Genomic DNA, 60,948 nt, shown 5'->3' with positions numbered 1-60,948 from the left:
TAGATTTTAGAAAGCCTTTTAGGCGAATAAGGAGTAGAAAAGCCGCTCATGCAAGTAGCGAGAACCAACTCTGCCGGTAAATTAACCTAGTTAGGCAGTTAGTTTTCCGAGCTTGATTCGCTTACCTATCAAACTGGAAGAGCACAGACCCCAGTACTTCAGAAGCAGAGACAGGATCAAGAGTTGAAGGCCAGCCTAGGCTACGTGAAAGCCTAGCTCCAAAACAGAAACACAAAATAGGAACAGAGTTATCTGTTATAAACTACTTATGAGAATGAAATGTGATCATGTATGTAAAGCCCTATGTTATTATCATATAATAATATGATAATTTGGGTGCTGAAAATTAGACCCAAGGCTCCATCACGGAGCAACACAAGGAATCCCTCTCTTTGTAATAGTTATTTCTCTTCCTGTTCTTTTGCGTCTACGGAACACATTCCAAAGAGACTACGTTTTCCAGCATGCCATATCGCCCTTTGACCTCGGCTAGACTAAAAAGGTGCGCCACCGTACGCCACGAGCCGGAAAACTCAGACTCCCAGCATGCATCGCGCGGTCCTCCCATAGACTCGAGGGGCTGCGGGCGCGTGGTGCTCTGGGAGCTGTAGTCAGCGGCGCGTTGCCCTGACGCCGGCCGGGCCCGGGCGTGGGGGCCTGTGGGAGGTGGCGCGGCCGGGCCCAGCTGCGGGGCGGAGGTGGAGGCGAGGCCTGCGGCTGCGGGGAGCGGCGGGGCCGGGAGTAGGCGCCGAAGCCGAGCCGAGCCGAGCCGGAGCGCGCGCCGGAGGCCGGCGCGGCCAGCAGCAACCATGTCGGTGTTTGGGAAGCTGTTCGGGGCTGGAGGGGGTAAGGCGGGCAAGGGCGGCCCGACCCCCCAGGAGGCCATCCAGCGGCTTCGGGACACAGAGGAGATGCTAAGCAAGAAACAGGAGTTCCTGGAGAAGAAGATCGAACAGGAGCTGACGGCTGCCAAGAAGCACGGCACCAAAAACAAGCGCGGTGAGGCGGCCCGGGCCCCATCAGACTCTCAGCTGCCTCTCCTAGGGTTTCCCAGGCCCGGACTCCACTTTGTCTAACTCGTTTCGGGGTCTCTTTCGACCCTGGAACACTCCGGCCAGACTTCTTTCGGTCCTTATCCGAGCCTGGGACCCCTTTCCATCTGACTCTCTTTTGTGTCTCCTTGAGCCTGCTCACTCCAACCTTAAGACTCCCTTCAAACTCTCCCTACCCTGGCAGACCTCTTCTGACCTAGATCTCACAGCACTTTTCACTCCGTGCTCAGTCGGTCCCACTCCATTCCACTGTATTCTTTTCCCTTGGCCTCACCCACCTTCCCAGCCGCCGCCTCACCTTGATTCATTTCTTTGCCTCACCCGATCATTTATGTGTTTCTTGGTTCATCTCTGCCCTCTCCCGAGCCCTTCCTAGACTCTGAGCTGCCTTCTGCCTCTGACTCAGGAGTCTTCTTGAGAAGCCTCCTTTATGGAGAGAGAAGAGGATTGGGGAGTGAGGAGACCCACTCTGTTCACTTGTTGAGTGAACTTGAACAACTTTGAGACCTCAGTTTTTCACATCCACGAGCTAGGATCTGGCCTCTGTGAGACCTTGGGTGTATAGCCCTGTGACTCTCCTTTGGTTGCCTCATTGTCAGCCTTCTTTGAGCTTCCGTGTTGTAAGCCTTCCCCTGCCCGTGACTCACCACTTCCCTGTCCCTCCTGAACCAGAATTGAGGAGTACTCTGTGCCTCCATTGGTCAAGTTCGGTTCTGTTGTTGATTGGTACTTGAAGGCATCCTTACTTCCTGTTTTGAGGCTGTCTAGGAAGTGCCTTGTAGTTTTCTTAAGTGAGATGAATGTGAAAGTGATTTAATGACTGTAAAGAATGTCAGAATGCTCTGTTGTTTTTTTTTTTTTTTTTTTGTCACAGCAATTTGAGCAAGAGTCATACATAGCCCGACTGTTCTTCCCTTGAGAGTAGGCCAAAGGTGAGAGGGGTTTAGGAGTCATACAAACAATTATTTAACCTAGAAGGTTACCAGGGAAATTTGTTTTGAGATTGTGTACTAGTGAATATACCCTGCTGAAGAGATTTATAATATCTAGCACATAGTAGGGACTTAACTAACATTGTAAACATTTGCTTGATATTGCCTCATAATAAGATAGCCTATCTTGAAGATGTGCCTCTGTTAATAGCAAACATTCTGGAAATTCTGCGTACCCAATATATCCAGTCATCTTCATAGAGGGGAGCCAAGCAGCCCCACTTTAAAGAGAAGATATTAGCTATTCGGGTCCCTGTAAGCCCAGCACCTGGCAGTCAGAGGAGCGGCAAGGTCATCCTTGTTTGCAGAGCAATTTGAAGGAGATCAAAAAAGAGAGATGTTGGGGGCAAGCAAGACCCTAAATGAAGAAACCATTTTGGAGTTGTCAGTGGTGAACACTAAGTAAGAAAAAGTTGGGTCATAGTGAGCAGGAGGGGGTGCTATTTTGGTAGGATGGTCAGGGTTAACCTCTTTGAAAAGTTAAACTGAGGCCTTTGGAAGGAAGCAGCCGGGGGGTCTTTTTCCTGGCTGGGAGACTAGCAGAGGGATGGCTGGAAAGTTGTCAAGATTTAAGGAATTGGCAGGTCTCTCTATGTGGAATGCAGTGACTGAGGGGAGAATAGAGTAAAAGAAGAGGTGGGCCGTGGATTACTGGCAGAGTTTGGATTCCAAATGGATGGAAAGCTTTTGAAGGGTGTTATTCTGAAGCAAGTGCTAATCATTGCTAAGAGTTTTAAGCATCTGGCTGTTGTCTGGAGAGTGGGAGGGGCATGCAGGGAAGTTGCAGACGCCCGTGTGTAGACTGGACCCCAGTTGTAAGCTGTGGAGATGGAGAATGGGGCTGTGTCCACTAATCAGCTCTTTTCTCCTTAATCAGAATCCTCTTTTCATTGGTAATTAGAGTCATGGTTCTGCAGATCTGCATGTTGGAAAACTTGCCTCTTCATGGTGGAATGGCGGAGGTGTCACCGTACAGCCTCTCCATCCCACAGGGCTCCAGGCAGAGTGTCTGCGGTGCAGTAAGATAGGCAGAACTCGGTCTCTGCATCTAGGGCTAGCTTAGCTTCTGCAGCTGTAGAGGTGACTGAACTGGCTTTCCAGACTCTTATAGAGGGACAGCTGACACACTTAGAGACTCAGTTGTAACAACTTTGTTCAAAGTGGTCTGGCTTTTTGAGTTTGCCTGTGAGGAGAAGCTGCTACAAGCTTCCCTTCTTTTTATTGTCCTGAGGTCTAGTAGTTGTGCTGTTCTTGTTCTAGGGCCTAACTGGCTTCTTCCGATGGTGTGTGAGGTTTCACCACCACCGTGTGCACGCCAGCCATTCGTTTCCTGACCCACTGCTCTGCTGGGACTCTGAGCATCAGACATGAGCAAACACTCACTGCCTGTCTTTCTGGGAGAAGTCAGGATTGGAAATGCGGGGGTGGGAAGGGCCAGGAGTAATTTTAGGAGTCAGTGGTGAAGTGTGTTTAGATGGTTGAGGTTACAGTGGGGAGGTTCTTGTCTGCAGGGAAGGAAGAGAGGGCGGCTTTGCAGAGGAAGAAGAATGAGGTGGGTCGGGGAAGTTTTAGTGTTTAAAGTCTGGCACAGGACAGGCTATAAGTTACCTTGGGGAGTGGCTACTAGCCTTGCCCTGGATATATTGAAGAGTCATTGGTGCTTCTTCATAGTAGAAGATCTTATCTGTTGGGGTTTATAAAGGAACATTCCAGCAGCAGCGTAAACAAAGGTGTGTAAACTGCTCAGGGAGGGGCTGAGGCAGGAATCCAGAAAGGTCTAAGGATAGAATCTTACAGACCAGGGTTTGAGCCATAGCTTTCTCAGTGACTAGCTGTGTGCCTGGGCAGGTTACTATGTGTCTCTGCTTCTCTGTAAAATAGAGTCCTACATCAGCGCTGCAGGATAAGGTGTGTTGTACATGCGAAGTTCTTAGTACAAAGCTCACTGTTTGGTGAAAGATCAGTAACTGCCTGACATTATCATCATACAGGTACTAGCAGTTATTCAGGTAGGAATAAAGGGCCTAGCACAGACATGGAAAATGGGCAAAGAAGACATCTAAAGGAGAGTCAGAAGAGACTTGGTGATTTCTTGGAATTATTGGAGGGAGCAGGAGGGAGCCAGGAGGGAGACATTTGAAACCAGCCTTCAGTTGAGGTAGCTGGTGTGTGGTGGTGCACCTGTCATGTCTGGAAACAGCGGCATGTCATGCTACTATCGTCCTTAGACGGCCTGTGAGTACTGCAGGATCCACGGACTGGCTCCACAAGGCGGGATTTTACAGACATATTCACTGCTATAGCCCCAGCAACATCTGGCTTACAGTTGTGCTCATAGGTACTTAGTTACAGATGAGTATTGTGTGACCAAAACCAGTCCTGGGGCTGGAGAGATGGCTCATTTGGGAAAGTGCCTGCCACACAAGCATGAGGGTCTGAGTTCAGGTTCCCAGCACCCATGTAAAGAAAGCTTAGTGGGATGCCCAGCTCTAACCCTAGTGCTGGGGTAAGGCAGAGTCAGGCAGGCTCCTTAGCTCAGCGGCCAGTCAGCTTTTCAGAACTTCGAGCTCCAGGTTCATGAGAGAGCCTATCTCCAAAAATAAGGAGAGTGATAGACGCTATTCAGCCTTGACCTCTAGCCTTCATATATTTGTGCACGTACTTACTCAGACAACCACACACAGGTACACAGAACAAGCATCCGTCAGGTGGGTCCTTTTCTTCCCAGTGTAGAGGGAGGGAAACAAGGCTTATAATGTGACGTCTCTCAAGAGACTTGGTCATCAGGTGACCAGAGCCATCATATGTTCTGTTTACTTCCATGATTGCCAGGGCTGCCATGATGGTTGGCATTGTCCCACCACTCAGTACATACCCCATTCATGCAAGATGTGGAGCTGAGAAGGGGAAAATGGAGTTAGCACCATATTCTGCCATCAGACTTGGTGTCCAGATTCAGAAGCTGTGTGGCACAAAGACAGTACCTGCCCTTAAAGGGAATGTTCCTTCACCTCTCCTTTAAGTCGTGTGTTCATTCTCATGTTCTCTGGTCCTAGTGCCCCTGCTAAGTGTTTCAGTACCAAGAATATAGACATGACCAGGACCTGGACCTTGGCAGCCAGGAGACTTAAGTTTGTCCTTACTTGTGAGATGATATTTCTGCTTGGCTGAGGTAAGGCTTACCAAAGATCCATAGATGTATGACAGAAAAGACTTGTCTGATAAAGTTACTACCGACTATATTTGTATTGTTTGGTTGTTAATGGGAACCAGCCTCAGGGTCTAGGCCTCCTGACAAGAATCACCCAAACTCTTTTGAGCACCTTTATAGACAGTACTCTGTTAGTTTTCCCAAGAAACATGTCACATGTGTAAGGTTGTCTTCTCTTGTTCTGTCCCCCTTTTATTTATTTACTGTTTTTGTGTATGTGTGTGCCTCTGTGTGTGTATGTACACCACATGAGTACATGTGTTGTGGGAGTCTGTGGGAGGGCACTGGAGATGGAGTTACAGGTGGTTGTGAGGGCCATGTGGGTGTTGGAAACCATACTCAGGTCCCCTGTAAGAGCAGCAGGCACCCTCAGAGTTATCTCTCCATCCTCTTCATTTAAAAATTAAATTGTTGCCAGGTGCGGTGGAGCACGCCTGTGCTCCAGAAGTCAGAGGCAGGTGGATCTTCCAGGCCAGCCTGGTCTACAGAGCAAGTCCAGGACAGCCAGAGCTACATAGAGAAACCAAAAAACATTATTTGTTATTGTTAATTTTATTGTTATTACACTCATGGCACAGCCTAGAGTAAGAGGTCACACAACAACCTTCTGGAGTTGGTTCTCTCCTACTTTTCTGTGGGTTCTGGGGTCATCCAACTTGTGTAACTAGCACCTTACTGATGAACCATCGTGCCAGCTCCTTGTTTTATTTTATTTACTTATTTTAAAGATTTATTTATTTACTGTTTATATAGTGTTCTGCCTGCATGCATGTCTGTATGCCAGAAGGGGGCACCAGATCTCATTACAGGTGGTTGTGAGCCACCATGTGGGTGCTGGGAATTGGACTTGGGACCTCTGGAAGAGCAGTTAGAGCTCTTAACCACTGAGCCATCTCTCCAGCCCCCTTGTTTTATTTTTCAAAGGGTGAATATGAGCAGTGAGGGGGCTGAACTTCCTCTGTGTAGCCTAAGCTACCCTTGAACTTGTGACGTCTTGCCTCAGGCCCCTGAGTGCAGGGATTCTGAGTTACGGGTGTATACCACCACATATTTATTTTTTTAGTGTGTGTGTGTGTGTACGTGCATACACACAGATCATAGAGTTTGGTTCTCCCCTTCTACTATGTGAGTGGGCCTGGGAGGTGGGAGATGAACTCAGGCAAGTGCCCTTTACCTGTTGAGCTTTCTTACTGGCCCAGTTTCTTTTCATGGCATGGTAGCTAATTAAGGAAGCATCTGCCCTAGGCAGTTCAGATTTTCTTTTTTCTTATTTTAATAAAGGGAAAAGAGCTTCTGGGAAAGGCCTTATTTTAGTTGCATACAGTTGTGTAAGATCCAGCAATGGAGACTGGTGGTCACACCCTGTGTTGGTAGGTTTTTGTCGATTCATGGAAGCAAATCATTCCTGTTCGAATGTCTGACTGGTGCAGAGCAGGAGCTGTGGAGAGTAGAACGTCTTTAAGTTCTGCTCATTGCTGAGACAGGGCGGCATCCTCGTCTGCAGTAAGTCACTCTAGACCATCAGCATATGGAAAGGCATCTTACTAAATTAAATGGGCAGTGAATGTGGCCTTTTGATCCTTGATGTCAAGAGACAGGTTGAAAACCACAATATCTTGAGAGTGTGTGTGCCAGCTGGACTCTCCATCCCAGAGGCCCTTGGGTGGAAAACTTGAGACTCACCCAGGGAACTGAGCAGTAGGAATTTACCTTGGGGACACTTTAGCTTCCTGTTTGAAGACATAATTTTATTTATTTCTTAAGACAGATGGAGTGTCAGAGAGGCCCTGTGTGTTGACTGTTCAAACATACTGGTGTCCTTGATTCAAGTGAGAAAGATCTCTTTTTGGTAAGAAGATTCTGTGCATGGGCGTGTGCACATTTGTATAGGGGTCAATGTTGAGAGTCCTTCCTCAGGAGGCATTTGCTTTGTTTATGAAACTGGGTCTTTCACTTGGACCTGGCCTTGGCTGGCTTATAAGCCTAAGGGTACTTCCCCTTCCACCTCTCCAGTGATGGAATCACACATACACTTCACCCCTCGTAGCTTTGCATGTGGGGCATGCTGTCTCAGGTCTTCATGTGTGATCTCCCCAGCCTGGGGAGGTCAGTGGACTCACAGATACCCACCTACCTCAGCCTCCCAAGGGCTGGCGCTAAAGGTGTATGCCACCACGTAGTTTTTAAAAAGGGAAAGAGAGCTGAATATAATGGTCTTCACCTGTACTCTCAGCACTTGGAGGGAAAGGCAGAAGTTTCCAGCCACTTCCGTGAGACTCTCTGCCTTAAAAAACAGAACACACAGAGAGAACAGTAAAACACTTTAGTGCTTGTTGAGTGTGTAGGTGTATGTGTGTGCTGTAAGCCTTTGATCCCAGCACCCAGGAGGCTAAAACAGCAGAATTTCCATGAGTTTGAAGCTAGTCTGGTCAACATAGCCAGTTCCAGACCAGCCTATACTACATAGTGAAGCCCTATTCTCAAAAACCAAAACCAACAGCTGCTTTAGGTTAGTCGCTGAGGATAGGTGAATATATAGGTTAGTCACTGAGGAAGGGTGATTGTGTTTGGAAGAGAAATGTGAGCACAGCAAGATAAAGCAACAGTCTTAGCTGGGTATGGTACTGCCAGCCTAAGGTAGGGAGTGGGCTCAGTCAGCAGGCAGTTACGGTGCTTCTTGTGGGAGGGCGTCAGCGGAGTGGTATAGGTGGACAGTTCCCTGTTTGCATGCAGCTTTCCCTCTTAACCCCCATGTCTCATTTCCCCTTGCAGAAGGGAATGCTGTGACTTCCTTCCCAGGGTTCTTCAGTAGAAGGAAGTCACCGTATGTGCAGCTCCTAGCAGAAGGGCTAGCGCACGGGAGGGTTATGTTTCCTTCCTTGGTTTTCCACTCATAGTCCAGCCAAGTAAGTGTGTAAAGATAAAGGTTCTGTTTTCTCCCTCCTGTGGGGATTCATAACTCAGCAAGGACAGCACACTCAGATACAAGTAACCACGATGAAAGGCAAACCATAGTCAGTATACCATTGAAATGTAAGAGAACAGCAGGAAGAGATGAGTATTGTTTGGGCTTGGCTGGTTTATTTCACCCATCCACCCACTCATCCATCCATCTAGGACCCAGATTCCCTGTGCAGTATTCCTGCCAAGCGGTTTATCTCCTGTTATACTCCCTTCCCCCCCCCCCCACACACACTGACAGGATTTGTATTAGGAGCTCTGGCCTGTAGTATGGATAGGATAACTGTCCTATCTAGTCTGTCTTGGATAACTGCCCGTGAGATTACGTTTCTTACCTGGGCTGAGAACTGATCGAGCAAGGACAGCAACTGTTGGATCAGGTTGGATGGTACTCCTGTAGGAAGCAGCCTGAGCTGAAGTCAAAGAGCTTGGGGTCTGACACTATACAGTGTGGACTGGAAAACAGGTGCAGGTTTGGCACCCTCGGGCCGCAGAGGACAGGTCTCATCTCTCTTTGCTGTGGCTGATGGAGAACACTGGACTTTATGTTTCAAGTTTGCACTTCTCCGAGGACAGGTGTTTCTCCCCTTCCTTGTTACCCTCTGTGGATGTGCACCCATGCATGGTGGGCGCCACTGAACATTGAGAATATTCCAGCAGAGGTCTCAGCTGCATAACCCAGAGTGCGCAGGGTCACACCGTTTGTTTAGGAATTTAGTACAAATTCTTGGGCCAGATAAATTTCCCTGTCATCAAGCCAGATCTTTCTCCTCTCAATAAACAGTTGTATTCGGGTGTGAGTGTGTGTGTGTGTAAGTAAGTACATGTACATATGCTCTGGGCCTTGTGTGCTGAGCATATGTTGAGCTAAATCCCTAGAGCTCCCTCCCAGCCCTTTAAGGGGTCTTAGCTGAAGGATTGAATTTGAAATGAACGTGAACCCTGTCTGGCTTGATTCTTCCAAAGCTGGTATTTTCAGCTCTACTTCCGCTTCCTTATAGGGCAAAGGAAAGCTCTACATCTCTTTGGTTGTGATGTTTAGATCAAAAGATTAGTGATTCGGGTTAGTGGCAAAGGTGCTGGGTTTGAGATCAGAAGACCTGAGTTCACAGTCTGCCTCTGCCTCTGCCTCTTGGTAGTCTGGGATCCTGCACACATTTTCTCGTCTTCTTCAACTGCAAAATTCAGTATTTCTGTATGTATCCTATACGTATTTATATATGTTCTTGGTGTTCAATGTGGTCTGTGGGAACATCTGGGAGATTGTTAGAAATGCAGGTACATAGGCTACATCTGTAGTTTGTGTGCTCCTTGAAGTGTGTGTGTGTGTGTGTGTCCACCTGCCTTGGGATTACAGATGTTTGCACATCAGGCTTTTTATATGAGTCCTGGGGATTGGAACTGAAGTTACTGGACTTGCATGACACGTGATTTTTATTCATGAACTATCTTGCTTGCTTTTTTTTTTTTTCTTTTGAGACAGGGTCTTATTTTGTAGTATAGGCTGACCTCAAATTGGTGATTCTTCTGTCTTAGCCTTCCAAGTCCAAGTGCTGGGATCACTGACTTGTGCCACCGTATCTGAAAAGTTTGAGGGATTTCAAAACCAATTTGGATATCACCCATCATCTTGGGGGTCTCTGATGTTACCTTACTTGAGGCTGCTCTTTGTAGCTCAGCTGGCCTTGAGCTCCTCACAGATGCTGAGATTACAAGTCAAGGCATGTACCACCATGGCCTAATGACATTCCAAATCTTTCAGTGTGAACGCTTCATAGGTAGACATTTGTGTTTAATTTCAAGGGCTGTGTTTATTTTAAATGCTGACATCTGAACCTCACCTTATGTGTGTTAGCCAAATGCCCCACCAGTGAACTACACCCTTAGCCCTGTTTAGTTGTGTTTGAACTCCTGGCCTAGTGCCTCGGAGTGCTGCGATGATATGCACCTGGCCAATGGGTGATGAGGATCAAACTCAGGGCATTAAACTCAGTGTCTCACTTGCTAGGTAGTCCTCTGAGCCCAGTTTTATCAGCTCGTCGAGATAGGGTTTCACTAAATTGTCTAGGCTGACCTTAAAGTTGTGATCCTCCTGCCTCAGGCTCCCAAAGACCTGGGATCTACATCACCAGATTCTACTCAGGTGTTTATTAAAAAAAAGAAAAAAAAAAAGAAAGAAAGAAAGAAAAAAAGGCAGCCTGGAACTGGCTCCATTCCTGTACCTGATGAATAAGCTGTAGTCGAGAGGTTGCCAGATGCTGTCCGAGTTGGGACACAGCGCTCTTCTAGAAGCATCTCCAGAAGGACTTGGGATGCAGCAGCAGGAGCCTGAAGGGAGGGAGGAACCTTCTAGTTTATGTTATAGTGAACAGTTATTATGGAGACTGATGGAATTTTAGGCAGAAATGAACATTTAAGTTAACATTAATAGAATTAATAGAACATGAAGTGAACATTAATAGAATTTTATTATATGTGTAAAGGCTTATTCATATTTTATATGTATGGATGTTTTGCCTGCGTGCATATCTGTGTGCATGCGTACAGTGGAGGCGAGAAGAGGGTGTTAGATCCTCTAGAACTGGAGTATCAGATGGTTGTGAGCTGTTATATGGGTACTGGGAACTGAACCTAGGTCCTCTGCAACAAGTACAGTCAGCTACTGGGTCATCTCTCCAGCCCCATGAAAACTTTTTTAGAATGAAAAACATGGACGTTATGCTGTGCTTTTAAAAAGCTGTGTCTGATTCAGAAGGGATTCAGGGATGGATGATGTAAGAACAGATTGATGGTTGACTCTGGTTAGTAATGAAATAATTAACATTGGGAACTATTTTAAGGCATTGTTTGTCCTAATGATTAATTTGCTTCATTAATTCAGTTAGATCAATTAATAACAATTGTTTTGCTTCCTGTAAAAGAAGATAGGAACTAAGAACCCTAGGAAGAGAGTCTTTACTATCTGCATAAGCAAGAACTGTGGATTCTTTGTAATGTTAATAAAATCCAGTCGTGGTAAACAGGAAAATCAGACTTATCTCTGTATGGTCCTGTTGCTCTTCCCTGTTTAGGACCAGAGAGCAAGGGCTCTTTAGACAAGTCTGCCTGGAAGATATTTGCTTGACACTTCACCACTAAAGGGAGAAATTTGATCATCTTGGGTGTCCGGAATTCATAGGACTTGGAGACGACTGACTGACAAGGCTGACATTAGGATAAAAAAATGCTCTGTGTGTATGTGCGTGCATGTGCACGAGGGCCTACCTGCCTCCCTGCCTGCCTGCTGCTTGTTTGTGTGTGCCTCTAGAGGCCAGAAAAGGGAGTCATACCCTGGTGCAAGAGTTACAGGCAGTTGTGATCTGCCTGATATGAGTGCTGGGAACTGATCTTGCCTCCTCTGATAGAGCAGAAAGTGCTCTTAGCCACAGAGCACTCTCCAGTCCCAAGGCTGACATTTAAAAGCTAAATGATTGCGAATTTATTTTCTTTATTTCCTTTTTGTTTTTTCTTTCTTTTAAGACTGTCTCTCTACATAACCCTGGCTGTCCTGGAACTTACTTTGTAGACAAAGCTGGCCTCTGCCTTCCAAGTACTAGAATTCTTAATTCTTAAGTTTTTCTCAGGTGGACCCATTGCCTTTACTTCTCTGGAGCATTTTCTCCATTAGAATTTGCATAAAGATACGCATTGTTACGTTGCTTGACAAGTCTGGAGTTAGATGGTCTGGGAATGCTGCTCATAGTCTTCCATGGTGTTGTCTGGGGGGGGGGGGGGCTCTGATGTCAGTCTGCCTGCTGTTTAGCTTGTTGCTCTTAGGGAAAGCACCATACAATTTACAGATTTAATCACTGTTTTGGCCTTTCCACCATCCCCTGCACTGCATAGTGTCTCCCATTTCAGAGATGAGAAAGCTGAAGCTTGGATTTCATGAACTACTGGGGCTGACTCAGGCCTGCCTTGGACATTCTGAGGTGGACGGTATCGCTCTGGTATCTTTGATGTTCTCATAAGACTAGAGCTTCATCCCCTTGAACACTCATAAATTATCAGTATAACTGGGAATGAATTTTTTAGTCTATTCCCTTCACAGTGTGAGCACCTACAAGCAACGACAGGGTTTTGTGGCATCTGAAGCACTGTCATAGACATATGGGAAATCTTTTTTAGTATATGTGCTGCCGAAGCGAGCACGACATATGGGAAATAAAGCAGAAACCTAGGGTCTTGAACCCAGGGCTTGCACATGCTAGGCAAATGATGTATTGCTGGTTGTGATTTTTATTTTATCTATCTGACTGCCTAGCTATATCTGTTTATTGAGACAGGATCTCACTGCTATGGCTTGTAACTGCCATGTAGGCCAGGTAAGCCTTGAACTCACAGAGATCTGCTTGCCTCTGCCTCCTGAGTGCTGGGATTAAAGGTGCATACATTATGCTCAGCCTAGGTTGTGATTTTTAGCCTGATTATGCAGAAGACATTGCCTCAGGCAGTGCTCTTAATCACTGAGCCATCTCTCCAGCCCCAGCCAGGACCCTTTTTTAAAGTTGTTTGTCCGTTTCTAAATAAAAAATTTAAGTTAACAGCCAAGTGATAGTAGTTGTACTTTTAGTACCGATAGATACTAAGTAAATGCAGATACAAAATTTCCCAGCCACTATCTACTAAGCACCCCTTGGGCTGTATCTGACATGACAGTGGGGAGTGGTCAGGCAGAAGAGCTTTGTATTGGTTTGGTTTGGTTCAGTCACCAGTTAGTGTGTAGGCAGTGCTTGCAAGCACACCCAGAGCACTGGAGTGCTAACTGAACCAACCCTGTGGGCCCGTGGATTTATAGCAGGAGACAGAGCACAGCAGGCCTGAAACCATGAACTGTCTTCACACTTGAAATGGAAATCCTTATACTCTGGAAGTGCAGAGTCAACAGGCTCCCCAAGAGTCCTCAGTGCAGCTCTCTCAGCTGCTACACACTAGGCTGTTTGTGATGAAAGAGGAGGCGTTTGGCTGGAAACAGACTTCAAGTTTCTAGCATTAGTTGCTACATGGTGCATAAGTCTAAAGGGAGTTTGTAATAATGGGCCTTGAACTTGAGTATCTGTTTTTAGACCTGTTCATCTCAAAACAGCTTTTTTGACCAGAATATTATTCTTAGTTCAGAGGTAAGAAGCAGGGAGCCACAGGCCACACAAATCATCCCAGAAAAAGAGCCAGCCATTTCCAAAACTAGGAGCTGGGGCTCCTGGATGGCGTCCCAGGGTGAGCTGTTTGTTTCTGCTGGGTGATGATGGCAAAGAAAAGAGGCTGGTAGTTTAAAGTTCCACCCAATTCCACAAACATTTTTGAACACACTGTGAAACTGTCTGCATGAGACCATCTGGGACACAGTTGTTACTCTCTAGAAGCGTCCAGCTATCTCTCAAATAAGGCATACTGCCACTGGCACTCAGTCAGTATGGCAAGAGAAAGATTTCAAACTGGCAGAGTCAGACACTGCAGGGAGTATGTGTTTGTGGAGTGTTTCTGAGCTGGGTCATGGTAGATGACTGGGATGTAGAAGAAATGAAAGAGTAGGACCATTCCAGGCAGAGATTGTGGAAGCCAGAGTGCAGAGATTAGCATATGCCATGTGCTATGTAGAAGATGTCTGTGTGGGTCATGAGAGTTAGGGCCTGGAAAGGCAGGCTACCTTCTGCCCCAGAAAGCCCTAGGTGCTAAGTCAAAGAACTTGAATTGTGTTGTGTTGAGGTACATACTGAAGGACCTTGTATACCCAGACAGGGTGTGGGGACCAGCAGTTCTATCTGTGTGGCACTCTGAATGAAGGGCTTTTTATTCATCATTGTCTGTGAGGGTAGGGTGGGTCGTGGAGCTGCTTGCTTTCTTGTGAGGGAAGTCCCAGCCATCACCACTCTTTCTCTTGTTACTTTGTGGGTTTTCCTTGTGCCCAGCACATCCTGGGCAGCTGAACAGAGGCAGAATGGCATTCCCCCTCCCCCCACTCCGAAGCTATTTCAGGCGATATGCCAAAGTAAGCAGTCCAATCCTTGCTGCTTAAACTGCTTTGACCCACCCTCATTTAACCAGCAGTCTCATGGCTTCCTGGTAGTTACTGTGTGGTCACTTTCAGCTGCCTGGCTAGTTCATCCAGTTAGCCAGATGAACAATTATTTAATCCAAGGCTGGAGAAATCAGAGTTTTTGTTTGTTGATTGGTTGTGTGTGTGTGTGGTTTTTTGTTTGTTTGTTTGTTTGTTTTCAGGATAAGACTCTCTGTGTAGATCTGGCTGTCCTGGAACTCTAGATCAGGCTGTCCTTGAATTTACAGAGATCCACTTATGTGTGCAGAGATTAAAGGCACTGCTCAGTGAAATCACTTAGTTTTTAAGAACATTTGCTGTTTTTCAGCATAATCCAAACCCAGTTCCAAATACCCACTTCAGCAGCTCACAACTTCAGCTCCAGGGGACTATAATATCTCTGGCGCCTGCACCCATGTACAGGTACACACAAATAAATAAATAAGCCAGGTGTGCTCGTGCATGCCTTTCAGCACTTGGGAAACAGAGGAGCTGGGAGTTTGCGTCTACATAGCAAGTTCCAGAGCAGCCAGGGTACATGGAGAAACCCTGTCTCAATGAAGAATGACTAAATGAATGATTGAATGAACCTGGCATGGTGGCTGATGCCTTTAATTTCAGCAGAGAGGCAGAGGCAGATGTATCTCTGAGTTTGGATTGAGGCTAGCCTGGCCTGTAGAGTGAGTTCCAGGACAGCCAGGGCTATATGGAGAAACCTTGTCTCAAAGAAACAAACAAACACTTATATATCTTATTTTGCATATGTGTTTTTGCCTACATGTATGTATGTAACTGTGTGCACAGTGTGTCCTCCTGGGACTCTGGAAGCTAACAGAGGGTGTTGGATCCCCTGGAATTGGTGTTACAGGTGACTGTGGGTGCTAGGAACTGAATCTGGATCCTCTACAGGAGCAGCAAGTGCTCTTAACCATTAAGCCATCTTTTTGTAGGTGCTGTTGTTTTGTTTGAGACAGGGTTTCTCTGTGTAGCACTAGCTGGAACTCTCATTGTAGACCAGACTGACCTCAGACTTACGGAGATCTGCCTGTCTCTGCCTCCCTGGCTGGCAATTAAGCCATTTTTTTCAACCCTTTAAAAATTATTTATTTTTCTTGTATGTTTATTTTTGATCCAGAACAGAGATAGTTGTTTCTCTTGGATGACAATGACCTCTGTTTTTGAAACCATACATTTCCAATTCAGTCCAGACTTTTATCTCATTCCCAAAAAGTCTGAATTCCAGCCTCCTAGGTTTCTTGCTCCTGAGTACTCCCTGCGTTGCCCACAAGGGTCAGACTCTTGGAACCTCACGGCACTGTCACTCAGGTTCTGGTTCTAACACTGTATCTGTGGACAAGTGCCTTCTCACCTTTGGGCCTTTATTTCCTCACCAATAAAGGAAGAGAGGTTAAACGAGTGCTGCCACTCTCAGAGCCAGCAGGACCACATCACTGTAACCTCCAGAGAGCCAGGTATTGCTCCAAGTAGTTTGCCTTTGTAAAGAAATGAAGTAACTCGGCCTTCATTTTTTGGCTCGGTCAGTGCAGCCCTGCTCATTAGAAAGTGCAGGCAACACAGGCCATTTTGTGGAGCAGGTGCCGAGGCCTCTTCAGTTTCATTCCTAGTTCAGAGGCTGCCGCTGGATAATGGCTTTCGGCTGCTCCCCTGAGCCTGGAGCCAGGCAACAGCCCAGATTTCAGGAGGGCATTTCTCCTGGCTCCCAGGCTTTCTTTGGATCTGTAACAGGCTAGTCATTTGGTGAATCAAACACAGATTTCTTTTTGGTCTGAGCAGCCTCAGGTTTTACTGAACAGAAATCCACCAGTAACCAGCTAAGCACTAGGGATGCACCCTTGACAGGATTTTACTTCCTTGATGACCCACCTACTGGGTCATCAGGTGTAGAGGATTTGTCTCCTGGGTAAGGATAATGGAGAAAGGGACCAGGTCTTAAGGGTGGGCCTACCTTGAGTTTTGTTAGAAATGCACTCAGATGTAGGGTGGCGATTGAGGCACCATCTCTACTGGGGATGCTTGGGAGTGCCAGGAAGAGCCCCCAAGCTCTTCTCCAGAGGCCTCAGTGTTCAAGTAAGTCCTGGCCCACATGAGCAGCTAAGCCTCTTCGTATGGAAACACTTACCGTCCACTAACTTAGGCCCTTAGAACTTCAAGTCTCAAGGCATGCTGGTTCTAGTGGGTCTCTCCTTTTTACTAACTTACACAGTACATTCCTGTCTTCTAAGTGCTTTGGAAGCCTGAGAACACCAAGCTCATTTTGTCATACAGGAGGATATTCCCGGCCCAGAGAGGCTCGGTGACTTGTTAACAGTGACACAGCTCACTGCCGACAAAATAGGAATGAGCCCATGCTGCCTGTCTCCTTGTTCCGGGGAGTTCTCCTGCTTCCATGCTTTCTGACAGACAGACGTAGCACTGTGGCACAGCGTTCCCAACCCCGCCGGGAGGGTTTTCAAAATAAAGTTGCCCTGTAGAAAGCCAGCTGACAGAAGACATGGAACGAACAGTTGCTATTTGGAGGCTTGTTTTCTCTGGAGTTCTAAGTGGCTGTAGGTGGCTTGGCAGGATGGTACCACCTGGGTGGAGGATCACAAACCCAGGGGCTGCAGCTACATTTCTACTCTATGACAAGGCTGAGACGGCACTGGCTTTTCCTCTGTCCCAACTCCCTCCCATGCAAAGGATCAGACTAATTTTCCCTTTAACCCACTTAGGATTTGGGAGGATTTAGAGACCCAAGGAAAAGTTGGCTTAGCAGTATATGGTTTTTTTTCTTTTAATTAAAAAAAAATTATTTATTTTATGTGCATTGATGTTTTGTCTGCATGAGGGTCCCAAATCCCCTGGAACTGGAGTTACAAACAGTTGTGACCTATTGTGTGGGTGCTGATAATTGAATCTAGGTCCTCTAAAAGGGCAGCCTGTGCTCTTACCCATTGACCCATCTCCAGCCTCCCCCACCCCCAGTGTGTATGTGTGTGTTTTGTAATTGAAATGTAACTTACAGTAAAGCAGATGAGTCTGAAGAGTGTTGCTCAGTGAATTTTATCAACATATTCCTGTGTAAACTCCCTTCCCCCTTTCAGCTAACATCTCCACCGTTGGCAGTCTTGAGCTCATAGCCAGCCACTCAGGACTTGGGAGGAGACAGTGTTTATCGCAACAGGTGTTTCCCAGGGTCCTGCAGTGCTAGATACTGTAGGGAGCTCAGAAGTGGTCAGCGGCTGGCTGTGGTCTTAACGTGTAGCCCATGAGGTGACTATAGTCCAAGGGAGAAATCCAGAGGGGCTGAGAGTCTCTATAGGAGGGTTACCTCTTGCTGGGAGAGGAGTAGTATAGGACTTTATGTAGACATGGGTGTCACCCCCCCGCCAAGTCCTTTCGTATCTGTAGATACTTCCACACTTCAGCCTCTTCCAGCTGGCTCTTTCTTACCCTTCAGTAAACAGTATTAGTTTTGTTTCACGTGCATAGGTATTCTGACTGCACGTACGTTTGTGCACCAAATGCACGCAGTGCCCATGGAGGCCAAGAGGGCTTTGCAGTCATTGCAGTCAGCGCTCATAACCACTCAGCCTCTGGCTGGTTCTTTACACTCTAGGGCTCTCCGCTTTCCCTTCCCCCTGGGAAGCAGGCGGGGACAACAAGCAGCCCCTCTTCTTTTGGCCCCAGGCCTCCAGAAGCCTACTTCTCTTCTCGCTTCAGACTGTAAGACCACACATCTAAGATAATTTTGGCTTGAATGTCACTGGTTTCTTTAGTTGGATGATTTAAAACATGGGGTTTTCTTTTTTTCATAAGTGAAAATAAACCCAAGAGCAACTTTTCTGATCCAATTTCTTGAAGTACAGTGAAGGTTTTAACTGCCGACAGGGTGTATGGCTCTGTGACCAATGGGAGTAAAGAAAGCCATGTCCAAACTAGGCTACCAGTGACCCACTTTTTCGAAGGTTAGGTTTCTGAGGTGGAGTCCCTGTGGAGAGGTGACATCCTGGAGCGTCTGTGTCCGAATGCCAAATTTGGAGGTCTTATCGTGGCCCATGTGTAGGTGGTAGATAGGGAAGAAGGGCGATGGCTCAGGCTGGCTGAATGTTGCTCAGGTTCTAATGAGTCCCGACTCTTAGAAATAAAAAGACCAGGGCTTACCTCAGGTTATCCCCTATCCCACTGTACAGAGAACTGAGACTTGTGGCCAGAGCCAGCTGTGGAGTCATGGACGAGGGTAGTGGACATCATGGCAGGTATACCTCCTCTACACCCCAAATTTGGAGCCAGGGGTAGGCAAGGGCTAAGGAGGTAGGGAAGGCAAGGAAGACACCGAGGCCCTCACTTATCTGAGGGGTGGCCCAGGAGCAGTGGGCATACCAAACCATGTGAGAGTAAAGGTGTGAATGGCTAGAGGATTTTCACGGCTCATCTTCTATTAGTCGCTCCGAGCCTTAACAAGCTACTGTGTGCCAGCCAGATAGCTTAGCAGAAAGTGACATTCTGGAGATTTAAAGTCCAAGATCACAGTGTTGGGTGATAGCTTTCTTCTTGTCTTGCCCCCCTCTCTGTCCTCATGGCCTTTCCTGATGATTGCCACACCTTGTGTGTGTGTGTGTGTTCATGTTTCCATATGTGGGCATGTGGGTGTAAAGGTCCACTGTTGACATTGGGTATCCTCATGGATCACCTTCCACCTTATTTTGAGGTAGGGTGTCTTTGCTGAAACTGGAAATCACCATTTTGGTCAATCCTGCTGGTCAGCTTACTCCAGGGAGTTCCTTTTTGTGCCTCCCTCTGGGATTACAAGTGTGTTGTCACCGTTCTCTGCGTTTTAAAATTGTTTCTGGGGATCTAAATCACATCTTCATGCTTTTGGCAAGTACTTTACCCACTGAGCCATCACCCTAGTACCTCTCTCCCTGTTTAAGTATCTTTGTTCTGCTCCTTTTAACAATTGTATTTATGTATGTATATACATAGCCATATGCTACATTGCATGTGTGGAGGTCAGAGGACAGCCGTGGGAATCAGTTCTGTCTCCTGTTGTATGTTTTGGGAATTGAACCTAGATCATTAATCTTTATTCACTGAACATCTCATGTTCTACCCCTTGTTTTTTGCAACAATGCTCAATTTATGTGGTCCAGGAACTAAACCCAGTACTTCATGTGTGCTAAACCAGCACTCTGACAGCTTGACTATACCGTTAGGTTCTTGTTTGTATTTTGAGACAAGCCTTGCCTAGCTAGCTAAGGCTGGCCTAGAACCTATGGTGATCCTCCTGTCTTTGTCTTCTCCGAGGTAATGGAGGAACAATGCAGAGTGCTCAGTCAGGAAGCCTACTTTCTGATACTTCCTCCTCTGCATTCCTTTCTGTACTGCTGGAGTATGATCTAGCACTGTTGTGACATATTCAGGGGAGCATAGATTAATTTGGAGTTTGTCCTCCAGTTTTGTTAGTAGCACATACATGACATGTCTTACCTGCTGTGTTTCTAGGACAGTCAGGTGGTGGGCTCATGACCACTGCGGTTGGTTTTAGTGCCAGAGATTGATCCCAGGGCTTTGTGCATGCCAATTAAGTACTTTCCAGCCTCAGGCTGGAAATGTAGCTAATGATGAACCCAAGCTTCTGGTCTTCCTGCCTCCACTTCCCAAGGGTCGGGATTATAAGCATGTGCCACCATGCTTGAGTTTTGCTGGGGATGGAAACCCAGAGCTTTGCAAAACGTTAGGCAGATACTCTATCAACCCAGCTGCAGCTCCCACCTCTGTCTCTTGTGTTTTAATTGTGGTAAAATCTTTTTGTTGTTGTTTGTTTTTGAGACAGGATTTCTCTGTGTAACCTTGGCTGTCCTGGAACTTACTCTGTAGACAGGCTGGCCTCAAAGGCGTCCTCTACCACTGCTCGGCTACTCCTGTGTTTACTCTTAAGTAAAACTCTTATGTTTGGTTCCTTCGTGCCATCAGGATGAGCTGTTTCACTAAACAGGATTTGATAGTGGAAGGGTTCTGGAGCCAGAGGAACTGAGCTGGAATTCAAGCTCACCACTTGCTACGTGCAGTTGTTTTGGTTTTCCGTTGAGAGGGGGCTCATTACTGCAAGCAGACTTGGAGCTTCCTGAGGACTGCCTTGAATCAGGAGAGTCTCCGACCTCCGCGTCCTGCGTACTGGGATTCTAAACGGACCCACTGCTCCTCTTGTTAAGGTGTTGGCGCGAGTTACTCAGCAGCTAAGGGGCTTGTCGACTCACGTGACTGTGGAAAGGGCAGGGCTGGACTCTCTCTCTGACAGTCACTTCCGTTCTCGTGACTTCCCCGTAAGACTAGTCATTGTCTAGTTGGCCCGTTTGGTTTACAGTTTTATACCTGGAAAGTCATCCTAGCTCTTTTTCTCCAGAGGCGTTAGAAAGCTCAAAGAGGAAACTGATTGGCTGCTGGGGTCACGTGTTCACGACTAGCCAATCACTATAAACCAGAGCGCGTCAACTCAGTGGCTAACTGGCCTGCCCCACCCTGTGATAGGGAAACTGAGTGTGCAGAGGGGTTCTCAGGGGTTCTCTCCTAGCTCAAGGAGGGCTTACAGGGAAGACAGGAGACCTGGGTTCTGCCCCTCGGCCCCCTCCTTCACTGGCTGCCTATTAGGATCTGCTGAGCCCTCTGCCCAGGGCTCGGACTTCCTACTCAGGAGTCTTTGAGCACTTGCTGTGTATCAGGGACCCTGAGGGAGGACAATGCCTGCCCTTCAGGGTACACATTCGAGTTAAGGTGCACGCAGAGTGAAAGGGAAGCATGTATTGGCTCCACGACTGAGGTTCTGTGCCCTATTTTTGTGTGGACCAAGCACAGGCTGTCCTCTCCCAAAAGAAAGTCTTTTTTTCCCCCCTGCTTCACCTGCCACCATTTGGACAGAGCAGTGTGTCTGTCTACCTGTGACTGCCTCAGAAAGGACGGGCTGCTTTGGTGTGTTGCTTCAATCTTCTAACAGGCTGACACCCCTCTTGCCCTTCCACATAGCCGGCCCCAGCCCCCATCTCTCTGTTGCCAGGGCATTCTCCTGCTTGCTGAGGCAGAAGGGGGCTTTTGTTGGCATGGGTTCAGCTGGAAGAGAAACAGTGCACCCCAGCCTGGGAACGGAAACCAAGCGCAGCCAGTTTCCCTCTGTCCCAGCCCAGGCTGGTCACCCAGGCTAAGGGCACACAGCCCAGGCTTCGGAGGGGAAGAGCGTCGTGCTTGCTTGCTTGCTTCCTTTTTCTTTTTTTGGTTTTGGTTTTTTTGAGACAGGTTTCTCTCTGAAGCCTTGGCTGTCCCAAAACTTGATCTGTAGACTAGGCTGGCCTTGGATTTGGAGATCCACTTTCTGCCTCGTGAGTGCTGGGATTAAAGGCGTGCACCACCAGGCCCAGCCACCGCACTCTTAAAAAACATTTTTTTAGGATATTATTTTATATCCTCTTACCAATAACTTGTTTTCTGTGAGGAATTGCATAATAATTATCTTTATTTTTCTTCTGGCTGCTTTAAAGAATTTCTGTTTGAGCGCTTTTATTTTGTTGTACTCTGGGATTAGAGAGAGAGAGAGTGTGTGTGTGTGTGTGCGCGCGCGCGTGTGTGCGCGTGTGCGCGCGCACACGTTTGTGTTCAGGGCTCTTTTTGCTTAGATCATTATTTTTTGAAGCTTTTCACCGAGTACAGGTTTGTTTCTTTTTTGGATAGTTTTTGCTGGTGTATATTGACACTCACATTTACCAGGCTCTCCTCTGCAGTATGACTCCTCAGGTAGTCCTATCTTAAAATCTCCTGTAATTTGATTAATACTCTCCTGTAATGTAACTAAAAGCCCTATAATTTAAACCGCTAGTAGCTCAGTCTGGTTAAAAAATACCTTTTGTCACTGAAATATTGTGAACCGAGAGCATAGTTAAACCTGCTTTTGTTTTTGTGGAGACAGGGTCTTGCTGTGTGACCCTGGCCACTGGCCAGGTATTTATGGTATAGCCCAGTCTTAGTAAACTTGAAGCAAATCTCCTCTCTCAGCCTCCCAAAGGCCAGGATTATAGATGTTCCTGCTTTGTAATAGTTAGAACGATCTTCATATCCTGGCTGGGGCTGTGGATTAGCTCAGTTGTCAGTGAGTGTAGGAAGTTCTGGGTTATTTCCTCAGAATTAGATAAACTGCATATAGTGGTTCTGCTTACAGTCCACTTGTAATCCGAGTGCACAGGAGGCAGGTACAGGAAGAGCAGAAGTTCAGGGTCATTCTTGGCTCCATGGTGAGTTTGAGGCTAGCCTGGGCTAAGACCCAAAGGCTGGAGAGATAGCTCAGCAATCAAGAACACTTTGGCGTAAGACCCAGGTTCAATTCTCAGCACCCATATGGCCACTCACACTTGTCTGTAACTCTGATTCTAGGGGATCTGATGCTCTCTCCTGAGCTTTGCATGCACATGGTGTGTACACACACACACTCTCTCTCTCTCTCTCTCTCTCTCATAAATACATAAAAATAAAGCAAACCAATTAAAAGTTTAAAAATAGCCAATCTCAAAGCAGAAGTCCCTTCTAATTCTGACATTTGCGCTCATGCTACGTTACTCCACCTTTTTTAGTGTTTTCTTTACATTATAGTCTTTATGCCTCCTTATTGTACCTGATCAGAAACTTCTGGTTGAATTTCAAATGTAAACTTTTCCTTGTTGGGTACTATATTTCTGTATTCCTGTAGATTTTTCCCCTTGGGAACTGTTTGTCCTTTTAAGATCTGTCAGATCTGGCTGGTCACGTGGTACAGATAAGTGATGCCAGGCCTCAGGAGTCTGAAGTGAAGGGTTTAAGTTGGAGGAAGACTAAGGGATCGGTGATGGGGCTTAGTGGACAGCACTGATCCAGCACATACATGCCCCTAACCACAAAAACAGCAACACAAATCCCCACTTCTTCCTGTCCAGACAGAACCCTGATGTAGCAGAGCCCTGGGAAGCATTAGCCACTCTAGGAGGTGACTGTTATATTGGCCTCTGAAGTCCTCCTTTGGTGGGTCCTTTCTTGTGTCTTGGCCATTCCTGATCACAGTATAGAACAGTCTCCTTTTACTACTGGTCTCTGCTGCCTCCCTCCAGGTCACAGGACGGCCAGCCTCACTGTCCGTTAGTAATAAACTTCTGAGCCCTGTGTTTTCAGAGTTGAAGGAATCCCAGTGGGAACTGACACGAAGAAAAGTGTGTGGGCAAGTGACAGTTTGGGAAGAAAGCTCTTCACAGGAGCTCTGGCCCTTCCAGAGCAAAAGTCATGTAGACCCTGAGTCTGGAGACCATTATGGGGTGAGAGCACTGAGGGTGCTAACAGGCAGATAAGATACAGCCTTGGTGGGCATCCGCTGCCTCCAGGCTTTCACACGTACAGAGAAGTGGATTCTGCCTGTGGGATGCCTAGGAGATGAAGACCTGGCACTAGGGGAGGGTGCCTTCCTTTTCTTGGCACTTGCAAAGCTGCCCCTGGATGGCCTGGTTCAGGGTCACTAACCTATGTGAAGGATGTTAACATGGTGGGTTTTTATCATATGTTGGTATTTTAAATTCTACTGGGAATTTATTTTTTGTCCAGTCAGAGAATTTTACTGCCTGCTTTCTTGGATTGCCAGCTGGTAGTTTCTGGGCAGACTGAGCCTCCCCTGGTGCCTTGGTGCCAGACCACTAGCTTTCAGAGGCTCAGGCACAGAAGGCAAAGTGATGCCTCAAGCAGAAGCAGGCCAGCTGCCTGCTGCTTTCCACAGCAAAGGAGCGGTCTTTGTAGACATGCAGCCTGCTTTTGATCCTCTGCCTGCTACTTTTTTTTTCTTTTATATTACATTGATTTGTGTGTGAGTGTGAGTGTGTGTGTGTGTGTGTGTGTGTGTGTGTGTACTAACATGCCACAGTAGAGGTCAAGGGCAGCTTGTAGAAATTGGTCCTTCTTTTACTGTGGTGGTCTCAGTGAACTCCAGTCATCAAGCTTGGTAGCAAGATGACCTGTTGAGTCATCTCACCAGTCCCTCTTCTTCCCATTTTTGAGACAAAGTGTCATGTGTTCCAGGTAGCCAAGGATGACCTTGATCTTCCGATCTTCCCAACTCTACCTCAGTGCTGGGGGTCTAGGCTTACACCACCACACCTGGTTTCTGTGCTTCTGGGGATAGAACCCCAGCATGGTGTACACTAGGCTCTGAGCTGTATCCCTGACTGTGTGTGGCTTGGACAGGTGATGAACTCATGCCCCAATATCCTACTCTGTTAGGTAAGATAATAATAATACCTACCTGTGGGGTTGATGGCAGAATGGTAGATGACCTCTAACCCCCCCTCCAAAAAAAAGGGCCAGTAAACATGTGAAGTGCCAATTATGACTCCTGTCATGCTGGAAAGTAAGCTGGGCTAGGCAAGGAAAGAGGCAGGGGAAAGAAGCGAGCAGAATGAGTGAGCAGCCCATTCATCCGGAATTCTTGTGGAGATCTAGCTTCCTCCCGCTCTCACTTTGCATCCGACAAAACACATAAAGAGAGGTCTGATAACTGGCCATGAGCTCCAAAGATCCACCTGCCTTTACCGCCCCACACTGGGCACAGGTGTACCCACCTGGCCTTTTCCATGCTTGCTGGGGTCAAAGCCCAGGTCCTCGTGCTTATGCGGAAAGCACTTGTTTTCCGCAAGATGTGGGGTTTCTTTGTTTTTTGTTTTTCAAGACAGGTTTCTCTGTGTAGCCCTGGCTGTCCTAGAACTCACAATGTAGACCAGGCTGCCCCTGAACTCACAGAGACCTGCCTGCCTCTGCTTCCCGAGTGCTGGGATTAAAGGTGTGCACCATTGCTGTTCAGGCCCAAGCTGTGTTTTGCTAATGTTGACATGTATACTCTGTGTGTGCACACTTACGGACTTTTCTGAGCACTTATTGCGTGTCAGGCTCCGTGCTCAGCGTGTCACATACACACCTCATTCTGACCAGCACAGTAACCTTGTAAAATTGGTGCGGTCACTGTGAAGTTTAGTGAGGTTAAGAAATTGGCTAGGGCAATAATGGTGGAGCTGGACTGAGGCTGACCACCTCCCTAAACCACCGATAACATGCTGTACCCAGCAGATCCTAAGTGTGCTGGACCATGCCGGTGTCTCAGCCAGTTTTACACAAGACACACTGTGTGCTTTTTCAGTGCCTCTGGGTGGTTCAGCATTCTGTGAAGTTAATTGTGGGGCTTGTTTCTTTCTTCTTTGTCTGCGTTAAACAGATAACAGGCTTTTTTCTCTAGAATCTTCCTTTACAGAGAGCACTGTACTGCCTGTGTGTGCTCCCAGTGTGTCTGCTGATGGAGTCAGCAGGGCTTTGGACTCCCATTTCCTGGTCATACACAAGTACTTATTTTACCATCTCTAAATGGAGTGCATTAGCTCCTGGCCACGGAGAGCAAATTAGGGGAGCAGGGAGATACATCACGAGAATGAGGCTGCTTGGAAAAATGTCTGTGCTTCTGGCCTGAACTCCCCAGCTGTGTGGGAATAAATGCAGTGATGTTGAGATATCATTCCAAAGCTATTGCAGAATGAGGCCGGCTGGTCTACATGTGAGCCTGAAACAAAGCGTCCGGACTGGGCTTTAAAAGTGCATTTTGGCTTCTGAAAACTTAAAAAAAAATGTTATTATATTTATTTGAGAGCTCTCTCTCTCTCTCTCTCTCTCTCTCTCTCTCTCTCTCTCTCTCTGTGTGTGTGTGTGTGTGTGTGTGTGTGTGTGTGTGTACTTGTAGGAAATGTTATCTCTCCTTTCACTGTGTGGATCCTGGTCATCCGACTCAGATCATCAGGCTTGCTGGCAAGTACCCTTACCTGCTGATCCAGCTCACTCTCACTGGACGTGGTGTCTGAGAAGTTTTGTGTTCACTTTACAGCCCAAGTTGGTTCTGCTATTATCACACAGAGTAGGAAAATGAGAACTATACCCTGACCTGGCCATCTGGTGCATTAGGCAAAATCAGCAGCATCTGCTCAGAGAAAATATCCTTGACCTGTGTCAGCTGACGTCTCTTTGCCTTTTTTTTTTTTTTTTCTGTTTTGTTTTCTTAAGACAGGGCGTATTCTGTTGCCCAGGCTGTCCTGGGATTACAGATGTAAGCCACCGTGCCTGGCCACTCTTTCTTCTAACTAAGCATTTAGGAGAGCAAACCGTATCATTTTTTTAGTTTTTCCATGGGTTAGCACAAACTTTTTTGGGGGAGGGGACCCTTGAGACTGGGTTTTTCTTTGTAGCCTTGGCTGTCCTGCACTTGCTTTGTAGACCAGGCTGACCTAGAACTCATGGAGATCCACTTGCCTCTGCCTCCCCAAGCGCTGGGAATAAAGGTATGTGCCACCATGGCTCAGCACAGATCTTACACAAGATTTGCAAAGGGCAGAGCTTAGGTTGAGAGGAGCTCAGTTTCCAGCACTCACAATGGGCGGCTCCCACCACCTTAACCTGCGCTGCAGGGGATCTAGCACCCTCTTCCAGCTGATAACTGCTCCTGCACAAGGGCTGGCTTCTTTGACTTTGGGTCTTTTCTTGCTCTTCTACATAGGACAGATGAGCCCCTGTCCTGCTTTCCCCAAAATGATCAGTGTCGTGGTACCTAGTTGTGGTTTCCTAGCTCAGGGTTCTCCAAAAATCTTCATTCACAGCAGAATGAGGGAAGAACCCTTGAAAGATGGCCAGAGCCCCTCATCTGCCTTTGGCTCACCGCCTGCTGAAGTCCTGCGGTGCACATCCAAGCCACTTAGGGTTCTTCTTAGTCTAACACTGGAGGCCCAGGCTTGCAGTTTTGGGGGAATATCTTCTGTAGTTTGCTGGTGTTTCCTGTGTGGTTTATTCTGATTGGGAAGGCAGTGCACACACCCTTCACCCCCACCCCATCCTTCCTTCTGCTGGGTGCCTTCAGTTGTAGATCATGGCTTTTGGAAAGACTGCAAACACTGCCATCCACTTAGGAGAGAGCTGGTTCCTCCTTTTCCATAGGGAGTGTGTAGGCAGCTTTATTCACATCTGGTAAGAATCTGTGGCTGTTTCCACCTGTCCTGAATGTGGGCCAGATCACAGCAGGCAGACCTCTCTTCTTGAAGCAGAATCTCGTTGACCTTGCCTAGAAGAAAGGAAATCTTGTGGCGCTATGCTGAACGGACACTCCTCGGTTGTCACTGCCAGATGCTTTGTAGAAGGGGTTTCTGGTCCTGGGTGAATGTCCCCACCAGCCGCTCTGCTTCTTAGGGTGTATCTGCATACTGTCTTTTAAATAGCTGTTAGGAGGGTCTAATGAAGCAACTGTCTGGAGACCAATGTTTATTTCAACATGGTTGCAGTTGCTTTTGCTTCAGTTTTCAGAGCCAATAAAGCTGGTTATTAGGCACTGTAATTGCTGCTGTAATTACTCTCTTGGAACTAGCAAAGGCATAATTAAATATGGAGATTTCACAGACTTTTTTTTCCTCATCTAAAAGCAACCTCTTAAACTTCTGTTAGGGTTAAATTTGGGCTATTAAAGCCAGTGTGTTTACAAAGACACCAAGTCTGTGGCAGAAGATGAATTTCTTTGGATGCCTCCTCTTTGAAGATTAGCTTCCAAGTTGTTTCTTTAATCCAACCATCCAGAATTTGGGAGGGTTGGCAACTCATGAGCCAGTTTGCATTTATTTATGTAAACACCCGGTTTTGGTTCTCTGAACTTTTGCTACTTAGGAAAGCAAGTCTGGTTGGAAATCTGGTTAGAGTTGGGTATGTTGGCTCATACATTGATCCTAGCACTGGGGAGACTGAGGCAGGGCGATTGCTGTGAGTTCAGGGCCAGCCTGGACTCTACAGTGAATTCTGAGCCAACCTGAACCATAGTATAAGAACTTGTCTCAAACTCCCCACCCCAAATAGATATCCAGGCGAGATGAGGGCGTTTGGAATGAGGGCAGTTCTGCTTGGACAGTGTTCAGAAAGAAATGTGTCATTTGGTCCATGGAGCTCCAGGTTTCCCTAGGTTACTGTCCACACAGCTCCACACACTCCTAAGGTGCAGGAGTGAATTGTTGTGCTGTTGTGTTCACACATGGATGGCTAAAGGGACTCTTCCAGGATAACTTCTCAATGCTGTGGTTGTTGAAAGTGGCAGTTCCAGCCAGGTGCTACGGTTCCCAGGATTACACTTATGGAGGAAATCCATCTCTTGCCTCTGCAGGACCCTGAGGGTAGAGGCTGTAGTGTGGGCAGAGAGAGCTATGGAAAGTTTTTAAGGAGATTGGATTTATTCTCCTTGGACACTTCTTGCTGGGAGACTGCTCCAAGACAAGAGCCTGCTATTTTTATTAGTGGGAGGATGAACAGAACGCACACATTGGCTTTGGACTCCACACTGTATAAATCCCTCCCTGGGAATTACTGCCTGAAAATCCTGGGTTGAGCAGCAGAACTGCTCTGAACCTCAGTTTCCTCATCTGCTGAAACTTTGCAAGGTCACTGTTCTGAGGTTACACAACCTGCATGTGAGAATGTTCAGCAAGGTGCTGGGCAGCCTTTTACTCTTTCCTGCCTGGATTTAAGTATAAACAGACTCAGTGGCTTTTCAAGCTTTAATGTGGGGCAGTGCATTGCTCTTCCGGTTTCTTTCAGGTTCTCCCATTCTAGCGTTTCTCACCTTCCTAATGCTGCCCCCCACTGATGCAGTTCCTCGTTGTGGACCCCACCCATAAAATTATTTCATTGTCACTTCATAATTACAATTGTGCTACTGTTGTGACTGCTAATGTAAATATCTGACATACAGGATATCTGATATACTACCCCCAAAGGGGTTGAGACCCACAGGTTGAGAACCACAGTTTATTCTGCTGGCTGGGGGTGTTGGCTCTTTTGCACTGCTAGGGGTTGAGCCCAGGACCTCATGCTTGCTCTGCCTTTGGACTATGTCCTCAGTTTTAACCAATTTAAACGTTCTCTTTCAAAGACTTAATTATACCGGGAATGATTGCATCCACCTTCAATCCCAGCACTCAAGAGGTAGAGATAGGTGGATCTTTGAATTGGAGTTCAGCCTGGTGTACAGAGTGAGTTCCAGGACAGCCAGGGCTACACAGAGAAAACCTGTCTTGAAAAACCAAAAGACTTAATTATATTGAGGCCAAACTATTGTTCTTGGCAAGTGGTTCTTAGGGCAGACACCTAGACTAACAGTCAGGTGTCCTAGACATTGTGATGAAGTGCTGTTACCTACAAAGTGGAGAAGTGCACAGTTGAGTTACAAAAAAAGTAATCTTACAGTGTTTTAAGTACCTTTACAGTTCTCTGTTGGGTGGTCTTAGCTCTCCTGTGAAGTATGTGTCCTGTGGGCCGTAGGGTACATACCTGGAAGTGGAAGGGATGTGTTAGCCTATGTGACATACACTTCTGCAGAGCAGGTGATTGTGACTGCAGCCTGTGGTGATGGCACTGAATGAGGGAGCATGCGTGCTAGAGCGCAGGTATGCGCAGCTTTCCTGGCTCAGTGCAGCCCAGGCCAGCTGTTCCTCCTGCCTGAGCCTGCTGGCTGCCTTTCTGAGAGTGTAAGGGCAAGGAGTCTGGGTGTGAGAGGCAAGGTGTAGTTTGGTCGTAGCTTTGCTACAGATTCCACAGCATAATCGAATTGCTAGTCTTGACTGGACCTCAGACAAAATGATCTGTTTCTGCACAGCTGAGAGAGCAGATACCCTTGATCTGACCAAATGGTCAAACTCCAGATTTATCCTTGGCAGGGCCCCCATCTTCAGTTGTGTTGATGTGCTTTCTGTTACAGACAGTGTTGCACTACCCAGCTCTAGGCATGGGGCTTTCTGGACAGGGAGCCAGGAAGCTCTTTATGCTGTGCGCTGTCGCCATCTTACTCTCAGCATAAAGATTGACAGGATCGTTGCTTGGTGTGACAGCATTGTAACCCAAACTGATCTAGTTTTTGCTACAGTCATTTGTTACTTTTGTCATTTAGGTTAGTGTGAACTGGTACTGTATTGGTGCTTTATAATAATATAATATAATGCGCCGACAGGGTACTTGGTTGTAATATCTGCCTTACTAATGTGCTGGGCCACTCTACCTGTTGGCGCATTTACTTCTCACAGTGAACCTAGCAGGGAATCTAATCTGCTCACCCATGTCTTTGAGCTGCAGTTTGACTCCAGAATGTGTTCTTACTCTGAGGGCCTATCCATACTTTGATTTTTGCAGCAGATGTGGTTGCCAGAGAATTTAAACTTGTGTTTGCATGATTCTGTTCTTCCCTTCTGCATCGTGAGGTTGTGAACTCTGTTTTCTTAGCGAATTTAATGTGCTCCTAGGTAGAAGCTGTTGTTAGCCTCTTATAGAGGAGGCAACAGCCGGGTGCCTGCAGTACGCTTGGGAGGGCGGCGCAGCGTCCTCCCTGACCTCATGCCATGCCAGGCACTCTCAAGTCTGCTTTCTTCCCTCCAGCGGCCCTGCAGGCCCTGAAGCGCAAGAAGAGGTATGAGAAGCAGCTGGCACAGATTGATGGTACCCTGTCAACCATTGAGTTCCAGCGGGAGGCCCTGGAGAATGCCAACACCAACACGGAGGTGCTCAAGAACATGGGTTATGCTGCCAAGGCCATGAAGGCTGCCCACGACAACATGTATGTGCCATGGCTGGGGAGGGGCCGTCAGGAGGGAGGATGGTGCTCAGCACGTGGCCTGGCTGAGCTTGGCTCCCTCTTTGGAGCTTGAGTGGATTGTGTGTGCCCCGTAATCCACACAGTTCAGGGGCGGAAAGAGAAGTTGTTTGTTGTTTCGCCTGGGTCTAGGTTATTGTGACAGGCCTAGTTTCGAGTTGGGAACTTAGAACATGCCTCTGTTCATCAGACTGGAGAAGCCTGTGTCCCAGAGAGGGGAGCCACTGAGTTGCTTTGTGGACGGGACTGGGCCCTGGCCTGTGCACTTCTTCTCAGGGCTTTGACTCTGTTCTTACTGTTCACTTTGAGAGCCATGATTTCCTCTCCCTACCCTTGGGCTATGGTTGCCAGTGCACCCAGCATTCCTTCCTTGCCTGTGGGCTGTTGCCTCTAGTGTCAGTGGCTTGAGAACTAGATGCCCAGTCTGGTTCCAGTTGTGAAGGGTGAAAACACACTGCACTTACTTTACTTCTTTGATACTTGATCCTGCACAGGGTGGTGCTTGGAACACTTGCTGCCTTGGCTGCTCAGCCCGTGCTCCAGCACAGGGGTCTGCAGAGTGTTATAGAGTGGTCATGCCCTTCAAATACATACTGGAGCCTGGAGCTGGTCTGCTCCAGAGCAGAGCTGATTGTCTGCTAACAGTCTCCATAGGCCACATGACAGTAGTTATTAGTCAGCTGGGAAACTTGGTGCTCTTTGCTCTAAAACCAGGAGGTGTAGGAGCATTGCCCTCACATAAGTGAGGTATAAGTGCTGCTCAGGCCAAGGCTTCATCCCTTGACTTGTGTTTCCTCAGACATTTAGCACAAAGGATAGTAAGTAGTGTGTATGTTTTGAAGTATACAGACCATCCTGAATAACTGTGTGGTATGTAAAGACATGTATGTAAAGCCACACACACTTGCCTTGCCTTTGGGACTAATAGAGTTGCCACAGGTGTTTGAGTGGGGAAAAGGGCCTTTCATGTGACTCACCTATGCTTTTTTTCCTTCCTGTCCAGAGTTGCTTTGGTGCAGGAGTTAAAGTCCTGTAGTCTCACCTGATGTGTTTACAAATGGTCATGGTGGGGTGGTGGTGGGGTAGTCCTTGACTCTGCCTGGCTTCAAAGTCTGAGTTCCTTGGGTGTGGACTGAGTAAAGGCCAAGGACACTTTCATCTGCTTGATGCTGAGATTCTTAATTCACATCTATTTTGAGTGTGTGTGCCCACACACCTGTGTGGATGTGGGGTCAGAGTGCAATGTTGTGGGGTCAGTTCTTTCCTTCCACCTTTATTTGCGATTTGGGGTGAGAACTCTGGTCACCAGGCTTGCACAGCGAGCACATAACTGGCTGAGCTGTCTGCCAGCTCAGGACTCCCAGTTTTAAAGGGAAGGGGAAGGCAATAATAAAAGAGCTTCTACTGTGTGCTGAGAAGCAGGTGGTATGCATTGTGGTTCTGCTCCCGGTTCAGACGGTCCTCGCTAATGTGATAACCTGTTTGTTTCATTTCAAGGGACATTGATAAAGTGGACGAGCTAATGCAGGACATTGCTGACCAGCAAGAACTTGCAGAGGAGATTTCCACAGCTATCTCCAAACCTGTAGGCTTTGGAGAAGAGTTTGACGAGGTGAGTGGCTCCATGAAGATCGCCTGAGTCTCTCAGGTGAGACTTCAGGCTTGGCCAGCAACAGGGCGTGGTGTGCACCTCCTTGGATTCTGGGTGGATTTATTTATTCACACATTCACTCATCTGTCTATCTATTTGGTTGTGTTTCTGTTTTGTTTTGTTTTGAGGTAAGGTTTCTGTGTGTACTCCTGGCTGTTCTGGAACTCACTCTGTAGTCCAGGTTGGCCTTGAACTCACAGATATCCAACTGCCTCTGCCTTCTGAATGCTGGGACTAAAGGTGTGTGCCACTACTGTTTGGCTGGATTTTAAAAAATAAACAAAACTTTTTTTAAATGTATTTTATGCTTGGCATAGTGACACATGCATTTAATCTCACCATTCGTGAGACAGAAGCCAGCCTGGTCTACAAAGAGAGTTTTAGGACATCCAGAGTGACAGTGAGGTCCTGACTCAAAAAAAAAAAAAAAAAAAAAAAAAAAAAAGAGAAGGAAAAAGAGAGAGAAGAAAGAAAGAAAACAGGTAATTTATTTTATGTTTATGGATATTTTACCTCATGTGTATCTGCACCACTTGCATGCCCAGTTCCCTGGAGGCCAGAGGAGGGTGTGAGCAGCCACTTGGTGGCCATCAGCTATCTGTAACCCCAGTCCAAGGGCATCTAAGCATTCTGTTGGGGGCACTGCAGACACGTGCACAGACAAATGCAGGCAGAGCACCTATACATTAAAAACTAAATCTCAAAAACACAAAACGGAATGGCGCCAGGCTGACAGTCCAGGCTTGATATTTAGCAGCTCAGGAGCCTGGGCAGGAGAGCAGCAAGCCTGGACCACAGAGGACGTGTAAGGCTGGCCTGGGCAGCTTAGCCAGAACCTGTCTCAAAATTTTAAAAAGGCGAAAAAGAGCCTGGCACAGAGCTCCGTGCTGGAGCACTTGCCTAGCATTTGTGTGGGCCAGGTCTAGTTCCCAGTATTTCTCCTACAAAGGGATTAAAGAAAAGATACAATCCCTCCTCTCACAAAGCTCATGATAGGACCCCAGACGCATGCATATGCTGGGGCTCTTCTCGGAAGGTTCACGGGAGGCGTAGCAACTGGGAGAGTCTGACCACACTTCCTTTTGCAGGATGAACTCATGGCTGAATTGGAGGAACTTGAACAAGAGGAGCTAGACAAGAATTTGCTGGAGATCAGTGGGCCCGAAACAGTCCCTCTACCAAATGTCCCCTCTGTAGCCCTACCTTCCAAGCCCAGTGAGTATGCCCACAGTCAGGACACATCCTGGTGCCATGAGAAGGGGTTGGTCTGGTCGCATGGTCAGTTGGCTTCTGTATGGGTTCTGAGCTGAAGCGCATGTGCTGTGGTGACCACAGGCAACGTCATCTGCCCTTCCCTAGTCTCCTCTAGAACAGGGTTTCCTAGGTTCAGCAGAGCTGGCATGGACAGGTCACTCCAGGGGACAGTGGGGCCTGTCGTGTAGCGTCGCCTCTGACTTGCCACCAGATGCCAGTAGCAGCCACTGCCACACAGCTGTCAAGTACAATGTCTCCAATCATTGCTGCATGCCCCATCTGAGGTTGGGGGTGGGAATTAAGAGGTTCTGCTCTAGAATGATTTTTCTTATCCCCAAATAAGGGAAAGTTCTGGGCACAGTGCAGAGGTGTGAGAACTTAAGCCTTGCCCCATTCTGCACCTTGTGCTGTGTGCTGTCCGGGAAGAACACAGCTCTGGAGACCTGCTTCTGTAACACCCTCATTTCCTTGGCTGCATTGTCTTCCTCTTCCCCAGTGTTCCTTGGTCACACAAGTGCTCCACACAGAGCTCTTAGAAAGTCAAAACCAATCAGGAGTGGAGACAAGGGCCTGCCAGCAAGGCAGAAACAGGGTGTGTCCCTCTCCTGCCTTGGGAAAGAGGAAGGGCCTCTGACTCTTGACTCTTCAGCAGCTGTCAGGGGTAGTCAGCAGCTCCGAGTGGAAGTGGCTTGGCAAGAATGGCATGTCTTGGGAGGGAAGCTCTTGCCTTCCCCTAACCCTGGGTGCTTTAGGACTGAGTCCCCCAGTGTGAAGCAGCCCCTCCTGACGTGGCGGCCCCTGCTGGGGGCTGAAGGACGTCGCTGTGGAGGGTGTGCCCGATTTCCTGAATTTGGGTGACAGCTGATAGGTCCGAGGAGCAGCGTGCTGCAGGCCTCAGCTGGCTGCAGGACAGGGCTGTGTGTGTCCACCGTAGACCCTGGCCCCAGCTCGCAGCCAGCCTTCAGAAATCACCTTTTCTATCTCCACAGCCAAGAAGAAGGAAGAGGAGGACGACGACATGAAGGAACTGGAGAACTGGGCCGGATCCATTTAACTGGTGCAGCGTAGGCTGGGCCCACACGGACTCTGGTGGCGCGTGCGCAGGGCAGGCATGTGCGTGCGCAGGGCTGGCAGGACGCGCGGTGCAGGCAGCCTCCATCGCTCCACTCTCACCCAAAGCAGTAGGCCGCATCACTGCTCACTCTTGCGTAGCATGGTCTGTGCCCAGGGGCGGGCGGGGGGAGGGGTGGGCGGGTGGGAGGTGCCTGCTGTTTATAATGTTGAATTTCTGTAAAATAAACTGTATTTGCAAATCCAACATTGAGCTTCTGGACTACGCTAACTCCACTGCTGAATCCTCCGTGGAAAGGGTCAGCCGTTTGAAGTTGAGATGATCTGGAAATGTAGCCCGTGTCCTTTAAGTCAGCTGACTTGTCGCACATCTTTCTGTAAGACGTGTATGGTACTGGCAGAAAAGTCGTTTTTTAAAAGCCATAGATAGGCTTTTCCTCTTCCTTAGCTGTAGTAACACATCTGGTTTTGGTTTCCTCAAGAGCTGTGTTTCTGTCTGTCACCTGTGTACTGGCCCCGTGTTTACCACCCTGGCCCTTGTCACTCCTGCTCCCCTGGTCTTTTGGAGTTGTGACACGGATCTGAAATGGATGTGTTCTCTTGCGAGCAAATAAGATTGTTAGAATTAAATTCCAGCTATCCAGTTTTCTAACATAGCTCTAAGGTCCTCATTGCTGTTTGTGATAATTGATAGAGAACTCATTGGAAACATGTGCATACATTTATATTCAGATGAAATTATGGTTTGCACTGTCTATTAAATATCTCGATTTAATTTTCATACTCGCTGTTGTGTTCAGTCAATCTCTTACTTCCCTCGAGAGCCAACCCTTTCCAGCCTAGCATTGGTCTAGAGGGTCATGTGGGTAAGCATGAAGGGCTCGGGAAAAGCAGATTCCTCATTCCTAGAAACCTCGAGATTCTGCAGGCTGTAGAGCTGAGGCCTCACTTAGCCTGGGAACGTCTAGGTCCACTTTCAGAGAGCTGGTTCCCCAGAATCTTCCCTCCTCGCCCACCAGCACCCAGGGCAGTGCCTATGGGATCCTCTGCCTAGTGAAACCATGGTGCTACCATGAGACACGGCCCAGCCGGGTGGGGCAGGCCCATAGCAGGGAAGTGGACTGGGTAGCGGCTGAGGCTTGAGAGCACAAATGTTCTTTTTGGGTCTGCCAAGTCCTGTGTGTCTTTGGCCCAGCCCTCCCACTCTGCATCATCATCATCATCATCACCATTGTACCCTCTTGAGGAACTGATGGATGTTTTAGACCCTCTCTTCAGCCAAGTAGATCTCCGCACAGTCTCCCTCCTGTAGGTCAAGTCTCAGGATTGAGAAGTCACCCCCATCCCCCTAGCTTCTCATCCTCCTAAGATTAAAGCCAATCTGAGTTCACAGTGGGATATTGTCATGCGCAGTTTACCCGAACAAGCTCTCTCTGCTCCTGTCTTAGTCACTGTTCTGTTTGCTGTGAAAGGTCCTGAGCTCAATTCCCAGCAACCACATGGTGGCTCACAACCATCTCCTGGTGCCCTCTTCTAGCAGGTGGGTATACACACAGGCAGAACACTGTATACATAATCAATAAAATCTTCAACAAAAACATTTGATTGGGAGCTTGCTTACAGTTGCAGGGTGAGTCACGACCATCATGGCGGCAGGCATGACGCTGGAGCAGTAGCTGAGAGCTTACATCTTATCCATAAGTCAGACAGAGAGAGACTGGGCCTGCCATGGCCTTTTGAAACCTCAGAGCCTGCTCCCAGTGGCACACCTCCTCCAACAAGGCTGTATCTCCTAATCTTTCCTCAGACAGTTCCACCAACTGGGGACCAAGCCTTCAAAGGTGGGGAACCATTCTCAGCCAGACCCCACAGCTCCCTCGGTCAACTGTGCTTTGCTTGTGAGAAGCAGCTGGGGCTCTCCTTACCGCTCATGGCTGCCGCACTCAGAACTGGGACCTGATGCCTGGGTTGACATTTCCTGGCCTGGCTAATGTCTCAAATTCTGTATACCTCATGAGGAATTTAGCGGTAGCCCTTGGCAGGCTCCCTCTGCCAACAGTTCCGTGGCTCCCAGGCACCCTTTGGTGTGGGGAAGCCGGAGTGGCTCTTCTTGATCTTACCTTGGACTTCTCTCCTGCAGTCTGAGTGAGTGGAGTTTCCAGATTCTCCTCAGCTCTGTGAGGGCACAGACACGAATCTGTGTCTGGGTCCCTCCAAGGAATAGTTGTTTATTTCTTCGAGACATAGGCCTTGTGCCTGGGTCTGTGCGGCCACAGTGCTCACCAGGGTCCAAACCCATTTTGTCCTCAGGAAGTTCTCAGACCTGGAGAGAGATTATCATGACGGGTACTTGGGGTACAAGCAACGGAAGACAGCCGGCACACAGAAATGACACTAAATTTACTCAAGTGTTTTTTGAGCACCTGCCCTAGAGGTGTTTGCAGGCTGAGCTCAGGACAGGAGCCCCAGTGGAGGGGTTCTGGATCTGAATCGGTGGCTTGGGAGAGTTCTCAAGAACAAAGCTCTCACCAGTGTGGCGGTGCATAGTTAATTCCAGTAGCAAGGGCTGGAACCAGAAGGACCAGGAGTTCAAGGCTAGCCTGTTGTTTGTAATAGTGAGACTCTCAAAATTACAGCCAAAAACAGCCAGGCATGGCACTCAGCTTTAATCCTAGCGCTCATGAGGAGGCTCTCTGAGTTCAAGGCCGGCCTGATCTAAATAGGTAGTTCCATGAAAGCAAGGGAGACCCTGTCTAAAAGTAAAACAAAAAATGCTTTGCCTCTGGCACATGGGCTTAGATTGCTACCTCTGCTCCGTGAGATGCCCTGGGTCACCCTCCACTCCCAGAGCAAACAATGGGAGGATCAACATCTGGCCTTGCTTTCACCTCTGCCCATGTTAACAGATCATGGAAGATTACACACAGACTACTTCTATGTCTCATGGGCCATGACTGTTGTTACATAGCTGGTTCCCTACTGCAAGGGAGCCTGGGAGATGGGATGTATACAAAAGAGTCTTCTAAGATTCCCCTCTAAAGCTGGAGATGGGCTTTCCCATGCTGGAGTATCTTACTGTCTGTCCACTTCAGAGCCTCCACAAGCTAGGGCACACATCCTTTACCTCAGCCCTGGGATTCAGAGGCAAGGCCAGTCTGCCTGGTCTGTGTAGACAAAACTGGGCTTCTGGGAGCATAAGGAAGGGGCTGGTTGCTGAGCAGCAGGGTCTACCACACAGACGCCAAAAATCAGCCACGTGGCTAATCCTGTGGATTAAAAATGTCCTAAAGATTATTTTATGCGCATGAGTGTTTTTGCCTGGTGCTAAAGAAAGGCAAAAGAGGTCTCAGAGTCCCTGGAATGAGTTACGGACAGTTGTGGGTTGTAAGTGTGTACGGAGAATCAAACCTTGGTTCTCTTGGAAGAGGGGCAGTGCTCTTAACCCCTAAACTAGCTTCCCAGCCCCTAAAAGCAAGTGAAATCTAGATACTTGCAAAGTCCTTGCCTACCCCACATTCTCTTCCTTAAAAGTGCTGGGATCGCTGTGTGTTTAATTTCGTGAGGCAGAGGTGGAGGAATCTCTGAGTTTGAGGCCAGGCCACCCTTGTCTGTAGGGTTTCAGGCCAGCCAAGGCTACACAGTGAGACCTTGTCCAAAACAAAAAGCCCCAGAACAGGGTGGGAATCTGAGGATCCAGTTCAACAAAGTTCTTGGTAACTACCGGGGAGTCCCCTTGAAGCCAGCAGGTTTAAGTCCCCAGAAAAGCAAGTGTGGCCGCTCTGACCTGGCCCCGCTCTCATCTCCCAGCTGTTACCCAGAATTCCCAGAACGTGAGTTCTAGCAGCCCCTGGGCCTTCCACTCCTGGACACAGCTCTCTTCTCTCCACCGCCCTCTTCAGAGTGTGTGTGTGTGTGCATATGTATGATCATGATCGTGTGTTGCAGCACCTTGCCTGCTCCAAGCCCAACCCTATCAACATATGATTTTGAGTGTCTCTGCCACCTCTCATGAAATTGTGGTGGGTCATTGTCATCAGCCAGAGTGGAGAAGTGGGGAGGACTGGGGTGTGGGAGGCTGAAGACAGGAAGCCCACCTTGAAGCACGAGCAGAGGTTGGGGGCTGCCCTGCTTCTGAGTGATGACAGCCAGTAGACCTGCAGCTAATACTTATAACATAAATTATGGATGAGGAAACTGAGGTACTGGGGTGTTTCAAGACTCAGAAATATAAGATATGGTCCCGGTGCTCTTCTGCCTACCCAGCCCACATTTTGGCACGCCTTCTGTACCCACCTGACAAAAACGGCTTTCTTTCTCCCTGCAAGCTGCATCCTGGCCTTGCTGGTTCCCTTTCCAGCAGAAGTGTGTTCTCTGGCTCAGAGACCCACAGGGCCAAAAGCTTTGCTTTTCAGCAGCTCCACAGGAGCCCAAGTTTCATTCAGCCCACAGAGACCGTGTGTGTGTGTGTGTGTGTGTGTAGCAGAACTGTTGCCTGTTTTACATCAGGACAAGCCCAGGCACCGAAGAGTTAAGGAGATTTGCCTAAGGTCCTAGAGCATCCGAGCACCAACCTCTCTCCTTACACCATTCCCTGTCACCATGGTGAGGCGGAGGCAGGTTCACAGGCATGTACCTGTCTCAGAAGGTGCCAGCGTCCAAAGACAGGGCTGCCTCTCTCATTCCTGTCGCTGCGGAGAGCCAAAAAGCTTATAAGCAACAGAAGCCAGACATCTAGAACAGTGGTTCTTAGCCTGTCACAACCCCCTGGGGTGTGTGTGTGTCAATCATCCCTTCCTCAGGGTCGCACATCAGACAATCTGCATATCGGACATTACATTGTAATTCATAGCAGTAGCAGGTTGTAGTCATGAGGTAGCAATGAAGTCATTTTATGGTTGGGGTCACCGCAACACGAGAAAGGAAGGCGAGACCCACCGCTCCAGAGGGCCATGAGACGGAGCAGGGGCTCCAGTGTCCTTCCACAGTGGCTGATAAAATGGGGACCCCTGAGGACAGCTTGAGACCTTTTTTCTCCCTCAACACTGATGTCGCTTGCCTCCTTCCCTCCCTCTTCAGCGTGGAAGGGCCTCTGGGGACACGTGGCTCCTTCACAGGAAGAGTGGACAAAGCCAGCAAAGTGTACAACGAAGCTGATCTGCTTCTCTGGCTGCACAAAAAGCCACCCCAAAGGTGTGTGCATGTGCATGTGTGTGTGTGTTTGTGTGTGCATCATGTGTGAACACAGTGCATACTTGCCATGGTTCGTGGCTCATGTCTGGCGGTCAGGACCACTTCGAGTGTTGGTCCTTGCCTTCCATGTTGTTTGAGAGAGAGAGAGAGTCTTGTTGTTTGCACACACCAGGCTGGCTGACCCATGAGCTTCTCCTGTCTCAACCTCCTCCCATCCCCCTGTAGTAGCACTGGGTGCGGTGCCGTGCCTAACTTTTTAGGTGGGTTCTGGGGATTCCAATCTTAGGGTTTCACGCTTGTGTGGCAAGCACATATCGCTGAGCCTGAAACTTAGGTTGTGAAAAGCAGCTGTTACTATACTCAGAGCCTGAGGGTCGGAGTTCAGAAGGGCCAGACAGATGCCTTCTGCCTGATGTATAGTACCCGCGACTTCCATTGGGAAGGTCTGCTGGCCAACGACAAGCTCAGCAGGGGTCACAGCCTTGTCTTTCAGTCTCGGGCAATGAGCGGTAGCCGTGCCCACGGCTAGCTGGGAGTGGTAGCCCGTGCCCAAGGCTAGCTGGGACTTCTTGCTGGCAGGGGCACAGAGCTCTGAGTGACTGTCCCTGCCAGCAGAGCACAGCACATTGCCTCTTGCCACCCAGCCTTGGAAGTCACATAGAAGCAGGAAATGTCACAGGGCTGTTTCTTTCAGAAACAATCTTTGACATCTTACAGATTGTGTGTGTGTGTAACCCATGGTCTTGCCTGTGCTAGGTGAATACCACTGAGCTACACCCCCAACTTTTTACATAGTGTTCAGTATGTTCCAGGTTTGAATTAATTTATCTGGTCTTTGAACCTATATTAAAAGATTATTCTTGAATATATGCCATATTCCATATTTATAAATTCTCTATACATCACTGTGCTAGATTGTATAGCAATATATATGTGGTGGCTTGAAGTTTTTAAAGGCAGGCACACAAGAAACGTGCAGAGCAAAGACATGTGCTTTCTTCCTGGATTCCAAAGGAGTGAAAGGCTTTGCCTCTGAAACCTGCCTTGCTCCCTCCCCCCCACCGTCATCACCACTAAAGACAACATTTCTTTTCTCCCTGGAAACTTCCGCAGCGGCCTCGCTGGTCTTTCTGCTGTCCACCTTGCCCATCATGCCCAAACGTGGTGGCTTTTACCTATAATTCCAGCACCTGCAGATGGAAGCCTGGGAATTGTGAGTTTCAGGACGGTACGGATAACACAATGAGATCTGCCCCTCCTCCCTGTCCCTGTCCCTCCCTCTCCCTCTCTTTCTCTATCTCTGTGTAGCTTTGGCTCTCCAGGAACTTGCTTTGTAGACCAGGCTGTCCTCAAACTCACAAATATCCACCACCTGCCTCTGCCTCCTGAGTGGCGAGTGCGGCAGTAGCCTAGCCTTCTGTTTTAAAGGTGGGGTGGGGGAGTGGAGGGGTGGGCTGTCTAAAACTACCTTGGCCACAGTCACAGCTTCCCGGCTTTAGGCAGAGTCGGCCTCTCTTCTGTGTCTCTTTGTCTCTTCTCTTCTCCTCCCCTGTCTCTGTCTCTGCCTCTCTTCCCTACTCTCTTTCCTACACACACACACACCCCTTTCCCAGGGCCTTGTCCAAGGCTAACTCAAGTCAGACTCGGGGCAGATGTACATTGAGCACTTCCGAGGAAACGTTTCCAAACCACCTTACTAGATCCGCAGACCTTTTGGGATGTGGACCAGGAAGGAAGCGCTCATCGGGCATGGGGGCAGCAGCGCTCCTGGCGGCCTGCAGGTGGCGCCATCTCCCAGGCAGTGAAGCGGCCCTGGGCTCCTCCCGCGCTGGCCGCTGACGACCGGGGCGCCAGGAGGCGCTGGGAGGGGAGTGACACGGAGTGGCCTCTCCTGGCACCCCTCGCTGGAGGCACAGGCGGGCGTTTCAGCAGTAGTGGTGGGGATCACAGGACTTCTCCTCCCCCATTTTGCAGGGAAGAGCAGTCGTTCCTCAGGAAGGGCCTGCTGCGACTACCCGGAAAGTTTTGCCAGCTTGGGCTACAGGGCGTGGTGGCTCAGAAGGAGAAGGCGGGAAGGTCAGGAGATCACTCTCATCCTCGGTTTGAGGCCAGCTTGGGCTACAGGAGATCCTGTCTCAGAAAACAAAGCAAATAAAACAAAGGAAAACCGAATACCAAGACCCACACAAAAGAAAGGGCCGGGTGTTGCCCAGTTGGTAAAGCGCATGCTTAGACATGGGTTCAGTCTGGTCCTGCACGAAGCTGGGCATCGGGGCACACATGGGGCCAGCACCTGGAAGGGGGAGGCGAGAAGATCAGAAGCTCATGGCTGTCTTCACGAACACAGCAAGTTCGAGTTCCAGGTCCGGGATACAGGAGACCTTGTTTCAACACAAAGCGCAAGAAAAACCAGGCCAGAATAAAGGCTCTCAAGACAGCGAGTCCTAGTTAAAGGTGGAGGTCACCGAGTGAGGGTCTGTGTACTTAACCCACCGTCACCTTGGCCAGCCATGACGCCTGCTTCCCTCCCAATCGCTGCCTGAGCCCTGCGCACGGGTCTGCAGTGGGCAGTTAGGGGAGCATTTTCGTGAGAGTCTTTCCCGGCCTGATACTTGTCCTTAAGAGGTAGGACAGAACTGGGGCAATGGCTCTGTCAGGAGAGGGTTTGCCATACACGCCTGAAGGCCTGAGTTCAATCTCCACATCCAGGTAAAAAAGTGGCTGAGACAGAAGGATCTCTGGGATCACTCAGCCCTCTGTTTCAGAGAGAGAGACCCTGTAACAAAAGCACCATGGAAGGCTCCTGAGGAGTGACACTCAAAGTTGACCTCTAACCTCACACGCATGCACATGCACGCACGCACGCACGCACGTGCACACGCACGCAGAAACACCAGCCAGGACTAGACCTTTCGACCTTCCAGTCTGACTCTTGGCGCTCCTGCTCTGTATCTTGCTAATTCTCCACTCGTATGTCCTGGCCCTCTTGCTCGTCACTGTGGAAACTTTATATTTTCCTCTTTGATGCTTGTCTCTCCTTCCGGACCACAAGTTCAGTGAGAGCAGCCGCCGTGATGTTCTTGTGTTTGCCATCTCTGTGAGACTTTGTACTGCGGTTTCGGTAACAGGTCATTGAGACAAAGGGTATGTATCTTCGTGACATAAAACAGCGTCTCAGTTTCCTCAGCTCTGACTGTGGGTTCCATACAGTGCCTCTGAGAACTGTGAAGTGTTGGGTGGCATTACTGTCACCACGACATTTGACCCTAGCCGCGCCCTGGCTTATCTAACCATCTGGTTTCTGTCCCGGTGGGGCAGGTTTTCACTTGAGCTCTCATGCTGGTTGTAAATCCAGATGGCTTTCCTGGTCCCTCACCCTCCACCCGTGCGTGTGCACAGATCACCTTGGCCACCCTGGGCTCCCAGGACAGGGACCAGACTGAGCCTCGTAGAGGATTTGGTGTCCTGCGGAGAGCCCAGGGCAGGGCTCATCCTATCTGTCACAGAGCCCACTGTCACACTGCAATTGTTCTGAACAACTGGCCTCTGAACTCTCGTTAGCAACAGCCAGAGCACTAGGTACTAACTGGTTGCCCAGTGCGATGTGAAGGGCGTTCTCACACCATCCTTAGGGCCATTATCGTGTTCGTCGTTGTTCAGACGAAAGAGGGAAAAATAAAACAGTCTCCATGAGGAGTGATCGGGTCCATGTGCCCTTCAGCCTTCCCACTCGCCTGGGAGGGCACGATGGGGCCGAGCGCCGCAAAGCTGCTGAGGAGAAACAGAACCAGGACCTGAGCCGCTGGGGTCTCGGCAGGAGGATGGCTTTCTGGTCTCCTTTCCAGCCTCGTCAGGGGAGGGCAGATGTCAGCACCCACCTCCCTGGGTGGGGGGTGGGTATGTGAGGAGAAGGTGACTATTTTCCCAGGACTCTTTCCTGTGCTCCGTGGGGATTCCAGGGCAGACCCTGGTGGAGCCTGTGCTGGGCTGTTCTGAGCTGCATGCATCACCCACTCAGCTAGCTCCTCGTGAGGAAGTGGCTAGGTGTGATCGGCCGGTTCAGGTTCTCACCAGTCTGAGGCTTCCGGGTACGGTACAGAGGCAATTTCTGGCTGGCTAGAGGCCATCATTAGACGAGGGGCTGGGTCTGACCATCAGCTAAGCACCACACACTGGCTTGATACAGCCGTGATAGACACACCGTCTCACAGTTCAAGCTGGCTTTAAGCGGTAGGGATGTATTCCTCACGCTTCAGGAGGCCGTGAGCCGTCCGAGGTAGCGGTGGTGACAGCCTAGGTGGTGGGAGAGTCCTTCCTAGGGGCTCCGGGCAGCCCTTGGTCCTCTCCATCTCCGGTGAATCCTCAGATAAGGGCCACCACTACCTTCTCTTGTCTTTACAAAGCTGCTTGCCACTGGCATCGGAGGTGACACTCTGAGTGACATCACCTTAAAACCCTCACACCCATCTTGCAGAGAGCCTTTACCCGGGAACGGCACACTCCGGGGGTCTGGTGGGGACATGCATTCCGGCGTACCACCCTTCACCCACCCAGTGCTATTACAAAAGTGAGTTCAGAGGACCCATCCGGGACTGCTCTGGCACAGTGACACCCCTCCGCTGACATGAGAGGACGGAGGCCAGGCTGGGCGGGGGATGAGGAGGGCTTGTGTCCTGTGCAGCAGCTCTGGGCCCAGCGGCCCTCTCTGCCAAAGCGCTATCCCAAAACATATTCTACTCATAAACGGGCCAATTAAGAAGGCAAATGTTTTCAAACAGGAGGATTTATTGGCACAGAGTGTGCCATCCCTCTAGCACAAGGAGCGTGTGTGCGTGTGTGTAGCCATCTGGAGGGGCTATTTATCATTTTTATTCAGTTACAAGTTGTTGGATGGTTCCTGGCAGGGTTTCATGAGATCTGAGTCCGGTTTCAGGGATCCAGAGGCGGGGGCCACAGACTGTGCGCACACGTGTGTGTCGGTCGTGTGGACCTAATGTCTGGGTCCATGTGCACGTGTTCGGTATCTGCTTAACGTTTGCACAGCCATGTATTTCCTCTCTGCGTGTGCCTGGGTGTGCCTCTGTGTGTGAAGAGCACGTGTGCACACGGTCATAAGTTGGCCTGCACGTCTGTTTTAATGAATATATTTGCATGCACGTGCCTATGTACGCATGTTGACACACCCTCATATGCACGCTACTGCGCCTGTGCACACGAGCACTTCTGTGTAAGAAAAGGCATAAATACACAGGGTCAGATGTGGGCTTGCATGTATGTATGTATGTGCGTGTTCATGTGTATCTGCGAACATGCCTACACTCCTCTGTGTGGCTTCACCGATGGCATGGAGTGCACTTCCATGTCACCCCTCGTACCCGGCACAAACACCCCCTTCCCCAGTTTAACTGCCTGGAAGCAGTGGACAACTCCCTTATGCTCCCTCCCTGCCCACCTCCCTGTCCCTGTCCTTTCACCTCTCTTCTCTGTGTGTGCTTCTCTTGTGTACTTGTGTGAATGGGAATGACCCTTACAGGGTCATGTATTTGAACGCTTGGGAAGGCTGAGGAGGTGTGGCCTTGCTGGAGGAGGTGTGTCACTGGGGACATCTTTGAAAAGCCTGTGGCATTCCCAATTAACTCTCTGAGCCTCATCATTGCGGAGCAAGATGTGAATCCTGTTCCACTCTAATGTGAACCACTCCAGCGCCATGCCTGTCTGCTGACATGCTCCCCGCCATGATAGCCACGGACTCTAACCCTCCAGAACCATGAGCCCAGAAGTAAATGCTTTCTTTTGTACGTTGCCTTAGTCACGGTGTTTGATCACAGCTATTCAGAAGTGAGCCATCTTGTCCTTGTAGACCTGGGGTCTCCAGCAGCAGGTCTCATGAATTACAGAAGAGGGGCTGACCTGGCCTAGGCTTTGGATCCCATCTTGGTCTTGTTTTGCCTGTTACAAGGACTTGTCTGGGCAAAGAGCTCTCCTGTCCCGTTTCTATTGAGACAGGCGACTGTGTCTCTCTGAGGCCACTCTTTGTTTTCCAGAAGCTGACAGAGGTGTAGCCATAGGTATCCTGGCTCGAGCCATGGCCCCTGACACGCAGCCTCTGCCTGCATGGACGATGAGGACCTGTGCAGAGCATGTGTTCGTCCAAGTGGCACCAGCCAGCGATAGCTGCTCTGGGGTTTTCCCGCCCGTGTTTCCCAAGACAAGCTAGAGAGCTCCAAGGCTTTTTTCTTTATTCTTCTCTCATATAAACATCCTGACTGCTCCCTCCTTTCCCTCCCCTCCTCCAGCACCCCTACCTCCCCTCTTCCCCAGATGCACTGTTCCTCCATTTTACCTCAGAAAAGGAGCTCAAAGATTTTTGTACAGGCCCAGTTGAGTTGTGTGTAGAGAGGAGCCTAGGACCACCCGCTTGCTGCCTCCCACACCCCCTGTCCTGGCACATCTTCAGCTCTGTGACTTTAGGAGTCATTGCCAGGCTGGTGTCCTACCTGCTGTGGTCCTCACCGTCAGCCCTGGAGGCTGGACTTTGAGTGCTGTCGCCTCTCGCTCCATGAGGTCTAGCCAGCCACCCAGTCCTGTTGACTTTGTCCCCAAAGCCAAGGTCCATAAAACTCTTTGGGGCTGTCCTGTGTCACCGCCAACCTCATCCTCACCCATCCCTGTTGGCATTTAAGGCTGCAGCAGGGCCAAACCACTTTCACTTTACTTGTCTCTTTACATAAGCAGTTCCCATTTCCGGTCTTCCAGGCTCTCACATTTCCCAATTGCTCCCTTCATCCTTCGGAGCCCCGTGGGAAGCAGCACCCCCCCCCCTTGGAAAAGGGTGAAAACACCTCATTCTTAGCATTTTGTGAGGTTGTGCGTGGCATGGAGACAGCGCTCCATCATTGTGCTTATTTTTCTCCGTGAAGCTTCAGCTTCTTCAGCTGCTGTGGAGGAAGGCCCCTGGGCACTCAGTCCTCTGAGAGCCTGGACAGTTAGTTGGGCTCCTGCAGGAGTGGCCTCACAGCCCTGCCTAGCTTTGGACCCAGCCCACCACTCTGAAAGGGTGTCAGTTGCAAACTTCACCAGCCTGTTTCTTATTAAATAGTCACTTTACTGCTCGTCATGGGGAATTCTGAGTTTTACAGTCCCCCTCCCCATTCTAGGGTGTGAGTTCTGGGCTGTAAAGATATAATCAGCTCTCATAAGAGACGGTTTCTTCAGCACTCAGGTGGCGGGAGGTTGGGTGGCGGCGGCGTGATTGGAACCCTTAAGTATCTAAAGTGACTGTCTCCAGTCCCCGGAGCTACAATTCAATCAGCCTTTCCAAACACGAAGCACAACGGAGAGTGCTAAAAAGATGGCAGAGGATGAAAATGAGAAGAGGAAAAGCTCGGGCTGGAATTGAATTCTGATGTCACCTGATGGAGGTGCCGGAATGAACGGCGCCCCATCTCCCTCATTCCCCAAGTGCCTCTTCTTTGGCTCTGCTGAATGGAGACAGGTTTGCTTCCTGCTGTCCTGGAGGAAGCAGTCAAAGTCGTCTCCCACTCCGCCCCTCCTTCCTCATCTCCCATCCTTCCTTTCACAGTGTTGCCGGAGTACCCGCTGTGTGCCAGGCACAACTTTAGGGACTGCGGGTACAACCCTGAACAGTCAGATGTGGTCCTGATTCCTTTTTGGAGGCTTTGTCTTTTTGTGAGGGGTGGGGGCAGGGAATGACAGGGTCTCACTGTGCAGTCCTGTAACTCCCTATATCGACCAGGCTGTCCTAGAACTCCCAGAGATCGCCTGCCTCAGCCTTCCCAGGTGCTAGGATTACAGATGTGTGTCACCATGCCTGTTCAAGCCTTCCTCCGCTGTTAGGCACCAGGACTGCTTCCAGTTATAACGGTCAGACAATGAACTTTTTTTTTTTTCTTTTTGTATACCTACTAGCATGAAGTGTCAGAATGCCCTAGAAATGGTGGCTGAGGCCAGGCAATGCACCATATCCCAGTTCTAAAGAGCACAGATAAACTGGGCCCAGACACACCCTGCAGAACTGAGAGAAGGCTGAGCCACGTTTTCTGACTTTTCCTGACTCCATCAGCATAAAACGGCAAGAGGCCATGAGGATTAGTGAATCATAACTCGCTGGCCTGGGAGGGAGCCATTTACTCTCCCTCCCCTCACAAGAGGAGAGGGCGGTCTTCAGAAGGAACATTTACAGAGATAGGGATGTCTGAAGGGGGGGGGCAGCTATCTGAGCCTTGTGGGAGTTCTGCTGAGGCAGTCGCCTGGCCTCTGCCCTGTGAGACTGGGCACGAAGAGACGGGTGGGCAGCAGGGAGGTGTTCTCAGCAGACCCTGGAGGAGACTGCTGGGGGCTGTGTACTGGGACAAGGTGTCGAGGGGCCAACAGGAGGGCTGTGGAAACTCCGCAGTGAGTCCCTGGCACAAATCAGGTGCTCACTATGTGTGTGTGTGTGCTCATGTGGGTGCTCATGCGCACATGGCGGCCAGAAAACAACCTCAGGTGTCTTCCTCAGGAGCCACCCTAGCCCTCCAAGACACACAGCACCAGGCCAGCAGGGCCAATTCAGTGCGGCTGAGTTAAGGCGGAGAGGCCAGACCTGGACAGCAGGGGGCAGACCTGAGCAAGGTGCCAAGACCGCGGTGCTGCTGGAGGAGGGAAGGGGCTGGAGCAGCTAGGGTTGACGTCAGGCCTTTCCCTAAGGCAAGGCGTCGGGAACACTCTAGGAACTGCAGCCTCCGTGGTCTAGAGAAAGACTGGGCTGCAGGAACAGCGCAAGCAGTCTGGCAAGGAGCCACTATGGCTGTGTCAGCGGAAGAATGGGACTTTCCTCCAGCGTAGGCCCTCTGACAAGTTCATTGCCATCGTAATTAAAATTATCCAGGTTTAATTTGAAAAAGAACTAGAATTTGGAGGTGGAGAGACGGCGCAGTGGATACCTTTACGAACCTGGGGACCCGAAGTCTCTCTCCAGAATCCGCTTGAAGACAGCAGGAGAAAATGACCACAAAATTGTCCTCTGACCCCCACATGCATGCGGTGGCATTTGCAGCACCCCAAATAACAATAAATAAAAACGTAAATAGAATTAAACGTTAACAATTGGAAACACGTTTTAGAGAAAAGCATAGACAAGATGTAATAGTGACAGAGGCTACACAGAAAAAAAACTCTGTCTCAAAAAAAAAAAAGCAGAGTCGGCACTGCCCCGCCCCTCCAATACCTGCCTGTTACTGCCCCTCCTGTGTTGTTTCCTGCAGTTCCCCATTTCTCAGAGGGGGTTTTAGCATTGGCTTCAAAGTGGGCTCTGCTGGCTGGCTGGGGGAGATAAACACTCTCTCACCTTCCCCTGGCCCACGGAGGATTCGGTACAGTATTCATGGCTTATCACTCAGCTGAGCATGAAGTCTTCTGCAGAGAAAAAAAAAAAAAAAAAAAAAAGTGGGGCCTAGATGTGTGCATCTTGGAGTTCTCCCAGAGGTCTCAGAGCCGGAAAAGAGCCAGGATGTCCTGAAGTCTGTTTCAGATAGTCATCCTGAAAGGGCTGTGCAACTGTCCCCATCTTTCAGAGGTGGGAGCTGAGGCTCAGGGGACAAACTGCTTCAGGTGGGAGGGTGACAGGGGACCCAGCTCCACAGCTTAGGTTCTTGTTCACATTCATGACTGAGAACAATGACCAAGTTTGTTTGATATTAGGGTTCTGAGAGCATACAAACCTCTTGTTCTGATTTGCAGCGTCAGGAGCTGGTCAGAAGCCATCTACCCATGGAAAGGATGTGTGAGGAAGATGCTACCTCAAGGGGCCTAGGCTGTGCTCCCCTCACCCCAAAGCTGCACACAGTCACCCCCCTATACCTGTACCCTACCTGGTGGCTAGGAAGCCTGAGACTCCTGCTCAGAGCAGGTGGCCAAACCCAGACACAAGCAAGGGGCTGAGCTCTGCACTGAAGAATCATGCCCTTCATTTCGTCCCCTGCGTTTTACACCACCATGTAAAAATTTCCATTAATTCCTTGGAATAAAATGTAGAGGCTGTTAATTTTCGACGCCTGGGAAATAGCCAGCAGAATGCCTTTTTTATGCCTGAAACTATTTTCCACTATTAGGGAAGTGTAATAAAAAGTTGTCTTTCCTTGATTTTAGTTTTTAATTAAGTGGGAAGTTCTGGGCAGCCCTGCTGCTGGAGCTGTGGCCTGCAGCTCGAAGACCGAGGAAACAGCAGAGAAAGGACACAAACCGCTTCTTTCCAAGGTCATTTCTGCAGCTGGGCTCCAACCCCGAGAAGTAGCTAGCCCCACTGGCAAGACCCAAGTCACAAGGGATCCTGAATTCTTTTTTTTTTAAGGTGGTGAGAGGCAGCATGGCCTTTGACTTCACACAGACCTGGGCTGAAATCTTGGTGTCTCAACTCTTTAAACATATTGTGTATGAGTGAGCATGCCATAGGTCAGCCATAGGTGTCCTTCCTCTGGACACCATTTGTAATGGCCAAAGAAATTTCATTTTGTGCTACGCATCCATCTTGGTACCTAATAGCCATTTGTCTCTGACTAAAAGTTTCCTAGCAACCCTGACTCCTTGACATCCTCTCCCCTCATCCCCGCCCCCCACTGGAGCCAGAATTGTACACTTGTGACCATTGCCTGTTGTGATATGACTAACTGATCTTTGGCTTCTGTAACTTGCTTATGCAGACATTCAAGGGCTATTTTGAGCTCACCCTGACCCTTTAATCTTGGCAGAGCAGAACAGCTCTTGTGTTTTTTGTTTGTTTGTTTGTTTTTGTTTTCCTTTAAAAGCTCTTCCTGGGCCTGCTTTTCTGTGGCAAGCCTCTGATTTGGACTGGGGACTATGGTCCTGCTAGCAATTTCAATAAATCTGGCTAATTATAACCTGAACTGTATAGTGACATTTTTGAGAATTCTGGAATCTTGGTTAATAATGTGTTTTCTTTTTAATCCCACGGTATAGGGATGTGGGGCCGCTTCGGACTGTCCTCAGCAGCTGACTATGATTTGCCTCGTGCTCTAGCAAAGGTGTGGTTTTGCCAGCTGCAGCTAATTTCTGTGATTGTGTGATATTTGGAATTCTGGAAACTTTTCAGAGGATATATAAGTGCTAGAGCTTCCACAGGTGGGGGTGGGGGTTGGTGGTCATTCAGAGGGGTTGGCTGTTGTTTGTTGACGGAGCTCAAAGAAGAAATTAGATTCAAGGGTCTCTCTCTCCCTTCTAGCCTTCTTTCTCTCCTATCTTGTTATGGGGTAAAACAGGGGTTGGGGGGATAAATGGTGGGAAAAGAACCCACAAAGTAGCAAAGTTTGGCTACAAAAACAGTCTGGTGCTCTTTTTTCCAGTGGTGTCAAACTCTTAACACATTCACCTTGCTTTTTGAGACAGGGTCTTTTACTGGCCCATAAAACTGTTGACTTGGTCAGACCTGCTGGCCAGAGAGCCCCGGGGATCTTTTCGCCTTGCTGTTCCGAGGTTTGAGATTACAAGTTCACACCACCAGGGCTGGAATGATGGTTCTACGGGCAGCCCTTGCCGATTGCTCTTCCAGAGAACCTGCTCAGTTCCCGAGGCCCACATCAGGTAGCTCGCAGCTGTAACTCCAGATCCAGGGGACCCAACACCCTCTTCTGGGCTCTGTGGGTACCCACTTCAGCATTCTCTTTCACACACACACACACACACACGAAATAATAAAAACAAAGCAGGGTGGAAAGCAGTTAGGAGCACACACTAGTCTTGCAGATGATCCCAGTTCATCCCCCAGCACACATGTCCGCTCACAACCACCTATAACTCCAGCTCTGGATGGATCCAATGCCTCTGACCTCTATGGGCTCCTGCTCTATGCCTGCATACACACACACAACCACCTATAACTCCAGCTCTGGATGGATCCAATGCCTCTGACCTCTATGGGCTCCTGCTCTATGTCTGCATATACATACCTTAAAGCAGTAAAAGATCAATCTCTGAAAAAAATACCACATGTAGCCAGCTGTGGTGGCACACACCTTTAATCCCAGCATGCCGAGAGACAGAGGCAGGAGGGTTCCTATGAGTTAGAGCAGCAAAGTGAGTCCAGGACAGCCAAGGGCTACACAGAGAAACAACAACAAAACAAAAGGAGAAGAAGAAGAAGAGGAGGAGGAGGAAGAAGGAAATACCACACATTTGCTGGGTGAGGTAAATTTCAGGTCTACCTGAGATACAGAACAGCCAGGGCTATGTAGAAAGAATCTGTCTCAAACAAAACAAAAAACAACCTCCCCCTCAAAAACAAAAAACACAACACCCACATACAACCAAAACCAAAATAATAGGAGGCCAGAGAGATGACTCAGCATGTAAGAGCGCTGGCTGCTCCTCTGGAGGACCCAGGTTCATTTCCCAGCACCCACATGGTGGTGGTTCACAACCATCTGTAGCTCCAGCCACCCTCTTCTGGCCTCTGCAGGTACTGCGCACATTTGGTACACAAATGTACATGCAGACAAAATACCCATACACATAAAACAAAAATAAAGATTAAAACATTCAAAAGTAATACAGTAATAAAAATAAATTTAAAATAAGCGAGCAAGCAAGCAAGCAAACAAACAAACAAACAAGGAGACAACAACAGCAACAAGATAAGTGTATGCCACTATACCCAGCTTTTTAAAGTGGATTTTGGGCATTGGACTCCTGTCCCATTGCTTGTGTGGAAAGCATTTTGACAGCCAGGCATGGTGGTGCACACTTTTAGTCTTAGCACTTGGGAGGAAGAGACAGTCTCTGAGATCAAGACCAGCCTGATCTACAGAGAGAGTTTTAGGACAGCCAGGGCCACACAGAGAAACCCTGTCTCAAAAAACAAGAAACAAAAACCAAAAAACACCCCCTCCCAAAACCCCAAAACAACAACAAAAAACCCACCCAAAAGTCCAAACCAAACAAACAGATATGTGTTTTACCAACTGAGCCATCTCCCCTGCTCCAGAGCCTCAAATCTTTGAACAAGTTCCTTCTGCTCTCTGGCTGTCTTATCTATGAGCCTCCCACGGTTGCTGATCAATGCATTGAATGATTAAACGAGAATGGTGTCAAGTGTCTGGTCCCCAGTAGTCACCCGGAACAATGAAGATAAAGAACGTTCGTTTGAAGGGGAGGTTTGCCTTCTCCAGTGGCCTGCTGTTGGCACTGTGACTCTAGGGTGCCAGGGTGCCAGGGGAAGGCTACAGGTGGTTCACCTGCCTGCAGAGGACAGACGAGCAGAGTCTGATGGTGGCCTATCAGGGTGCCCAGTGACCATGCAGTCCGGGGTTGCTGTGGAGGGGCCTTGTTGATGAGGTTAGTGTCAACATCGTTTGACAATAAAGGAGGACACCCTTGGTGATGTGGACGATTTCTCTCTCCCCTGTGGAGTTGACTCAGACACAGAAGGAAGAGGGAAGCAGGCAACCTCTGCGTTCTCCCCTCTCGCTGCACTCCTGTGTGGTGGACTGGCCAGCTCCACTTGCCCCTGGGTCATGGCATCCAGGTGGAGGTTTCCCCCTCGAGGCAGTTCTCAGAGCCCAGGGCTCCCTCCTACTCCCACTCACCTGCATCCAGCCGAGGTCCCGGTCAGCCACCTCTTCCATTAAAGAGATGAGCTATTCTTGTCAGGACATGCTGTGTTAAGAGTCATGAAACTCACATCTGTGCTGACGTGGCTTTGTTCCCCGGAAATCTCTGGGCCAGGATGCAGCCACCGAGTGACACAGAGTGTCAGCCCTTCAAGATGCTTGAGTGGGCTTTATGGCTGTCCTTAACCTCACAGCTGTGACACAAACCCCGCCACTGCTGCCTCGGAGCTGGTTCTCCATCCTCCACTCTGCTACTAATGTTTCCCTGAGCATCTTCCTCCAACGACTTATATAATTAGAGGTTTTGACAGTCAGATCCAAGGATCTGAGTGAAAGGTCATGTTGTCTATCTCGTATGAGGCCCTGGTCCTGTCCCAGCACCGCAGAAACAGCAACAAAAACAGAAACTCTAAATCAATAGGTGCACAGTCAAGCAAGCCTCACTTCCTTACCCCAGCCCCCTATCACCAACATGTTTGATCCGCAATGTATTCCCAGCACTGGGGAGACTGAGGCAGATGATTCAAAGTTCAAGTGCATTCTCAACTACATAGTGAGTTCAAGGCCAGCCTGGGCCATGTGAAAGACCTTTCTTTCTTTCTTTCTTTCTTTCTTTCTTTCTTTCTTTCTTTCTTTCTTTCTTTCTTTCTTTCTTTAAAATCTTTTTCCTCAAGACAGGGTTTCTCAGTGTAGCCTTGGCTGTCCTGGAACTAACTATGTAGATCAGGCTGACCTCAAACTCACAAAGGTCTGCCTGCCTCAGCCTCCTGAGTACTGAGATTAAAGGCATGACCCACCATCTCCCAGCTGGAGATCCTGTTTCAGCGAAGCCCTTTGGGTTGCAAAAGAAGCCTTGCCTCATGTTTGCCTGTCAAACAGTCCTCTCACCTAGCCTTCTTCAGCCTCTTGCTGTTTCCTCCACGATGCCACCTCTGTTTGGTGACCGCTTAGTTAAGGCTGTTCTCATGACTTTCCTGCCTTATCTTTGCCTTTCAGGTCTCATCTTAGGGCTGTCCCCTCCAGAAAGGCTTTGCTCCTCTTTCTGTCCTCCCCAGGTTCAGGCCCCATCCTCTGTAACCTGCCCCCTCTCACAACCTTCACCTATGTTTGTTGTGGTTGCTTCCCTGTGTGACTGTGAGCCTGGGAAGCAGAAACTTAGGGGGCTCTCCTTGCCCTATTTCCTCAGTCTCTATCTCTGGGCAGAGCCCAGAGAGCAATTTAAAGGATCTATAAAGCCATCTGTGGTGATGGGCGTGGCCCGAGTGATGACTCAAGCTCTCATCCTAGGTCTACAGATTGTGCACTAGGAATTCAGTGCAGGCACTGTGGGCATGGCTGGCCTCTGCAACTTTACTCTGTTTTCTCTCCCGCTTTCTCTCTCCTTCCCCAGCTCTCTTTACAGCTCAAGCTGGCCCCAAACTTATCACAGCAAAATTCGGCTCTGAATGCCTAATCCTTCTGTTCCCACTTCCTAAATGAGGAGATCACTAGTTCAAGAGACTGATGGAGTGTTTATAACATTTGAGGGTCTGGGACTGGTGCTGCGGGTCAAGGACACTCATGGGGCTCCCAAGCAGAGAAGCCACTTAACCAGGCACAAAATGGGTACAATAAAAGTGGGGCTCATCCATTAGGTTCTGCCCCCCCCACTCGGCCCCATTTCTTGTTGGGGGCCTTCAGCTTCTCGAGCAAGGGCAGGAGGCAAATGTTCAGGGTGCGTGACTGTGTTTCTTCCTATTGTCCCGGAGCAGAGCTGGCATTTAGGACCCAGAGCAGAGGACAGAAGAATATCAAAGCCCTTCTTAAACAGTCATCGAGGTGAGCCCGGAGGTGCCAGCCTGTGACCCCAGCTAATCAGGAGGCTGAGGCAGGAGTTAAAGAACTGTCTGGGCTCCAGAGTAAGTTCCAGGCCAGTCTGAGTAACTTAGCAAGACCCTGCCTCAACACAAAAAAATAAATAATCGTCACTGGGTCTTGGGGGTATGGTATAGTGCACTAATGTGAACAAACCCTTGGGTTCCACCCCCAGCACCTTCTCCCCAGAACGGGATAGAAAAACAGTCACCAAAGTGGGAGAGAGGGCATGCCTCAGGACTTCAAGGTCAGCCGGACCATATCGTCAGACCTTCAGCCCCCAGAGTTGAGGTTCCCCAGCTTAGGGGGAGGAGTAGAGAGTATTGTGTGTTCTCTGTCTTCTGAGCAGGCACAAGGACCCCACACCTCAGTTCAAGTCAAGTGAAGGACTCTTCCAACAAGTGGGGTGCTCTCCAGAGGGGCCAACATCACTGCCCAGAGGCTGGTTTTTCAGACCTTTGTCGTGAACCAGGGAGCTACGCTCGCTGGGCACAGACCGTGCTGGGATCAGCCTGCACAGCAGGGGTGTGGATGGGGCACCAGCTCACGGTCCAGCTACCGAGTCCTATTTATCCTGTAACAGATTCTATTGCCATACTTTACCAAGTTTGCCATGGACAGATAAGCATCGTTGTTTAATTACCGGAAAGAAATTAAAGAGAAAGTTACTGATTAAAGATATGGTATGCCCAGACCCAAAGAAGCTAAGTGACAAGGAGGACCAGGTGGGGAGACACTTAAATTTCACTGAGAAGGGGAGTGGGTGGAGAAAAGAGATTGGGTGGGGAAGGGGGTGGGATGGAGCAGGAGGGATCAGGTTGGAGGAGGACAGAGGGAGAGAGAACTGGGAGATAGCTAAGATTCCCAGCAATGGGGGATATGGAACCTGAACTGGCCATCTCCTGTAACCAGGCGAGACTTCCAGTGGAGGGACTGGACACCAACCCAGCCCCAACCCTTAGACCCACAATTTGTCCTGCCTACAAGATGTGCAGGGGTAAAGATGGAGCAGGATTTGAGGAAATGACCAACCAGTGGCTGGCCCTGCTTGAGAATGCTGTCACGAGAGGGAGCCTACCACTGTTAATGGTACTCTGTTACACTTGCAGACAGGAGTCTAGCATAACTGTCATCAGAGAGGCTTCACCCAGCGCTGCCAGAAACAGGTGCTGAGACCCACAGCCAAATATTAGACAGAGCTTGGGGAATCCTGTGGAAGAGGAGGAGGAAGAATTGAAGGAGCCAGAGAGGTCCAGGACAGCATAAGAAAACCTTCAGCATCGACTAACCTGGCCTATAGGGGTTCACAGAGACTGAACCACCAACCAGAGAGCATGCATGGACAATTCTAGGCCCTTGGCACATATGTAACAGCTGTGCAGCTGGGTCTTCATGTGGGACTGCTAACAGTGGGAGCAGGGGCTGTCTCTAACACCATTGCCTGCCTTTGAGTCCCTCCGCTCTAACTGAGATGAGATGCCTTGTCCAGCCTCAACAGGAGAAGATCAGCCTAGGGCTACTGCAGCTTGATATGCCAAGGCGGGGTGATATCCATGGAAGGCCTCCCCTTTTCCGAGGAGAAAAGGATGAGGGGTAGGTGAGGCAGGGAGGTGAGAGGGAGGGGCTGGGAGGAGAGGAGGGAGGGGAAGCTTTGATAGGGATGTAAAGTAAATACATAACTTAATTAATATAAAAACAATTTATAAAGAGAAAATATGGTGTGCCAGCCAGTGAGATGGCTCAGTGGGCAAACTGAAGGCACTTGCTGCCAAGCCTGAGGATTTGAGTTTGATACCTGTGTCCCACACAGTAAAAGGATGAGCAAATTTACAGGTTATCTTCTGATCTCCGCATACCCATTCTGGTACTCAACTCTCTAATAAACAAATTACATAAGTCATATATATATGTATATACAAATTACATATATATATATATATATACTTATGTCATATATATATACACACACATACACACACACACACATTTAACCACCTACTGTAAGAAGCCAATGTCAGAGATGTACAAAAGAAAAAAGCATACTTCATAGAATCAGTAAGCTATGCCATATCCCCATTTTGCAGATGAAAACATCAAGGTAGTAAGAGCTAACGTTTTGCCCCAAATCACACAGCTAAGCAGCAGCAGAACCAGAATTCAAACCTGGGCCCATCTGACCTCAAAGCCTGAGACTGAACCAGCTGTGGAATAGTCTGCTGAGTGTTCTGGACGGGATGGATTTTGGATGGTGAAGGGCACCCTGTGGATTTTTGGGTGCTCATTCTAGGCATCTGAAATTGGCAGTCATATGTTAGTTCCTCTGAGCACATTAGAGCTGGTGGGACTGGAGTGGTGAAGGAGGACTTGGGGTGTAAGTGCTTAGCAATCACGGGCCATGGGGCTGGGAATGGGTCCTGGCTGTGACAGAGGACAAACACTGGGAAGCCTAGAGTGATGTGGACTGACAGACAAGGTGGGCAGGACACCCGGGAAACATGGTCAACCCCTCTCCAAGTTCTCCAGGGTCCTGATTGGCAGGGGCTGGTGCCTCATGCCTGTCTCTGCGACCTCATTGTGGAGGATTCTATAGTCTGGATGAGGTGAGATCCCCCCCACCAACTGTTGCTGCTCATCTGGTGTCAACGAAGATGCTGACACCGACCCATGCTCCGCCCCGAGTTTCTTTTCACTTGCTGTTTCCCGGTGCTGGTGGGTTTCATGCAAATTAAGAATCAGACACTTATCCACATGCACAGTCTTGGAATGCTTGCTGCCTGCAGGGTTTGTTGGGATGGTGCCTGGAAGGACACTGTATCCCTGTGCCCAGCTTCTGATCTGATTTAAATCCACTAGAAGAAAAGAAACCATGGAAAGACCTTGTAGACCCATGACCAATGTTTGGTGAAAGGTTCCAGGACTTCCCTGGTCTCGGGCTTTCCTCCCATCCCACAAAAGACCCAACCTTTTCAGTTATTCTGTCAAGAGCTGCTTAGTGATCACTTCCTACACTTGATGGCCTGGGTGACAGCTGGGCCCACAGAGCCCTCTGGGACGCTTCTGGTGTTCCCTGTCTCCAGCCCTGGCTGTTTGGGAAACAAGTAAAGCTGTTCCCTCCATTTGCTCATGCGCCTGACCTTTGAGGGGCCCTGGCTGTGTTGGGAGAGACTCCCTTTATTTTTCTAGAATGGCAATACACATTTCTGAATGTCTCTGCTATTATTTTTATTGATCTCTCTGGACTTTTTTTTTTTTTTATGGCCAGAAATAAGGAATCCAATTTGATTAGGGGCTGATCTGGCCTCCAAGGCAAGAAGCGTCAGTACGGCAGCGGAGACTCAAGCAGATGCCAATGTGGTTAGCGTTGATCAGGCACATTTAGAGTAAGATCGTGGCCCGCCCTTGCCTCTCAGCTACCCCTCCAGCTGTCAGGCGACTCTGTCCCTTCCCTGCTGACTCTCGTTTGAGAAGGGTGGGATAATAAAAGTGCAAGGTTCTGCCACAGCTGGGAGCAGTTCACCTATGGGTGTCGGAGACTCCCATCCTCTCAGGAGGTGTGAAGAGATGTTATATGCTAATTTTGGAGTTCAAGTTTTACTTCTATGTCATGCTCCAGAGCCCCCAGGAAGTCACTGACCTCTCGAGCCTCTGCTCCCTCATCCGTAAAATGTGTGTATTAGCTGGAAACCTTCGGGGCTGGAGGACCCACCTCAGTTTGTGCAATGCTTGTCTAGCTCACGGGAGCCTTAGTAAAAAACGCCAGCTCTGATCCGGGCGGTGGTGGCACATATCTTTGATGCCGGCACTCTGGAGGCAGGTGGATCCCTAAGTTTGAGGACGGCCTGGTCTACAGAGTGAGTTCCAGGACAGCCAGGGCTACACAGAGAAAGCCTGTCTTGAACCCCTCCCCCTTACACACACACACACACACACACACACACAACCATCTCTGCCTTCCAGAACCCTGAAACCAATATCCGTCAGCTTCCAACACCTGCTGCTCTCTTTGTGGCTCAGCCCTTTCGGTGTCCCACATGGTACCTAAATCCTTAGTTTTGCGTAACAGCAACGGGCAGAGGCATAGAAGAAACTGCTGGTGTCTACCATTTTACAACTCACTCATATCCTTAAAAAAAAAAAAAAAAAAAGCTACCTTTTTAAAAATTGCTACTTGATTGTTGATTAGCCAGTGGATTTGCTGGCTTTGGTCAGGTGATCCTTCCTGGCCTGTCTACCCCCAGCCTCAGCCCCACCTCAGCACTTTTGGCTGCAGCCACGTGTACTTCTCACCTTGATCTCCTGTGCCACATGACAGAGGGGCTGGGAGGCAGAGGGGGCCGCAGCTCTCGTCCACCAGGCTTGATCCGTTTTGGTCCAGGGTACAAAGATTGGCGGATGCAGTTTAGGCTTTTAAACATTTACTTTTAAAGATTTGTGTCTGTGGTGGGAGGCGGAGGATAGCAAGTAAGGTCTCGTTTTGTTCGTGTGGCTGGCCTGGGACTTCCTATGTAGACCAAGCTAGCCTCAAACTCACGGAGACCTGACTGTACCGTCTCTGTCTCTTGAATGCTGGGATTAAGGGCATTCACCAACACTCTGGACTTATCTTTTATTTTAACTGTGACTTTGAATGGGGGAGTGGGGGAGGGGGGAGGGGGAAGTGGGGCGTGCCCATGCAAAGTGCCTCTGGAGGCCTGAAAAGGGCATCAGATCCCCTGGAGCTAATTACAACCAGTTGTGAGCAGCGGGACTGTGGGTGCTGGAGACCAAACTCTGGGCCTCTGGAAGAGCTGCAAGTACTGTTACCTGCTGCTCCTGTCGTTCATTCCTCCGGGATATATGTCTAGGGAGGGAGCTTTAGACTGTAGGTGTGCACTCACCCACTACTTAGTCTTTCAGCTCTTCGTAGTATTGGTGTACAGGGCTCCCCTCTGGACTACAGTTCCACCATCTTCAGGCGTTCTCCTGGGCCTACCCAAAAAGATCATCACAGCTGGACCTGTGGACTGTTTCCCCTCCCCCAGAGGAGAGGGTGGGACATAGCTGCTCATCCCTCACACCCAGTTGCTTGCAATTTGCACTGATTTGTCTCTGAGGTCTTCGGGGAAGGGCTAGAGGATTTAGGTGGGGAAGGATGAGGGGAGGAGGCTCAGTTGTCACTGTGTGCTGGCCTCCCACAATGGCTCCTCTGAAGTCACCTATGCGCCTACATAACTGCTTGCTCCGTGCTCTGTAAGCAGGGCTAATCATCCCATCGGTTCTCCCAGGGTGGTCTTTGGTGGGATCATAGCTCAGTTTGTCTCTGGGACCTTTGGAGA

At 49.1% G+C, this 60,948-nt stretch overlaps 1 protein-coding gene and 1 long non-coding RNA gene across 2 annotated transcripts; one reads left to right on the top strand and one right to left on the bottom strand.

Annotated features, from left to right (window-relative positions):
- The first annotated feature begins 662 nt into the window (after window positions 1-662).
- On the top strand, window positions 663-35,748 carry Chmp4b (charged multivesicular body protein 4B). The gene is made up of 5 exons (XM_021647223.2): window positions 663-999; window positions 30,778-30,955; window positions 32,489-32,603; window positions 33,731-33,857; window positions 34,886-35,748. The coding sequence occupies exons 1-5, from the start codon at window positions 810-812 to the stop codon at window positions 34,948-34,950; spliced, it is 675 nt and encodes a 224-aa protein (XP_021502898.1). The 5' UTR covers window positions 663-809; the 3' UTR covers window positions 34,951-35,748.
- An 11,697-nt stretch (window positions 35,749-47,445) lies between these two features.
- LOC132653539 (uncharacterized) lies at window positions 47,446-49,531 on the bottom strand. Its single transcript, XR_009591269.1, has 3 exons — window positions 49,507-49,531; window positions 49,113-49,182; window positions 47,446-47,500 (listed from the first exon to the last, which is right to left on the bottom strand). It is a non-coding gene; the product is annotated as an uncharacterized LOC132653539 (long non-coding RNA).
- Window positions 49,532-60,948: the final 11,417 nt, after the last annotated feature.

The sequence above is a fragment of the Meriones unguiculatus genome, chromosome 4 (assembly GCF_030254825.1).
Source record: "Meriones unguiculatus strain TT.TT164.6M chromosome 4, Bangor_MerUng_6.1, whole genome shotgun sequence".
NCBI lineage: Eukaryota > Metazoa > Chordata > Mammalia > Rodentia > Muridae > Meriones > Meriones unguiculatus.
Note: the sequence above shows the minus strand (reverse complement) of the source record. Positions and strands in the feature narration are given on the sequence as shown.

What these genes read in the sequence shown, in the direction of transcription:
- Chmp4b (XM_021647223.2), top strand. Translation starts at nt 810, where the DNA reads ATGTCGGTGTTTGGGAAGCTGTTCGGGGCTGGAGGGGGTAAGGCGGGC. An exon ending in CGGCACCAAAAACAAGCGCG is followed by an intron (nt 1,000 to 30,777) that starts GTGAGGCGGCCC and finishes TCTTCCCTCCAG; the next exon opens with CGGCCCTGCAGGCCCTGAAG. An exon ending in AAGGCTGCCCACGACAACAT is followed by an intron (nt 30,956 to 32,488) that starts GTATGTGCCATG and finishes TTTCATTTCAAG; the next exon opens with GGACATTGATAAAGTGGACG.